We start from the raw sequence: 72,089 nt of genomic DNA, 5'->3' as shown, positions 1-72,089 counted from the left end.
TTCGACCTACACCCTTTGTGACTGAAGCTCTTTTTGTGTTTCACCACATTTTTTGTACCTCTGCGACGCAGGGAAGAACTGCAGGACCCAACGTTGAAATCACGCGGTTTCTGTGGCGGTGGCTGAGGAGAACATTTCAGACTCGCCTCCGCTCAGGAGAGACACGGAAAGACCTCTGGGGATGGCATAAACGTAGTCAATGAAACCACCCCTTCCCTTGGCGCACAGTTTTCGCATATTTCACTGTCGAAAACGATAGTGCACTGTTGGATGACAAACGGGACGGTGTTCTTGACAAGTCTGACCACTGATAACACCATCTGGGCTTTTCATCCCTACCATTCGAGGAGGAGGAGGAGATTAGTGTTTAACGTCCCGTCGACAACGAGGTCATTAGAGACGGAGCGCAAGCTCGGGTGAGGGAAGAATGGGGAAGGAAATCGGCCGTGCCCTTTCAAAGGAACCATCCCGGCATTTGCCAGAAGCGATTTAGGGAAATCACGGAAAACCTAAATCAGGATGGCCGGAGACGGGATTGAACCGTCGTCCTCCCGAATGCGAGTCCAGTGTGCTACCTACCATTCGACAACACTGTTCTTGCTACCCACTGAACGTAATCTCTCCAGCTCGAACAGTTCACGGGTGTGTCCAACGGATACAATATTTCGGCGATCAGACATGTCACCATCGTCAGGTGCGCTGACGAACTGAGCTCCTGAAGGCGGGCGGCCGTCTTAAATCCCCTCCCCGTGCGAGGTTTTCTCTCCGCGGCCGCTGAGACGCTGGTGTCGGCGTCTGTGGTGACGTCGGTGTAATTGCCTCGTCCTTATGTTTTTTTGCTGAGCATCTTTTTAATTAGACTCAGTGCTGGTTCCCATGCCTTTTTGACGGGGACAGCAGTTTTTGCTGTGCCATATAGGGTGGAAACACAAGGAACTGTTCAAAACTAATCGAGGAAATTTGAACCTGATCCGAAAAAGGAAGTCGTTTTTCTGTTTCTATGGCGTGATCACCCGAGGGTTCGACATTGACATGACAATATGTACCTCTATGATCAACCAGTATCTCTATATCCTCCTTGCGACCCATGTATCTTTGTTGACCGTGTTAAAAATGTACTTGTCAGAAATTTCGGCACCAATTCAGCCCTGCGATTGATTTAGCGCCTAAGGGCTAGGCAACTCCTTCGACCGGCATAGGTGAAGGTTGCCTACTTTCAGGCACTAGAGAAGCCGGAATGCTGGATTGGTGTCGATGTTTGTGACACGTACATTTTTTAAAGGTGCATGTGTGACATCGAGGGTGTTGCCAAAATGGTGTGCCCATTATCACCAAGTTTGTTCAACTTATTTACTGAAATAAACTATTGAAAAATTGAAAAGAATAACCAAAGGAATTAAAATTAACGAGGAAATAATACACCTTATCCGTTTTGCAGATGATATAGTAGTACTTGCTGACTCAGTAAAGGAAATGGAGTTTATGTTGCTAAAATGTGCAAAAATCCTAAGAGTATTTAATCTAAAAATAAGTAAGAAGGAACCAAAAACTATGGTAGTAGGGAAAACAAAAGAAAATGGTAAAATTAATATTAAACTATAAGAGGATTTTCTAGAGCAGGTTGAGAACTTCTGTTATTTGGGACGCACAATAACTGACGACAATAAATGTATCACAGATGTATAGAGAACAATAGCCTTGGCAAAGCAAGCTTTCCAAAATAAAAGGAATTTACTAAAAAATTTCAAATGGCTCTGAGCACTATGCGACTTTACATCTGAGGTCATCAGTCCCCTAGAACTTAGAACTACTTAAACCTAACTAACCCAAGGACATCACACACAACCATGCCCAAGGCAGGATTCTAACCTGTGACCGTAGCGGTCGCGCGGTTCCAGACTGAAGCGCCAAGAACCGCTCGGCCACCACGGCCGGCGGAATTTACTAACTGACAATCATATAATCCTAGAAAGTGGGAAAAATTTTGCCAAAACTTTTGTCTTGAGTGTCTTAATATACGGATGTGAAGCGTGGCCTCTGGGAAAGGCAGAGGAAATGAAACTGAAAGCAATGGAAATGTGGATACGGAGAAGAATGGCGAAAACAAGCTGGGTGGATAGAAAAAGTAATGAACAGGTCTTAAGAGAAGTGAATGAAAACTGAACGCTGCTAAATTATATAGGTAGAAGAAAATCAAAACTGATAGGGCACATAATGAGACACAACCAGATCCTAAAGAATGTATTTGAAGGAAAAGTTTTAGGGCCAGGCCAAGAGCAACATCAAAGAAGATATGGGGATAAAATCGTATGAAGGATTGAAGAGGACGACAATGGAGAGAGGGACGTGGCTAAGTCGACAAGGCATAACCTTTAGTTTATGATGATGAGAGGGATACTTCGCCATTTCATTTATGCATTTTACAATATCGAACCCTCCCGTCATCACGTCATGGAACGGATAAAGAAGCATAAAAAACCCTTTTCTGTTCCGGATCATGTTAAAATTTCGTTGAATTGTTTTGAATAATCCTTAATGTTTCCACCCTGCGTGGTGGAGCAAAAATTGCTATCACTTTACACTCTATAGCGATGCGATCACGATGAATGAAGTTGGGGGATCGCAGTGTCCTAGAGTAGGCTTGAAATACCCATGGGGGTGAAAGCAGTGGCCTCATTTACCAAGAGCGTCGTCATATTTCTCATCGCACTGCGAAATGTTGTTTTCGACCACAGAATGTGTGGGAATCAAGGCGTCAAGGGAAAGGGTAGTTTCAAGGACGCCCTTTATGACATTCGCTGAGGCCTTTTCATGTCGATTGTGAGCGGCTTTGTGTCTGAGATGTTTCTCTCGGCCACCTATAAGCAAACTACTTGGTTTGAACGCTGGGTGTCATAGTCCTGACCTCCATAGCAAAGGTGTCAAAGAAAATCGTGAAATGTGTGTGAGACGGGGTGCGACGATCTAAGGGTTGGGTAGTTTGGAGAAGGAGACCAGACAGCGAGGTCATCGGTCTCATTGGATTAAGAAAGGAAGGGGAACGAAATCGGTCGTGCCCTTTCAAAGAAACCATCCAGGAGTGATTTAGGGAAATCACGGAAAACCTAAATCAGGGGTGGCTGGACGCGGGATTGAACCGTCGTCCTTCCGAATGCGAGTCCAGTGTCTAATCACTGCGCCATCTCGCTCGGTGGCGATCTAAGCATCGTGTGACACATCCACGGTGGAGTGGAGCGGATTGGTGGTGAAACTTGATGCCAATGTGACATTATTAATCCACCATACAGTTCACATGAATTACTGAACTGCGAGGTTTTTTCTTGTGAAGTGTGAAGTGGCATAGCACCAAGGTTTTGCACCATTACAGAACACGTTTAAACGCATCTCTGAGCCAAATATTAAAGTTAAGCCTAAAAACTGGTGATATTTACGGCCGCTCGATTAAATGATGCTTTAATTCTCTTCCCCAGTGTACATTGGTCTGAGAAGCGTTACAATCCGTACAAGTTCATTTCTTGGCCGCCAGATTCGCCTGATATGATTCCCTTTGAGCCAAAGTTATACATCGGTGTGAGAGACAGTTAAATGGTTTCAAAAAATTAATCATTTAATTTTGTTGCGCAGTCTACTTGAGATGAGAATATTGCAAGGAACTGTAACATGTCGGCTCCTACCCAAGCTCTTAGGGTATTGGTGACCATTGCTGCGAATGTTAGCGCAGGTTCTTTCGGGTTTTTGGCTACTGTGCTATTCTATGATCTCTTAATCCACATTAATGGTGGTGGTCTTGCCTACCGCTGCTGTTTTCAGAGACGAATGTTTTCGACTGATTCGCTCGTATTTCTTAACACTTTTGGGAAAAAGAAAGTTCTCGGAGAACTTGTAGGAAGCAGCACTTCACAGCGAGTACTATGAATGTTAACTGAAAATGTCCTACTGAACTGTCCACCTTCTGCGCTGGAGGCTGACTGGCCGAAAGGACTCCGCCTTAAATAATAACGTGGAACTTATTTGGCAATTCGTGGGCGTTCTGAAGTGGAACTGAGGTTTTAAAAGTGTTAAGTTCATGATATTAGTGATTATGATCCCCATCGATCAGTATAAGAGTTATTTACTGAATGGGGAAACTTTTCCTGGGTGGACAGAGGTCTCATGTTACAACTTAGCGACATTAAATTGCTGGAGGTAGTGTTTGGTAACAGCAAGGTGGAACTGGACCAGTCCTATAGCTGACATTTCATAAGCTCCTCTGGAAACTCGTGGTGTTCATGTGTCTGTCATTCTCCTGTTCAGCTAGATACCATTATCCAGTTTTGTTTATTGAGTAGGTACTATTAACCCCCTGGAGAGGTTGTAGTGACTCGGCTCTGATAGTCTACTGATAGTGTGGTTACTGCTGAGCACTGATTACTGTACAGAAGACAGGACGATTTTAACCATGTCTTGCAGGCCAAAGCGAGGCCGACTACCCTTACTTAGTATGACGGTATATGTGCGGCAGTGAGTAGATATAATTTGCGTCCGACAACATAGGATTGGGAGGAGGTGGACTAACGGAGCATGGTGGCGCACTGATCGGCGCTTGCCTGCCATTAGGGATCACGACGTTTCAAATCCGGGTCCGGTCATCCACCTTTAGGTTTCCTGCGATTTTTTAAATAGCTCCAGGAGAATTCGGAGATGGCTCCTTTGAAAGGGCACAGCCGACTTCTTTCCCCGTCCTTAACTAAATAATCTCTCTAACGACGTCGTTGATTATGCGACGTTAAACATTAATCTTCCGTCCTTCTTTAAACACATTTTTATTGGGTCGCTTTCTTGCCTGTCTATCTGCTTGACACAAGTTTTGTGATTGATTTTAACCAAATTCCTGAGATGCTAGAGACTAAATGTTAAACATAGTTCATAAATGGCTGAGAAGTAATTTCTTCTCACTTTCTAGCCTGTACGTTCGGTAGTGGTGGGGGTGATAAGGGTTATTACCAGCAAATATCTCAGCTCCTCTGGACGACCAGCATGTTGTGCGAGCAATCACAGAATGCATTCCAGGCGGGTATGTATATATATGTACACCGAGAGAGGTGGCGCAGTGATTGGCACAATGGACTCGCAATCGGGCGGTCGAAGGTTCAAACCCGCGACCAGCCGTCCTGATTTAGGTTTTCCGTGATATCCCTAAATCACTTATGGCAAACGGCGGGATGGTTCCTTTGGAAGGACGCGGTTAACTTCCATACCAATCTTTCCGTAATCCGTTGGGACCGATTGTAACCTCCCCCTCACTTATCGACCTTAATGACAGTGAAAAATGAAACCGCGTGTACCTAATGGGAATTTTGGAAAAGCAATCGTCACCGAAGTTAACGTGTCGGTAAAGAGGGAGGAAAGGGTTACATCTAAATGAAAGGAAAAATGCAAGTGAAACTGGTGGAAATTAATTTTGAAATAGGGATAAAGTTAATAAAGAAAGTAAATGTGCGGCCGTTACGTTAACAATCAACTAGCGGTAATTAGATATTTGAGATTTGGGGGAAATTACGGTCGCCAGTCCTACGGACAATTACTATAATAACAGAAAAAGAAAGGTTATTACACATATAATTAGCACTAGAAGCGTGGCAACTGAAGGTTGACACGTGTAGTGTGAAAACTGAAAGTTTGTCAGAAGTAATAAATTTCGCTACACTTAATTTAGCAAAAGAATTAATGAAACCGGAAAATCGAAAGTTAATTTAGTGACTGAAGTTAATAGTGAGCTTTCTTTCTGAAGCACATCGAAATACAGTTAGTCTTGGACTACCTCAACAATCATTTCTAAAGCTACTTGAATCTACGCAATTTAGAAAGAAGAGATTTAACTTCGAACTTGAATTAAACGATTCTGAACAATAACATAGTAAAATTTAGTACGTACCAAGCTGAGCTGCAGTCACAGGTAAGCTAAAATACGGTAACAAAACTCGCACTCTTAATTTGTGCTTGTGTAATCTAACTATTGTAGCCAGCTATGAATACTTAAATTGAACTTTGAAATTAAAGCAGTGAAATGGAATTATGCTGGCGTTTGAATTTCAACGACACTCGGGTTCATTTCGGAAAAGGAAGGGACCCTGCTTGGCAATGCAATTGGGACAATGAGCAACAAAGGTTCATGCTAAGTTGCTGTAATTTTGCGAGGCAAATGGAACAATTTGAAAAGCTGAGGTCTGCCATAGAGTTCTGAAACTTTACGTGCTTTTAGTCTTCCTTGTTGGTTGATTGAAGGTTTGAAGCCGTCGATCGAGGAGGTGGCGACAGTCACTCATTGTCGGCCGTCGCTGTTGCAGAAGTTGGATGTTGGCGCGCCTTCTTCTCGACACGGTCACCAGGCGAAACGGGCTCTTGATGTGCGCCAGCTAATGCTTCCCGTCCGCGACACCATGTCAGAAACTATCATCGCAAGTCGAGCGCAATTACATGCTGCCAAACCCCGAAAGCGCGGCAACTCGCGGGAGCGTCACACAACACACCTGCTCCACTCGCTACTCCAGCCAGACTCCCTCTACAGCTCTGCCCGCGCTCCACGCGGCAGAGTTAACACTACCAAAGATCCTACACACTTTGAGTCTTCACACGACCTATCGATGTAATCGTTCGATAGCAGTTTTCCCTAGGCAAGACCCAGCGTAAAAATACAAATAATATTTACGAAACAAACCAATTATACATCGACATAAATGCATAAATATATATATATATATATATATATATATATATATATATATATATATATATATATATACAAATAGTAAAACAATTACAATATGTAAAGACACAGAAATGTCATATATTCAGGTAACAAAAATAAGGAAAACAAATTATAGTACAATAGATGGAAATAGGAGGATATGCATTTCCGGCGTTACACGATCACCTCGCTGTATGGTGCCCTCTCTTAAAGCAATCAACCATAGGGGAAATACCCAAGAAGGCATTGTTTTTCTACATCTGAAAGATTCTGTCCATTCAAATTTCGCTCCAGTCGCTGAGTATGAACTAGGTTCTACAATAGGGCTTTGAAGTTGGATCGTCGTGCTGCGATATTGCAGAAAGGCTATGATGGAATGCAGCCACTCTACATGACTGCTACCAGCTGTGGTCAAGGGAATGTACGGTCGCAAAGAGACCGGGCTGCAGACGGCCACATGAAACTACCGACAGGGAAAAATGTCGTCTTCGGTTCATGACTTTGGCACATTGTAAAGCATCTGCGTCTGCAGCAGCAAATTGAGCAACAGCTGGCTCCGCAGTGGCACAATGAAGAGTTACAAATCGGTTCTTTCAAGGACAGCTGCGTGTTAGACGCACTGTAAAGTTTATTTCGCAGACCTGCGATTTCAATGCCGACCACCGAGAGCACTTCGTAGGACAGGTTGGAAGTCTTTTGTGTTTTCTGATGAAAGATGGTCCTGCCTCTTTGTCAGTGATGGCCGTCGTGGTTATCCCACAAAGCCTGAATGCAAACTTCTACGTCAGTCAGGTGAATCAAACTGTTGATCTGCATTCGTGAATAGCACTGCAGAGAATGCTTGCCAACAGTATAAGCTCACCCACATACCGTAGCTATAATACGACATGCTCTACAGACGTCGTTCGCAACCAGCATTAACCGTCTCTGTATTGAGCGAACGGTTCAGCAGGCTTGCAACTCCACCACTGCAACTGACATGCAGCATCTGCACACTTACGTTCAATATTTTGACGGTTACACCAGTTATTAATGTACCAATATTTCACATTTGCAGTGGATTATCTCGCGTTTGCATAAACTTGTGATCTTGCAATGTTAATCAGTTAAACATGTTACCTGGACAAATATATTCCTGAAATCTCATTACTCTACATCAATTACTTTTTGGTGTTGAGATATCCCCCCCCCCCCACCTTCTCTCTCTCTCTCTCTCTCCATATATATATATCACTTGCGTCCTTTGATGTCCATTGTGCATTCCGACGGACTTGGGCTATTGCAGCAGGACAATTCGACATCCTACACCGGCAGAATTGTTAGAGCACTCTTATGAGTTTAAACACTTCCGCTGGCCACCAAACTCCCCAGACATGAACATTATAAGAAAAATTCGCGCACTCTGACCGCGCAACGCGTTGGCTGGTTTACCAATTTCTTTGGCTCTTCGGTGTATGCATATAGAGCGAAGAAAATTCGCGCACTTTGAGTTCGCGGTGCAACTCCTCACATATTAGCAATACAAAAATGTCTGTCACAAAATTTTGTCCTGCGCTTATTGCAGGTGGTAAACGACGTTAATCTGGCAACACTGTAATAGTGTGTACGGTAAGCACCTATGTCAGTAATCAGAAATAGTGCCGTGCAGTTGGTGCAGCGGATAGTGTTCTGTATTAGGGCTCAGGAGGTCTAGGATTCGATTCTGCGTCGAGGTTCATCTTTTTTTATTTTTATTTTTTTTTGCTAAAAGTAGTCAGCGTGCTACGGTACCTGGCGTCTTAATCGTCATACAGCGCTTACAGTGGGTTTTCTAGAAAATGTCTGAAGTTGCGTACTACGGACATAGAAACGGTAATACAGTTATTTTCTTTGGTCGGCTCTTAAAGAAACCCTTTGCATGTGGTGGACGCGAATTGCTTGGCACCACTGGAACACCCAAAAGGTCCCACCGACTAATACCAGCTATTATTCCAACAATATTGAGTTCCATTACATTTCGTTAGGGCCACACCTCACCAGTAGGTCTAGCAACGTGCTATGTATATAACTTCGTTGGAATCATTGGAGGAAGGTACACAGAAAACAGGTTTGGAACGTTGTAGATGCTGCGAGGCGAATCAATTCGCGCCCACGACGTATAAAAGGTTCCTTTGAAAGCTGAGCAATGAAAACGACTGTATTTCCATTCCTGTGTTCGTAGTTCGTCACTGCAAATGTTTTGTAGAAAACCAACTGCAATCGCTGTATGATGATTAAGACGCCAGATACCGTACCACCCAGACTTCCTTTAGTTTCATATACATGTTTATAGTACATTGAGAAATTTCACAAAGTCAAAGATAAAAAGCCAAAAATTGAATTCACTAAAAATAAATTTTAGTTATAAGACGTTCTGAAATCAGACTGAAAATTATAAAATAAATACGCCTAGCCCCATACAGATTCATAACCCATGCGGACAGTCTTGATAATTTATGTTCATGAATTTTAAATATCTATGACAAGACTTGTTAGATCTGTAACGACGATCATGGGGCACAAGCAATAGTTAACAGTTAACAGGTGAACTACTACCGTGTCAGTTATGTACTATAAGCATCCCCTCTTTTTCGCCTTATGCCTTACAAGTATCGTCATTGTTATCAAAAATTCTCAACTAAAATATTCAAAACTATGTGTATGCCCTTATGAATCTAAATGTGTCTAGCAGAAATTGTTTTGTACTTTTTAGTCCTATTTAAGGATGTGTTTTATTAAAACGAATTTTTATCTAAAAAATTACTTTTACGAAATGTATAGAGTAGTATGGTGAGAGATTTGTCTCACGCAATGCACGGCTTTAAGCATGTACGGACTTCGGCCGTGAACGTGAATAGAATTTCCGTCCAGTCTTATTAAAGTTCTGCGATAGCAGATGAGAAGAACATTCCAAAACTCTGTGGAGCTTAAGTGAAAGTCACATAATATTGCTGGCTTTTAAATATTTAAGTTTACATTAAAACCATGAAATTCGATATCATCCTTAATACATGAAATTGTAGTATTACTTCTTGTGTCTTACATCGCTCCACAACTATATACCTTACAGCAATGACTTGTAGTCTCTGTGAGATATATAGCCGAACAATTGCTACTGTCAAACAGCGGGGGAATATGTGGAAAAGCTAACAGAAATATGGTTTCTGAAGAGGGCCAGCAACCTTTCCAGTTATTGCTGAAACAAAGGTCTGGATATTTGGTTTATCTAGCCCTATAACACCGAGCAAATGAGTTTATTAAGGAACTGCAACCTTCTGAAAGAAAGGGGAAACAAAATCTGTTGTATTTTCCAAGGATATACTGCTGTATTGTTTAATGATGATGATACCTTCTTAACTAAAGTGTTTCAGCATGCAAACAGATTTCCGGGTGAGGACTATTTTGAAAGATTAATCATCAGGAGAACAAAAGAGGCACTAGACATGCCTGAGGGGGAAATGTTAGATCCCTTCAATAGATAGTTAGGATACAGAATTAGAAATGAATTATCGATAAGTTGGTGTTATATGTAGGGTGTATAAGTGTAGATATACCTGGACGTGCCTAAGGGCGGTGTAATGAACAACGTTACTTCAATATTAACGTCACCTGCGGGCTATTAATTATAGCAATTAGATTCGAATGATTTTAGGTTGGGTAGGGCCTCCAAGTAAATGTGACAAGAACATGTCATTAATGATTTTCTTTCACTTTTACAGCAGGTGAGGTACTGAAATGTGGGCACATGAACGTCTTAATGGCTGTACTGACAGGTATAGACTGTAAGTAGGGTGTTTATGTTTTCTTTATGTAAGTAGGCTGTTTAGGTTCTTATATTGGTAACGCCGCCGCCACGTAGCGCTCTCTGTATGAAAATGAAATCACTGGCTGTGCTGTGTGCAGTCTGTGGCCAGTTTGCATTGTTGTCTGCCATTGTAGAGGGGCAGCTGGATGTGAACAGCGCGTAGCGTTGCGCAGTTGGAGGTGAGCCGCCAGCAGTGATGGATGTGGGGAGAGAGATGGCGGAGTTTTGAAATTTGTCATGAACTGCTATATTTATGAATGATGATATCAAGGTAAATACATTGTTTGTTCTGTATTAAAATCTTTCATTTGCTAACTATCCCTATCAGTAGTTAGTGCCTTCCGTAGTTTGAATCTTTTACTTAGCTGGCAGTAGTGGCGCTTGCTGTATTGCAGTAGTGGGAGTAACGAAGATTTTTGTGAGGTAAGTGATTTAGTGATTTGTGAAAGGTATAGTTTAATGTTAGTCAGGGCCATTCTTTTGTAGGGAATTCTGAAAGTCAGATTGCGTTGCGCTAACAAAATATTGTGTGTCAGGTTAAGCACAGTCTCGTGTAGAATTGTTCAAAGGGGACGTTTCATATGTCGACCCTTAGCCGAGGATACCTCACTGGAATCTTCTGATTTTTTGTTGTAGTTTGTGTAATTAGTGTAGATTTTGTTTATTGCTAGCTCGTAATTGTAGAGAAAATCTCCTTTGTAGTTGCAGTCTTTCATTGTTGTACAGTAAAACAGTTGTGGCATGCATGTAGATTTGCACCAAGTATTTCGCAGCCGCAATTAACTAGATATTATTTTCAGTGTTATGTTAATGTGTTCTCTCATTTTTGCTCTTCAAATTGTGCTTTTCTGTGTTGTCGTGTGAAATATTGTGACAATAATGGCGCGTGAAAAACGTAATACTAGGCTCCAAAGTAAACTGAGAAATGACAGTGAAAATGAAAGCAGTGTGTTAGCGCCACCGAGTAATGAATTAACTGATGTTCAAAGTAGTAATTTGGTAATCGTGCATAGGGAAATGGAGCGGGCGGCAAACAATGGCATGGACAGTGAAACAATTAGTGAAGAGGGAAGCATTATCGATCGATCGGTCGGCAACAGCTCGCCTCAGGAATCCGAGATGACAGGACACAATTTTGCAAATACTGTAGATTCAGGTTTTGCGTCCTCACCGTTTTCTCAAATGAGTCAAGACACATTTTCCGCTTGTCAAAATATGAATGTTGCCGGTGCAAATTCACTGCCGAAAAGCACTGAGGAACATGTCTCAGACACCAGTGCATTGTTATTACAGTTAATGCAACAAATGGGACAAAAGCTACAAAAGTTAGACACAACGCTTGAACAAAATCAGAAACAAATGGGACAAAATCTTCTAAAGTTAGACACAATGGAACAAAATCAGAGACAAACACAGCAAAAGTTAGACACAGTGGAACAAAATCTTAAAAAGTTAGACTCATTGGAACAAACTCTTGAACAAACACGTGAAGATTTAACTACTGAGTTACATAACATTGAATCGAAATGTCAAAAAGTCTGTAATGACGTAAAAACTCAAATTTGTGAGCATTTTCAACCTATTTTTTCGCGGTATGAAAATGCATTACGGAATCACGAAGCAGCCATAAAAGAACTGCAAACCATTGTTCATGAAAATCATGAGACCTTGCAAGCTAAAATTGACTCAGTTGCATCTACCGATTCGGTTACGCAACTTGCAAGAACTCAGGAAAACTTGAAGGACACAGTAGATACCCTGAAAATTGGTTCAGAAAGACACATGGAGGAAATAAGTACACTATCGGAGAAAGTAGCCGAACTTTCGGATCAGGTCACTAACTTATCTACAAAGGTAGATGATGATCTGAATGACACAAGACCCGTAGCCTTCACTGACACAGAAGAGTATGAACAAATAAGAAAATTCAAACAAAATCAAAATCAAATCAATACACAGTACAAAAGAAAAATCCGGGGAGTACAAGATCAGTTGACGCAGGTAATACAAGAATTACGTATTTCAGAGGACACTCGCGCTCCAATACGGGAAGAGGGACATAGAAATACGGAACAACCACAAAATAATAACACAGGACACTTCGGAAATTATGAAAGAAATTGGCAAGGCGCATTGGATTTTGAGATGGAACCGCCGAAACGAAGTAACAATGACCGACATGCGACTCACCGACATGACGATTTTGACTATAAGCTGTTCATTACTTCACGTAAATTCAAAACATTTAAGAATTCTGGCTACGACATTCATCCACAAGCATGGCTCCATCAATTCTCTCATTGTTTTCCTCCCAACTGGTCGTTGGAACACAGATTAGAATTTATGTGTGGCTACTTAGAGAATGAACCAGCTGTAAGAATGCGATCGGTAATTCACGATTGCCACAGTGAAGGAGAGTTTTACCATGCCTTCCTCTCAGCATATTGGTCTCAAGCTACAAAAGACCGTGTAAAACATAGCATCATGATGATGAAACGCTTTGAACAATCTGAATTTTCCAGTCTTTTCAAATATTTTGAAGACATGTTGCATAAGAATCAATATCTTTCAAACCCATACAGCCCCTCAGAACTCATCCGCATTTGCTTACTCAAATTTCCTGAACATTTACGACGTATTATTTTAGCAGGACGTTGCAAAGACGACATTGAAGCATTTCAGGGACTGTTACAAGAACTGGAAATTGACACATACCGTCGCGGGATGCGAAAACAGGAAAACAATCACTACAGGTCACATCCGTCACAATTCCGTGACGACAGAAATGATAACTGGACGCGACAAGGCTATTATCACAACACAAATCGTGACCAAAACAGACACCACCCGTATGACAACCGTTGGCAGAGTAGTAATAACTACAGGGAAAGATCACCTCTCCGCAGTAATGACTATCACAGAGACAATCAGAGAAACAGACAATATGGGAACAAAAACAATTATTGTCAAGGGAGACAGAATAACATCAGACACAACGGTCCAGCGCGCAGTTACAATTCAGGGAGAAATTCTCCACCACTTAACCGACAAGAAAGAAACTACAGGAACTACCGACATGACGACAGACGATGTGATCGTAACGACAGACCTGAATTGCATCAGAACTGGCGGGATTCAAACAGAGCAGGGCCTTCTCGTCACGGTGAATTTGTAGAAGTTAGGTCTCCAAACCCCAATAACGGCGCGCGCCAACAAAGAGACAGACAATGACTCGCACAGCAGGCAGCCGCGTGCGCCCGCTAGCTCCGAGAAAAATAACATAAGACGCTAGCCTTGAGAAAAATTTTAGCATTCTTTACCGATGTATACTACATGATAATTGCTTTGAAGTTGAAACTCTGCGTACTAGGAAGAGTAAAGGTTTACACCACATTTCACATGTAAAACCATTTATTGAGAGATAATCTGCTTTTTAACTTTGTCTTTGCCATATAACTTTTCACTTTACATTACTAGTATGCTTTGTCAGACTTAAGAAACTGTTAACATGCAAGAATGTTTGAAGTTCACTATCCAGTCAATAACCAAGAGAACTTATTTAAACAGAAATTAAGAATGCATTGTTATAGTGAACTGACGACACATCGTTATTGTGTGTGTACATTCTTGTTTGTTAGTGGCACGATTACGTAACGACCATAAGGCTCACATACTTAAAACATATACTGGTACTGCTAATGAGATTTTAATGCAACATTTTGGTTTACTTGAAAATATATTCTGGATTTAAAGTACTTTCTGTGAGATACCAGATGACACAGTGGTTAGTTTATGTGACAGCTACACGATTTTATCACGACGCTACTAATGACTGACAATATACAATGTTGCTTTTGCGGTGTTTCTGTTTTATATCTGCACAGTTTTTCTGTTTTATTCTGGAAAGTAAAACATGTTTTAGTAGTAACTTTTGTAGTATAGCTACAATGAGACAGGGTTTTCCGTAGCACAGCAATACGTTACAGCACAGTACGTTCTTCACCACAACAATAAGCGTAATAACTAAGATATCTATACGCAAAGCATTTCACTTTCGTTTATCATGAGGTAAGTACATTGTCTTCTGCAGAACTTAGCTTTCGGAGGACGATAACTACGACACTTCCACAGAGATTATCTTACAGCAAGACGCATATTTAGCGCTACAGGACACGTATTTGAGTGATTAATTTTGTACTTAAAACATTTATTTTTAAAGATTTTTGAATTACAAAGAAAGTTTTCCGTGATATATTTCATTCCATTGGTGTAATCTGTAACACCTGAGGGTATAATTACATTAATCCTCAGGGGGGTACACGCTTACTTTGTGTACCATGTGTGTGGCAGCCACAAGGAGCCCTAGCTAATATGGTATTTGCTTACACAACTTTACGCATCGGTACCATATTTCTCTAACACATAATTACACAGCTATCTGATCATTTAACTGAGAGAGACAAACTTTTTTTTTACTACATCAGTGACAGATGTTTACGTAATTATACCTTTGGATAACTTCACACTTACGAAATTGCATTTTGTCTGTACTTAGTGAACTGTTCATATTTTTTTGGAACCATTGTGATACTATGAGAGCTTTGAATGATATATTTGGTATGGGATCATGATTTTTAAAGTACGTTTGAGGCAGATGACACTTTTGACATGAGCAGAGAATTTTTTTTAGGTTTTGAAATTATTGCAGAAAGCTACGACGTTTTTGAGATTTGACTGAGGTGTTATGATATTTTTACGACGACGATGTGTATTATGCTGTTGAGGTATGTTTATGATCAATAAGCTGATGCAATTATGATGAAATATTGAAGTGTCGTCGCAAGATTGACGTGTCGACGAATATATATATGTGTAATAAGGTAAGGAGTAATGAGTAGTGGGACTTTGACTTGTGAAAAAGGATGTTGGAAACCAAGAATCGTACTTTAAGAGTTATGAAATGTGTGTATATGCGTGAATGTATCACAATGCTGGCGAAAATTTTTTGAACACTGTTATATTTACAGGATTTTTTTTTACACATTTGTTACGCAAATTTTCGACCTGTGAAATGTTTATATGAGACTGTCACTGTAGCAGAAACTGCTGTCGTAAATATGTCGGTAAGAAAGGTAAGTGACCGTGACGTAATGCTTTGCGAGCGGCCAGGTGTGCCAGTGGCCTGGAGGAAAAGCCATTATTGCGAGCCCTTTTCAGCAGCACAGGTAGAAAAAAATAAAAAATAAAAAAAGACGCCATTAACCTCGCTTCTGACATTCCTTTGTAGAAAGCATCGCAAAAACGACACGGTCGAACTTGAAAACATACGATTACACTGGATGCCTAATGAAATGACGAGAAATATTTTTATGTCTATACACCTGATTATGACTACTGTCTCTCTAGTTGAGAGATTTTTCTACTAACTTAGGAAATGCCACATGGCTATTGAAAGATGTTCTTATGCTTTGCTGTGTACATAGTTGCTTATTTCATTTGATATCTACTTTCTAGCTGCACTGCTGCATTGGTTCAAATAAAATTTTATAGATGTACTAATATAAATATTTTCTGTCTACAGATCCAGTAAATAATAGTTTTGTGATATATTTCAAAAAAATGAGGGAGCACAAAAAGATATTTCCCTTCACAGGAACTGCATACATAATTTTCTTTACAATATTTGGTAATTTATTTCATAGAGTAAGTTATCGTGATGCATCACCTTAGTGTTAAGATGTGACATAGGTATTAGACATGGCCATTTTTACTGTAATATCTTTTCTGCTTGAGCTTTGTCATGTATAGATATAAGTTTTATATTTTTTATATTTTTTATATTTGCTGCTGCTGTTTGCCAGGCATAGTGCTACTGAATTTTAAATTGTGTTACTCTGTTAAGCTACTTTTACTACTGACTTATTTTTCTTGTTACTGCACATTGCCTCATATTAGTTGTAATGTGAATTGCTTGGTAATTTAGATTTACTGTAGCTTGTTTTGCAACTTTCCATTTTTTTTGTCATTGCTGTTTGTGTTAATTGTTTTGTGCTGCTGCATTGCCTCGTCCCTTAGTTTAATATCTGAGCTCAGTAGATTTAAGTTAGCTTATGAGGGGGTAGACTATATAAGAACCCAACTATGGAGAATAGGGAAATAATGCATTGAAAGTTATATGAAAACGATTTGGGCCTAAATGAGTATTGTACAATGAGCCATATTTATTTTGAAAGAAATATGGTTAGAATACAGAAAAGAGGTACAGATAGGACTTTTTGGGAATAATGATGAACGAAGGGAGATCTCCAAGAACAAAAAAGGTTTTGTTCGCAAAATACTGCAGTACCAAATGTTACACTGAAAACAAACCCTGTCCTTTTCTCCTGTGTTATTCTGGTATGTGTATATGTACCCTTGTGTATTTGTCTTTTTCCTGTCTTTATGTGTTTAGCTAATAAGATTTATGTTGTAGAATTTTTCAAATACTATGTTATTTTCTTTGTAAAGATGTTTAAACATTATTTATTCTGTTCTGATTTAATGCTCATGTGTGAAATTAATGTTTCGAAAACTATTCTCATTATTTTATATATTCACTTATGTCATAATTCCTGTAACACTGATGTATATGTTATTTCTATTCTTTTGTAAAGCCCCTATTACTACAAATGTTATCTATATTGTTATGTTTTTAATGATGTATTGTGTACCTTTGTTATTGTATTCTTATGTTATAAAATTGTAATTGTCACCAGTTCATGATATTATTAACTTGTTAGTTACATTTCACTGCACACGTTTCTGTTGGTCATAGTATATGGACAATATGCGAGAAGTAGGGACTGTTAGTGTTTGCACGTGCGTTAATAATTCAGCAAGGGACTGGATAACAGCATTGCTGGTTCTAAGGACATTTCAAACAAATTTTTTTGTGAGTGCACGAGTGGTGGTTCATGGACTTGCTATATTGTCCACAAGACTCTTCGATGGTGATTGTGCACCTGCACAGTTCCAACAGATGGCTGCTGGCCATCTCTACAAGGACTACAGTGGGTCTACATCTTTGATGACCCATCAATACCATTATTTCTACAAGGACTGCAGTGGGTCTGCACCTCTGGTGGCCCACCAGTACCGTAATCTCTACCAGGACTACAGTGGGTCTGCTCTGTGATGACCTAACCACCAATATTCTTCAAAACGTCGACTGACTCTGCTGTGGGTTTACTCTGTTGTGGCCCATTACCTGTCTGCATGTCGAGTCAGCACTGTCTTTCCGTTGGAAGGACAACACTACTTCTTCAAGACTGCATGGAAATCCACTACTTCTGTGTGCATTTTCCTTTACTGCTCAGACTTTGAGAAAAACACTGCAATTTTACTGTGACGAATGATGAGGACTGTCTTTATGGACTGTGAGAAAATTTTAGCTTTTGACCAACATTGTATCTATAAGTGTGTGCATTTTATATCTTTGTTACTGTAATTGTGAAAAATTTTTGTCAAATCTGTATTGGCCAGTGCCCAACACCATTTGTAAAAAATTTTTGTGGGGAGCATGGGGGCTATGTAAGTAGGGTGTTTATGTTTTCTTTATGTAAGTAGGCTGTTTAGGTTCTTATATTGGTAACGCCGCCGCCACGTAGCGCTCTCTGTATGAAAATGAAATCACTGGCTGTGCTGTGTGCAGTCTGTGGCCAGTTTGCATTGTTGTCTGCCATTGTAGAGGGATTGTTGTCTGCCATTGTAGAGGGGCAGCTGGATGTGAACAGCGCATAGCGTTGCGCAGTTGGAGGTGAGCCGCCAGCAGTGATGGATGTGGGGAGAGAGATGGCGGAGTTTTGAAATTTGTCATGAACTGCTATATTTATGAATGATGATATCAAGGTAAATACATTGTTTGTTCTGTATTAAAATCTTTCATTTGCTAACTATCCCTATCAGTAGTTAGTGCCTTCCGTAGTTTGAATCTTTTACTTAGCTGGCAGTAGTGGCGCTTGCTGTATTGCAGTAGTGGGAGTAACGAAGATTTTTGTGAGGTAAGTGATTTAGTGATTTGTGAAAGGTATAGTTTAGTGTTAGTCAGGGCCATTCTTTTGTAGGGAATTCTGAAAGTCAGATTGCGTTGCGCTAACAAAATATTGTGTGTCAGGTTAAGTACAGTCTCGTGTAGAATTGTTCAAAGGGGACGTTTCAAGACCACTTATTTGAGTAGATACGACCGTGTGTGGAATATCAAGTCGTAGTGTTTCTGATAAGACTAGTCGACGTAGAGAGAAAAAATTGTCACCATGATGTTGTTGTTGTTATGGTCTTTAGTCCTGACATTGGTTTGATGCAGCTCTCCATCCTACTCTATCCCGTGCAAGCTTCCTCATCTCCCAGTATCTACAGCAACATACGTACATCCTTCTGAGTCTGCTAAATGTATTCATCTCTTGGTCTCCCTCTGCGATTTTCACACTCCACGCTGCTCTCCAATACTAAATTGGTAATACCTTGATGCCTCAGAACATGCCCCATCAACGGATCCTTTCTTCTAGTCAAGTTGTGCCACAAACTCCTCTTCTCCCCAATTCTATTCAATACCTCCGCTTTAGTTATGTGATCTACCCATCCAATCTTCAGCATTCTTCTGTAACACCACATTTAGAAAGCTTCTATTCTCTTCTTGTCCACACTATTTATCGTCGATGTTTCACTTCCATACATGGCTACACTCCATAAAAATACTTTCAGGAACGGCTCCCTGACACTAAAATCTATACTCGATGTTAACAAATTTCTCGTCTTCAGAAAGGCTTTCCTTGCCATTGCCAGTCTACATTTTATATCCTCTCTACTTCGACCATCATCAGTTATTTTGCTCCCCAAATAGCAAAACTCATTTAGTACTTTAAGCGTCTCATTTCCTAATCTAATTCCCACAGCATCACCCACTCTAATTTAACTACATCCATTATCCTCGTTTTGTTGATGTTCATGCTATATCCTCCTTTCAAATCACTGTCCATTCCGTTCAGCTGCTCTTTCAGGTCCTTTGCTGTCTCTGACAGAGTTACAGTTTCATTGGCGAACCTCAAAGTTTTCATTTCCTCTCCATGGATTTTAATTCTTACTCCAAATTTTTCTTTTGTTGGTCAATATACAGATTGAATAACATCGGGGATAGGCTACAACCCTGTCTCACACCCTTCCCAATCACTACTTTCCTTTCGTGTCCTTCAACTCTTATAACTGCCGTGTGGTTTCTGTACAAGTTGTAAGTACCCTTTCGCTCCCTGTATTTTACCCCTGCCATTTTCAGGATTTGATAGAGAGTATTTCAGTCAACATTCTCAAAAGCTTTCTAAAAGTCTGCAAATGCTATAAACGTAGGATTGCCTTTTCTTAATCTACACTCCTGGAAATGGAAAAAAGAACACATTGACACCGGTGTGTCAGACCCACCATACTTGCTCCGGACACTGCGAGAGGGCTGTACAAGCAATGATCACACGCACGGCACAGCGGACACACCAGGAACCGCGGTGTTGGCCGTCGAATGGCGCTAGCTGCGCAGCATTTGTGCACCGCCGCCGTCAGTGTCAGCCAGTTTGCCGTGGCATACGGAGCTCCATCGCAGTCTTTAACACTGGTAGCATGCCGCGACAGCGTGGACGTGAACCGTATGTGTAGTTGACGGACTTTGAGCGAGGGCGTATAGTGGGCATGCGGGAGGCCGGGTGGACGTACCGCCGAATTGCTCAACACGTGGGGCGTGAGGTCTCCATAGTACATCGATGTTGTCGCCAGTGGTCGGCGGAAGGTGCACGTGCCCGTCGACCTGGGACCGGACCGCAGCGACGCACGGATGCACGCCAAGACCGTAGGATCCTACGCAGTGGCGTAGGGGACCGCACCGCCACTTTCCAGCAAATTAGGGACACGGTGGCTCCTGGGGTATCGGCGAGGACCATTCGCAACCGTCTCCATGAAGCTGGGCTACGGTCCCGCACACCGTTAGGCCGTCTTCCGCTCACGCCCTAACATCGTGCAGCCCGCCTCCAGTGGTGTCGCGACAGGCGTGAATGGAGGGACGAATGGAGACGTGTCGTCTTCAGCGATGAGAGTCGCTTCTGCCTTGGTGCCAATGATGGTCGTATGCGTGTTTGGCGCCGTGCAGGTGAGCGCCACAATCAGGACTGCATACGACCGAGGCACACGGGGCCAACACCCGGCATCATGGTGTGGGGAGCGATCTCCTACACTGGCCGTACACCACTGGTGATCGTCGAGGGGACACTGAATAGTGCACGGTACATCCAAACCGTCATCGAACCCATCGTTCTACCATTCCTAGACCGGCAAGGGAACTTGCTGTTCCAACAGGACAATGCACGTCCGCATGTATCCCGTGCCACCCAACGTGCTCTAGAAGGTGTAAGCCAACTACGCTGGCCAGCAAGATCTCCGGATCTGTCCCCCATTGAGCATGTTTGGGACTGGATGAAGCGTCGTCTCACGCGGTCTGCACGTCCAGCACGAACGCTGGTCCAACTGAGGCGCCAGGTGGAAATGGCATGGCAAGCCGTTCCACAGGACTACATCCAGCATCTCTACGATCGTCTCCATGGGAGAATAGCAGCCTGCATTGCTGCGAAAGGTGGATATACACTGTACTAGTGCCGACATTGTGCATGCTCTGTTGCCTGTGCCTATGTGCCTGTGGTTCTGTCAGTGTGATCATGTGATGTATCTGACCCCAGGAATGTGTCAATAAAGTTTCCCCTTCCTGGGACAATGAATTCACGGTGTTCTTATTTCAATTTCCAGGAGTGTATTTTCTAAGACAAGTCATAGGGTCAGTATTGCCTCACGTGTTCCAACATTTCTACGGAATTCAAACTGATCTTCCCCGAGGTCGGCGTCTGCCAGTTTTTCCATTCGTCTGTATAGAATTCGTGTTAGTATTTTGCAGCCATGGCTTATTATACTGATAGTTCGGTAATTTTTACATCTATCAACATTGGCTTTCTTTGGGACTGTAATTATTATACTCTTCTTGAAGTCTGAAGGTATTCTGACTGTCTCATGCATCTTGCTCACCAAATGGTAGAGCTTTTTCAGGACAGGCTCTCCCAAGGCTGTCAGTAGTTCTAACGGGCCGCGCGGGATTAGCCGTGCGGTCTATTCGCTGCGGTCATGGACTGTGCGGCTGGTCCCAGCGTAGGTTCGAGTCCTCCCTCGGGCATGGGTGTGTGTGTTTGTCCTTAGGGTAATTTGATGAAGTAGTGTGTAAGCTTAGGGAATGATGACCTTTGCAGTCACATAAGATTTCACACACATTTGAATATTTGAAGTTCTAATGGAATGTTGTCTACTCCCGGGGCCTTGTTTCGGCTCAGGTCTTTCCATGCTCTGTCAAACTCTTCACGCAGTATTGTATCTCCCATTTCATCTTCATCTGCGTCCTCTTCCCTTTCCATAATATTGTCCTCAAGGATATCGCCCTTGTATAGACTCTCTATATACCCCTCTATACCTCTCTATATACCCCTTTCTGCTTTCCCTTCTTTGCTTAGAACTGGGATTCCATCTGAGCTCTTGATATTCATACAAGTGGTTCTCTTTTCTCCGAAGGTCTCTTTAATTTTCCTGTAGGCAGTATCTATCTTACCCCTACTGAGATTAGCCTCTACATCCTTACATTTGTCGTATAGCCATTCCTTCTTAGCCATATTGCACTTCCTGTCGATCTCATTTTAGAGACGTTTGTATTCCTTTTTGCCTGCTTCACTTACCGCATTTTTATATCTTCTCGTTTCAGCAATTAAATTCTATATTTCTTCTGTTACCCAAGGATTTCTACTAGCCCTCGTCTTTTTACCTACTTGATCCTCTGCTGCTTTCACCACTTCATCCCTCAAAGCTACCCATTCTTCTTCTACTGTATTTATTTCCCCCATTCTTGTCAATTGTTCCCTTATGCTCTCCCTGAAACTCTGTACAACCTCTTGTTTAGTCAGCTTATCCAGGTCCCATCTCCTTAAATTCTCACCTTTTTGCAGTTTTCTCAGTTTTAATCTACAGTTCCCCTGGAAATGTCGTAGAATCTAAAACCTGGTTCCTAAACCTCTGTCTTTATCAACAATGATGTTGGTACGTATTAGGGTACGACATATCAAAACATCTGCCCCTATTCCCGTTACACCCTGTTCATTAGAAACTAGCTTAGTGGCCACCACTTTGCTTATGTAGACTGCAATCTGCTCAGACTTTTTGTTTCTCTTTAACAGAATTTTAATGTTGTTAACAAACTTCGAAACCTTCTAAACATTTCACCTTAATTAAGGCCACAAAGACATAGTATTTCTGATCAAAATGCGATTCTGGTAGCTACAGTTATAGGTTTTTGTTTATCATGCCCTTTGCGCTCTTGTGGTTATATTTATTTCATATGAACCTTCATCCCCTAACAAATGCTTCTTTTTATCTGACAGAGAAATGTAAAATCATTCTCGTAGTTTTAGCTTTAATTTCTTTAATGCAACGAAATATTTGCTTAAAAACTTTTATCCCATATTTCACCCACTTTTTTACTTCCATAAGCAATGAATCAGGGCATTTTTTATTTGTAGTAAAGAAGTAAAAAAAATTCCAGTTCTAGCTTTGAAAGTGATTTAATATTGAAATAATTTCGTAAAACTTTTCATTCCCTATTCCGTTCCCTTAAGCAACTGAATTTCCAAAAATTCTGAAACACGTATTTTTTGATCTCTGACTGAGACTACAGTTATTAGTTTTCGTAGCTAGGGCTCAAAACTGCCTCAGTAGCAACATGTTTTCAAAAAGCCTTTTATCCCATATTTCAAAGGCTTACAAGTTAAATTTTTAACAATCCTTCTTAAGCGACACCCACACAATAAGTTCAACACCCTCTGCAAATTTCAGTTCCTATCCTCAGTGGTTTGGGCTGGGCAATGACGAGTCAGTGAAACTGTGTGACAATTTCATCCCTGGGGGAGGGGTGGGGGGCGGGAGGAGGGAGGAGGTTGAATTACCAAAGACAGTGAAACATGATTTTTTTCGTTTGTATCCGAGAACACAAATACCATTCTTGAATGATTTTGGTTTCATTATGCTTTCATAATGAAATTTTTTCATAAATCATTTCATCCACAATTTCACACCATTAGAATTTGAATTTCCATAAACAGTGAAATGCACATTATCAAAGATTTACCTTAAAAATGCTTGAAATACGAAATATTTCAATACAATCTTCCAACTTCTATATCCAAAAACAGTGAAACCCGTATTTTATATTTCCAACCGAGAAGTAAAACACAGAATTTCATAAATTTAAAAATACCTTCATAATGAAATAATGTCACAAAAATATCATCCTTTATATCACCCCCTTAGGGGTTGAATTACTAAAAACATTGAAACACATGTGCTTTCTTGTGATCGAGAATTCAAATACTAATATTCTTAACTGTAGGTATAAAAACACTTTAGTAGTTCTTTAATAATGATTTAACTTCAAAAAAATCTTTCATCCCATTTTTCACACCCATAGCGGCTGAATTTCAGAAATTGTTGAAAACCGTATCTCTTTATTTCCGACTGAGAAACTAAATATCGCCGATCGCGGTGGCCGTGCGTTTCTAGGCGCTTCAGTCCGGAACCGCGCGACAGCTATGGTCGCAGAATCCTGCCTCGGGCATGGATGTGTCTGACGTCCATAGCTTAGGTAGGTACAAGTAGTTCTAAGTTCTAGGGGACTGATGTCCTCAGTTGTTAAGTCCCATAGTGCTCAGAGCCATTTGAACTAAATATCAGTTTTTGTAGGTCAGGCTTCAAAATTGCCTTAGTAGGTTTTCAAAAACCTTTCATTCCCTATTTTACCTCCTTAGGGGTGGTATTTCGAAAAGTCTTTCCTTAAACGACGCCTGCAGTATGAGAACAACACACTCTGGAAATTTCTAGTTTATATTCTTAGTGATTTGGGCTGGGCTATGATGAGTCAGTGAGTGAGTGAGTGAGTCAGTCAGTCAGTCGGGACACTGCCCTTTATATAGAGAGATCAGAGAAGTGCGGGGCAATGTGGAAGGTTAGATCTGCTCAGATCAGTACAAGGTTATCAATATAATAACAAATATTTGTTGTGGCAGTCTTGGATTCTGACATAAAATATCGATTATGAACTACAGATTGAAAGTGAAGAATTTGCAGACACATGGAAAACTAATGAAGTATGTGTCCTGGATAAATTGTAACACCAACAGTTAGTACAGCGTTTCAAAACGAACATTAGGCAACGATTGACTGATGTAGGTAAAATGAGTAAGATGAAAGATCAACGGATAATGTTCAGAGGTAAAATAGTAAAGGCAGCAGAAGAACAATTAGGCAAAACAACCAACGCAATGGGAGTCTTTGGATAACAGACGAGATATTTCATTCAACAAACGAAAAGATAAAGTATAAAAATCCAACAAATGAGAGAGACAGTTCCATACGTCTGAAATAAAAGATTCATAGGAAGTGCAAATGGATAAACAAAGATGGTTACAGGATGAATGCAAGAACTAGAAAGAATACAGCACCGTGGCAAATACCGCTTATAGGAAGATTAAAGTATCTTTACCTAAAGAAAATCAGCTTTATGAACAGCAAGAATATACATCGTAAGGCTGTAATAGGAAATGAAAACTGAAGTAGTCTTTCCAGGAAATGTCTAGGACTCTGAGGAACAAATTCTGTTGCAGACAAAATCGCTGATGCTTCTCGGTGACATCAGGTATGGTTTACTAGAATTAGCTGGCTCTGAGAACATTTCACCGAATTAGAAGGCTCTGCTCTCAAGGCGAGATGCATCTGCATATTACCTAGCGCAGTCGCTAGATACATAAGACCGCTTTAGCTGTAATTCCTTTGTTTATAGGCTCCATCTGTTCGCAACGTTGCAGGTCATGTTCCGATCGAGAAAAGGGAATGGAATGCACATAAATGCTTCTGCACCAGTTGCGCCTGTAAATAAGGGGCTTATCCCTAAAGCATTTATATCTTTTCAAGACTAAATATCCAGGATATGGCTGCTCTGACTTCAAAGTCTGCTGCGTAAACTGATAGAGTTACCAACAAGAAAACCCTAAGGAGGAGTGCAGCTATGCGGAAAAAAGTATTTTAGAAGCTCGACCTATCCCCTTCCATGTAGGGCAGATTACTGAGTTATATGTAAAACACACTGGATACAGACACCGCAGAGTGGCTATGATCCGACGCCTGTCAGGTACGTAATCAATTCTTAAGTATATGTATCTTCATCGAGGACCATCGGCAAATATTCTGTCTCCCAACAAAAGTTGTTGTCTCCGACAAGATCTATCATCCCTAGACGTTTGTCGGGAAGACTTTGAAACATCGGTAGAGAAGGGCTACAAACGGAAAACAAACCGGAAAAGCAGGAAGTAGATGAATATGAGATGAAAGACGTGATACTGTGACAAGAATTAGACAGTGCACAAGAAGACCTAAGTCGAAAGTAGTCCACTGAAGTAGATGATATTCCCTCAGAATTAATGAAATCTTTTGGACAACCGATCGTAACAAAACTGCTCCAGCTGGTGTGCAAGATATGTGACAGGTCGAATATCCTTGGATTTGAAGAAGAATGTAATAATGCCAACTTGGAAGACAGTATTTACTCACAAGTGCGAAAGTTGACGACTTCGTAGTCATCAGTTTCAGAAATCATACATGAAAAATGCTAATAAGACTCTTTTATGAAAGGAAGGAACACACATAGAAGACAACTACGAGGAAGTTGCGTTTGTTTTCAAGAGAAATGTAGCAACATGACAGAAAATACAGGGTTATTACAAATGATTGAAGCGATTTCACAGCTCTACAATAACTTTATTATTTGAGATATTTTCAAAATGCTTTGCACACCGTACAAAAACTCAAAAAGTTTATTTAGGCATTCACAAATGTTCGATATGTGCCCCTTTAGTGATTCGGTAGACATCAAGCCGATAATCAACTTCCTCCCACACTCGGCGCAGCATGTCCCCATCAATGAGTTCGAAAGCATCGTTGATGCGAGCTCGCAGTTCTGGCACGTTTCTTGGTAGAGGAGGTTTAAACACTGAATCTTTCACGTAACCCCACAGAAAGAAATCGCATGGGGTTAAGTCGGGAGAGCGTGGAGGCCATGACATGAATTGCTGATCATGATCTCCATCACGACCGATCCATCGGTTTTCCAAGCTCCTGTTTAAGAAATGCTGAACATCATGATGGAAGTGTGGTGGAGCACCATCCTGTTGAAAGATGAAGTCGGCGCTGTCGGTCTCCAGTTGTGGCATGAGCCTATTTTCCGCGGGCTAGGCGTGAAACTTGCCCGCACGCGTTCAACCGTTTCTTCGCTCACTGCAGGCCGGCCCGTTGATTTCCCCTTACAGAGGCATCCAGAAGCTTTAAACTGCGCATACCATCGCCGAATGGAGTTATCAGTTGGTGGATCTTTGCTGAACTTCGTCCTGAAGTGTCGTTGCACTGTTATGACTGACTGATGTGAGTGGATTTCAAGCACGACATACGCTTTCTCGGCTCCTGTCGCCATTTTGTCTCACTCCGCTCTCGAGCGCTCTGACGGCAGAAACCTGAAGTGCGGCTTCAGCCGAACAAAACTTTATGAGCTTTTCTACGTATCTGTAGTGTGTCGTGACCATATGTCAATGAATGGAGCTACAGTGAATTTATGAAATCGCTTCAACCATTTGTAATAGCCCTGTACATACCCAAAGACATGTCTTAGAAAAAACGGCAAAAATATATTTTGGTGTTCATAAATTTATATAGTAATTTAGACACTGTTCATTGGAGACCACTGTCAATAGCAAGAAACATGCTTGTCAAAAAAATAAATAAATAAATAAATAAATTGTTGAATATCATTTTACTTGCTTCAGTTATTTTCTGAAAGTGTAAGCTGAAGCGCCAAAACATTATAACCACCTGCTTCGTGGCATGTGCAGCCTTCTTTCCAACGTAGTGTAAAGTGGCACGATTTCGACAGGTCCTTGTTAGGTTTTCAGAGGTAGGTGGCATCACATGTCAAGCAATAGGTCACGCGATTCCCGTAAATTACGCAGATGTGGTTTGTGGACGCGAAGCAGGTGCTCGACAACGTCCCAGTTGCGTACCATATTGTTCATATGAGGCGAATTTGGTTTTCAAGAAATAAATTTTCATTCAACACGCTTCTCAAACCAATGCACACTGCGCAACAAAATTACGGGCTCACATCCCCAAAAACCCAGCCATTGCTAAGCTTAAGTTCGAAGTTTGGTTAAAAGGTGCGTACAACCTTTCTCTGTAATGCCGAGGAAAAAAAAAAAAAAAAAAAAAAGAAAACGTGGCGCTCTGCGACGTCACCCTCGGGTTCGGCGACGCTTCAAGCAGAGAGGTGTCGACGCTTGCGGAAAAGGGACCACAGTGCACAAGTTCACGTGATGTGTAAAGTGGGGTAATGATGTCACACTGGCATCAGATTTCACCACAGGTCAGCCCAGGGCTAGTGTGGACGTGTCACTCGATGGGAAGGACGTCACATGCCCTCTTACCCAGATTTCACCCATTTTTATGGCGCTTCAGCGGTGGAGACGTCGATTGATGGAATCTCGTGGTTTTCTTATGCGTGGCGTAAGAATGCATTCCTGGCACACCGTCGCCCAGAATCGGCATGGAAAGGCCACACGGTGTGGTAGAAAGGATGTCAGTGAAACCATATCGTTCCTTGGGTCGTTGATTACCACACATTTCGCAGCACATTTCCCATGAGCAACCAGACGACGTTCTTTGTAACATGAGACACGCCTGACATCTTCGCCCGTTTCATTCCTTCTCTAAGGACAATGCTGGCTGCATCGCCATCGAACGTGAAGGTACCCGAAAGGATTGCATGGCTACTGCAGTTTTTGCCCTCTTGTAAGGGCTGCAACCACTAGAGAACGTTCAAAGCCAGTCGATGAAATTCGAACGTTATCCAAAGCATTCTTTTTCAGTGCTCTTTGTGTCTTCAAATGCCTTAATCATGGAGGGATGTGACATTGGCGCACGCGTGAGTAAATCGACAAAGGCTCCCTCTAAGACCTCTCAGTTCTGCAAAACCTTCCGTGGCACCCGGCAAAATGTATTGAAAATTTTAAAAATATACCAAGACGGGCACAACCCGTTACTGGAGTACCAGGGTCCTGCAGTCAGGCTACACAACACGTCAGTGGGTCGAGATGGCTGAGAAAAATTGATGCTAATGTATAAACTCCGTTTAAATTTATCGACTTGTCAGTTAACTTTGCAGTAGGCACGTGATTACTAATACTGGAAGTATGGTTAGGTATACTGTATCATTCTGCGATTGAAAACGACATTATTTAGTGACTAAGTAATCTTCCTTTGCTCGGGACTTGACTGGACAGTTCGACTGGCTTCTCCACCAATGTTATACATGTCTGATTGGTGTCTAGTTTGCAGCCTCTCAGAGCAGTGTAAGCTGCCACAGGCATAACACATTGGCTGGAAGGGTGGAAGTCCTCTAACGAGAGTGTGAAGCTAGGTATTAGTTGACAGTGCCCGATTCGGAGGTGGCCCAGGAGGTGAGGTTGACCTCATCCCGCCAGAGTCAGCGTTATGACGAACGCCACGACTGGGTAACGTGTTCATTCCTCCTCCAACAGATGTATGCGTCTCTTGACTCAATAACAAATATGTAAACGATTTTTTGTCCCGCAGTCTTTGTCCTGGCTCCGTGACACGTTATCCAACAGTAAAGCCAGGAGTTCCGGCCACGCTGCTGGCAAGATATGTCAGGAAAAGTCTCAACTGTCCCCTCCACTACAGTAGGCTGTCGGGACTATGTCCTCTCCGAGCAGACACACGGCTGCATCGCGTAAGAGTCCGCTAGCACGCTCGCATCATCGTGTACCAGTGGTGGCTCACGCTGGATCCTCCCATCAGGATGCGTGTACCAGCTATGTTACCAGAAACACACCAATGTGTGATGCATTACCTATCAGCCAGGTGCAATGGACAGCTGTGAATACAATTTTGTGTGGCCCTTCAACGACAGAGCTTTCTGAACTAATGAGATAGCACATAATTTGTGATTAATTCAGTGCAGAATCATTAGATGTGATCTCACATTGTTGCTAAAGAATAGACTTAAGGCACTTTCAAAATGGAAGGTAAATACATACAATTAGTAGCGTAGAGCGTTTGAATATGAACGCCACCCTACGGAGGGAGCAGCACTGCCAGATGAAGTGAAGCATGAATACGTGCTTTAGGCCAAGGAGAGTAACACCGTTCCCAGCCTTGCATGAAGTTATTAAACCATTTAGAGAAACTGTCTGGTCCCATTCCTTTGCAGACTAGAAGATATAAATTCCAATCAGAAGATATGTTCCCAGAGACCTTTTCAAGGCTCAATTGCAGGATCCTCGGTGTCGTACGATGCTAAAGTGCTGTTCCAGTACACTTGTAGAGCCTCTTAAATGTTTTGAAGTATAGAGGGAATCCGAAGTGGCTTGCGACGTGAATGGGAAACTGGTTTCAGGACTGGGGCATGATCGGTCCGTCCGTGCAGTTGTGCAAAGCCACTGTGCCAGGGTGGTGTAGTGGTTAACGGATCGGCCTAGTGAGGATGTGACTCGCTTTCGAATCCGGCTTTGGTAAAAAATTTCGTTCTTCGGTTCAGCCGGCATATGTCTATCAAAGGTGTCAATTCGTTCCACATGTTATTGCGGAAGTTCGCCCCATATTTATTTGACATGAGGTGGATTCCGTCACTTTGGTAGTGGTCTGGAGTAAATTCAGAGGAGTTGCAGTTACTTTGCTTCACGATAGAATGGTCGTGGCTACTTCCCTCACCTTTATTAAGAACTTAAGTGACTTGCGCTGCGAGCTGGAAGTATGACCCACTCAACGATGCTGACGCGGTAAGAGCCGTGATGCCGCCCCCCCCGCCCTCCCACCCCCCCGCCGAACCCCCACTCCTTCCTCCCGCCACCCCGTCATCAACTGTTTCCGTATCCAGTACTTATCATTGGCAAAGTACATTCTCTCCTGTTATTTGCTTCCAATGGTTTATCTCGTCCGCAGCTCGTGGTCGTGCGGTAGCGTCCTCGCTTCCCACGCCCGGGTTCGATTCCCGGCGGCGTCAGGGATTTTCTCTGCCCCGAGATGACTGGTTGTTGTGTGCTGTCCTTAGGTTAGTTAGGTTTACGTAGTTCTTAGTTCTAGGGGACTGATGACCTTAGATGTTAAGTCCCATAGTGCTCAGATCCATTTGAACCATACAGTTCTCAAGGGACTGCACGATCTTTCATTTTATGTTTTATAGAGTTTTTGTGCTATTAACTTTTCTCACAGGACAACGGTTCACCGACGAGTAATCTACTATTGTCAGTTGATTTCGTTCCACAGTGTAACAAAGCTGTCCCATGTACAGGGTGTTACAAAAAGGTACGGCCAAACTTTCAGGAAACATTCCTCGCACAGAAAGAAAGAAAATATGTTATGTGGACATGTGTCCGGAAACGTTTACGTTCCATGTTAGAGCTCATTTTATTACTTCTCTGCAAATCACATTAATCATGTAATGGAAACACACAGCAACAGAACGTAACAGCGTGACATCAAACACTTTGTTACAGGAAATGTTCAAAATGATCTCCGTTAGCGAGAATACAAGCATCCACCCTCCGTCGCATGGAATCCCTGATGCGCTGATGCAGGCCTGGAGAATGGCGTATTGTATCACAGCCGTCCACAATGCGAGCACGAAGAGTCTCTACATTTGGTATCGGTGTTGCGTAGAGAAGAGCTTTCAAATGCCCCCATAAATGAAAGTGAAGAGGGTTGAGGTTAGGAGAGCGTGGAGGCCATGGAATTGGTCCGCCTCTACCAACCCATCGGTCACCGAATCTGTTGTCGAAAAGCGTACGAACACTTCGACTGAAATGTGCAGCAGCTCCATCTTTCATGAACCACAGGTTGCGTCGTACTTGTAAAGGCACATGTTCTAGCAGCACAGGTAGAGTATCCCGTATGAAATCATGATAACGTGCTCCATTGAGCGTAGGTGGAAGAACATGGGGCCCAATCAAGACATCACCAACAATGCCTGCCCAAACGTTCACAGAAAATCTGTGTTGATGACGTGATTGCACAATTGCGTGCGGATTCTCGTCAGGCCACACATGTTGATTGTGAAAATTTACAATTTGATCACGTTGAAACGAAGCCTCATCCGTAAAGAGAACATCTGCACTGAAATGAGGATTGACACATTGTTGGATGAACCATTCGCAGAAGTGTACTCGTGGAGGCCAATCAGCTGCTGATAGTGCCTGCACACGCTGTACATGGTACAGAAACAACTGGTTCTCCCGTAGCACTCTCCATACAGTGACGTGGTCAACGTTACCTTGTACAGCAGCATCTTCTCTGACGCTGACATTAGGGTTATCGTCAACTGCACGAAGAATTGCCTCGTCCATTGCAGGTGTCCTCGTCGTTCTAGGTCTTTCTCAGTCGCAAGTCATAGGCTGGAATGTTCCGTGCTCCCTAAGACGCCGATCAATTGCTTCGAACGTCTTCCTGTCGGAACACCTTCGTTCTGGAAATCTGTCTCCATACAAACGTACCGCGCCACGGCTATTGCCCCGTGCTAATCCATACATCAAATGGGCGTCTGCCAACTCCGCATTTGTAAACATTGCACTGACTGAAATACCACGTTCGTGATGAACACTAACCTGTTGATGCTACGTACTGATGTGCTTGATGCTAGTGCTGTAGAGCAATCAGTTGCATGTCAACACAAGCACCGAAGTCAACATTACCTTCCTTCAATTGGGCCAACTGGCGGTGAATCGAGGAAGTACAGTACATACTGACGAAACTAAAATGAGCTTTAACATGGAAATTAAGCGTTTCCGGACACATGTCCACATAACATATTTTCTTTATTTGTGTGTGAGGAATGTTTCCTGAAAGTTTGGCCGTACCTTTTTGTAACACCCTGTATAATATGTTTACATGATCAAAATACATTGATTCCATTAAATGCTCGTTTGTTACTTGATTGCAGCTTTCCGTTTCTCCCTTTTGTAACATAATTTCTTCTGGGAACCGCAATACCTGTAGTAGTAAATGGAGTCTCATGCCTCCATGGTCAGCGGCCAGAAGATTAGGATGCTGTTTTTTTTTTTACCTGGTAACAGGGAAATTATAACAGCCATGTCAGATGAATAGGTATGCGATTTGTATCTTTTCAGAATCTATAAGCGCTGCAAGGGCAGGAGAAAGTTTAGGTTGGGATCTGGCATCTATTTTAGCTGATGGCGGCACGAGTGTATTAAACATGTAAAATTTTTTTTAAATGTCTGGACTCCATCCCAACCTCTTAGGTTGGATATTTTAGTGTGCTGAAGAGGGAACTGGGTAATGCTTTTTTTTCTGCTATCACCCAGCCACTGCTATCTGCTAAACCGTTTTGATTCTTTATACTGCTTCCTCTTATATTACTGTAAATTGTACACCTGACAACATGTGCGATTTTCGTAGTTTTTATGTATGTATGTATGTATGTATGCATGTATGTGTGTGTGTGTGTGTGTGTGTGTGTGTGTGTGTGTGTTTGTGTGTGCATGCACGAGCGCCCTTCGGCCGTTTTTTTTATTTTTTATCATAGGTAGTGTTTACTATTTTGCCACTTTCATCGATACCCACTTTACAGATTATTTGTACAGTCACATGTGCATATGACTATCATCACCGATCAACATTTGCAGGCGGCCTTGTTCGTGTTTTCTTCTCGTTGGATTGATATGTTTAACGTTTCTGATCGCCTTATGTTGACTGGATCTGTGCTATTCCTTTTGGTTACCCAATACCGATATCAAGTGGAATTTTGGATTTTTACCAATAAATGTCACGAGTTGTGTTGATCGTAATCGTTATGTTACCACCTATGCGTTTCTTACAGGCAAAATACTCGCGATGAAAATATCCTCCATCATCAGAGCTGAAAACAAATACTCCCGAATCTATAGCCATCTCCCAGCCGACTTCAGCTGTCGAGGTGTTTGTTACATAGTTAGAGCACTTAACGTATATCAGAGAACTTTAAATAATGCTTTTTCACTAACGAAACTGGAACATTTCAATTCGGTTCCGACATTCCGGTCGCTCGTATCTGTTTCCTGTTCGGCTTTAGGAGCATACGATTGTCTTATCAATGCGTAGTATTACCATCGTGTTAAGTGTTCTTTATTCTTAATAAGATTAAATGTGATTAAGCAGTTTCTAATTAAGTGTACTTGTAAGCAGGCCTTAACAATCCTCGTTATTGGCATCTGTGAGGTAGCAAGCCTCAATACAAGTGGAACATACGCGGAAAAATGTACTGCAGTAAATAAACTTTTCCATTGAAACTGATCGCGTGGAAGACGGATTTATTGCATTGTGGAAGTACTCTGAACGCCGCTCTATACGGTAAAGCAAGGATCAGCCGTGTGCCGACGGGTTTCAGATGGTCCATATATCTTAAAAGGCTTACGTCGGACGGAAAGCGACTCGCCTGCCTGTTCGCCCACAACAAAATTTACTGCCGCCTGCTTTGACAGGTGGGCAAGCTATTCTTGAGGCCAGAGCAACGTTTCTGCACGCTGGAGAGGAAGGAACTCGTGGCCAAAAACGAGACTCGGAAATGGACACGGTTAATGCTGTGGCTGAGCTCCGCTGATACACGAAATTACCAGCATCAAAGTCTGAACTAAGATACACAGTGGCAATAAATTTATGAGAGTAGTCCTAAAACAATTAACAAAATACATTATACAGGGTGATTCAAAAAGAATACCACAACTTTAAAAATGTGTATTTAATGAAAGAAACATAATATAACCTTCCGTTATACATCATTACAAAGAGTATTTAAAAAGGTTTTTTTTCACTCAAAAACAAGTTCAGAGATGTTCAATATGGCCCCCTCCAGACACACGAGCAATATGAACCCGATACTCCAACTCCTTCCACACTCTCTGTAGCATATCAGGCGTAACAGTTTGGATAGCTGCTGTTATTTCTCGTTTCAAATCACCAATGGTGGCTGGGAGAGGTGGCCGAAACACCATATCCTTAATACACCCCCATAAGAAAAAATCGCAGGGGGTAAGATCAGGGCTTCTTGGAGGCCAGTGATGAAGTACTCTGTCACGGGCTGCCTGGCGGCCGATCCATCGCCTCGGGTAGTTGACGTTCAGGTAACCTTTTTCGTAGGACTCTCCATACAGTTGATTGTGGAATTTGCATCTCTCTGCTAGCTCTGCGAGTCGATTTTCCTGGGCTGCGAACAAATGGTTGCTGGATGCGTGCTACATTTTCATCACTCGTTCTCGGCCGTCCAGAACTTTTCCCTTTGCACAAACACCCATTCTCTGTAAACTGTTTATACCAACGTTTAATACACCACCTATCAGGAGGTTTAACACCATACTTCGTTCGAAATGCACGCTGAACAACTGTCGTCGATTCACTTCTGCCGTACTCAATAACACAAAAAGCTTTCTGTTGAGCGGTCGCCATCTTAGCATCAACTGACGCTGACGCCTAGTCAACAGCGCCTCAAGCGAACAAATGTACAACTAAATGAAACTTTATAGCTCCCTTAATTCACCGACAGATAGTGCTTAGCTCTGCCTTTTGTCGTTGCAGAGTTTTAAATTCCTAAAGTTGTGGTAATCTTTTTGAATCACCCTGTACATCGCAATTACCTGTAAAGGCTGACACGCCTGCTAATACGTATAAAATAACAGGACAAGAAGGATCCACAACCACAGATAATGCGAGATAACTGAGAAATTATGATAAGATCCCCCGCTGACCTGACTATGAAATATTGATCTAGTTCATACAAATGTTTTCGAAATGTTAACATTTCAGTTAAGCCTCTCCCTGATTGGGCTCAAATTCTGTTTTTTGACGTACTTTAATTAAACGTCAAAGTAGGTGTTCTGCGTATAGTCCATGAACACGGCTGTAGTTCTGTACTTATCTACTTGATAATTAATTCTGACAAATCCTTATTACTTAGTAGGTCTTGACAAGACTGTTGTATTCGCTGCTCCAGTTTTTCAATATCATTAGGAGTGCTGTATATTTCACTTTTGAGATGACTTCAGGCATTGCAATCATGTGAGCCTAGAGACTAAGGTACACGCCCACTTATTCATATTCCACCACACTCGCACAAGAACCGACAGGCTTGTTTCTCATTCCCCAACCATGGGTCTTAGATAAGGTGTGATCTTCATTAGACACGAATTTAATAAAAAATAGCTCTGAGCACTTAACTGCTGAGGTCATCAGTCCCCTAGAACTCAGAACTACTTAAACCTAACTAACCTAAGGACATCACACACATCCATGCCCGAGGTAGGATTCTAACCTGCGACCGTAGAGGTCGCGCTGTTCCAGACTGTAGCACCTAGAATCACTCGGAAACTCCGGCCGGCCGAATTTAATAGAAAAGTTTGAAAATTCTCTGTTCTTTCAGCACATTCACTTCATCCCATCATACTTTGTTTTCAGAAGATCACGATCGATATATGAGCAATACCTTACGTGAAACCGTCATAATTAAAAATGGTTCAAATGGCTCTGAGCACTATGGGACTTAACTTCTGACGTCATAAGTCCCCTAGAACTTAGAACTACTTAAACCTAACTAACCTAAGGACATCACACACATCCATGTCCGAGGCAGGATTCGAACCTGCGACCGTAGCGGTCGCGCGGTTCCAGACTGTAGTGCCTAGAACACTCGGCCACTCGGGCCGGCCTGTCATAATCACTTTCGATTAATCGACATAAGAATTATAGCAACATCACTGAAGCAATTTTACGTCTTTGGAGAGTCCGTTAGTTTTCGACCGATAGGCAAGGTTAGGCTCTTGCAGACCGTGAGGTCCATCTTGTTCCAAACAGAAGTCTATCTTCTGCTTTGGGTTCAGCTGGATGTTAGTTGATAGAACTATGTTTGAAGAAGAGACTCCCTTGCATGGTGGGGGACCATGCTTTCGTGGAGATTCTACAATGATTAAAGAATTCGGCGAGACCATTTAAACTTACTTGCTTTAGTGACGCTTAGTCATCGTGGGGAGTTGGGGAGTTTATTTGGGTACCGACCGGTGGCGATTACTCCCAGATTGAACACGGGACTGTGTGCTTGCACGTAATAATACGAATGCTAAGAGGTAGCTAATATTTAGTTAAATAGCAGCTGACTATATCGCCATATATGTACCTTCTTAATTGCTGTTGCCGTAGATTTAAAGACGTCGCCGTCTCCTGAAGTATAAAATAGTTTTTTTCAAATTTAACAGAACGTGAGTTCCCAACGTATGTCGTTAATCCGTATCTTGTATTTGTAGGTTTGAGTGACCCTAAAGGTGTGCAAAATATTTTGTTGCGTTAGGTGATGACATTGCTGTTTATTAATATATTTCTTCTGGATTTATTTGAACTTGTACATTATCGTTCTTTGTGTTAAGGCACTTGTCATGGTCACCAACTTATCGAAGCTCCTGATCTCAGTCCACGAACGGGAAGTACTCAGGCCGTAATCACAAACCAAACATTGAATTCCGATCTCACAACACACTGATAATAAGCTACTTTACTTTGGATGTTATTAAGTTCCATGTCCATTCAAGGTTGCCGTTTCGCTTGTGTTGCTTTGCAGATTGATATTTCTTACATGTGCTGCATATGGATTTATCACACGCTTATGTACTAATGATAATCATGCACAGTAATTATCCTCCTATGGATTAATGATCATTTGTACTTTAAAGCAAATAATTAGAAAAAACTGAAGAAACGTTCTGATAACACAGGGAGAAAGCTACTATATGTTCAATATGGTAGCATTAAGCTGTAACTGAAAATTTTGTTCAGATTTCAGTATACAGTGTCAACATGTCAATTAGTTTAAGAGTACTGGAAATACTGTGTCCAATGGAGAGAAGATACTTGAGGATTAGAGAGTGGAAGTTATGTTACTTACTTATAGAATTTATTGGTACATATATTACAAATTCTTATTTCGTAGTGCTCGCGAACAATAATTTTTATAACTTCAGAGCAGGAATTCTTTCCCTCACTGGTTTTATTTTTAATTGATGTACCTCCTGTGTGGGATGTCTACTTTCACACATGACTGATGATCCAGTCCAATTTTATATTGTTGTTTAAGGAAAGTGTTGGAACTGCTGCCTACATTGTTCAGTTTCATGTCTCAGTTATTAGTAAGTGGAGAAGTATGGGTCATTCGTTCGCGATCCTGCTGAAATTAATTGTGTTGTGGAATATGCTATGGTGTAATCTTTCTTGGATAGTTGTGTGTATGTCTGAGGTGCATGTTTGAGGAAAATCCCCGCCCCCCCCCCTTCTTTGTATCTAATAATGTAGCAATTAAAGTACAGGTCTGATTGTCGGTGCATTGTCAGATGATTAAAAAGTGTTTATAGGATTAATCGGAATATGATGTACATCATTCATTTATTATTTATCTGTTTGCTTGGGAGGTACGTCTGGCTTGACAATTTTGTCAGCAATATTTAATCTGATCTAATGTTGGGCGTAACAGTAGAGTGTTAGAACTATTTGTGCTTCTGTGAACATTCAGACAGGTCTTTTGATGATTACTCCGGAGTGTTTTTTACGTATTTTATTTCTAGAGTAGTAACTATCTCAGTTTCAAGTATGACTATGTCTGAGGAAAGAGAGAAGGAAATGTGGGCAACGGTAATCCTTGTCTTTGTAGAGTCTTCGTCTTTGTCTTTGCCTTTGCAAAGTGTTGTTGCAGAATTTGTGAATGTTTCTTCCCATTTTCTAGAGGAGCTGGAGTAGGGAAGTATTTTATATTAGATTTGTGTACTGAAGGGTCGTTTTAAAGTGATTGCTTGGCCTTTGGTGGTGTTATTACTATGCGCTCGATGGAGAAGACTATAGTCAGTCAGAAGAAACCCAAAAGGGCAAATTTTTGGAAAAATACGGTGAGACGGGAGAGAGTTTAGTTATGAAACATTCTGATTCCTATATCTGCTACGGTGCTGTTGCTTATAGAGATTTTGATTTTTTTTTTGAGTCATCAGTCTTCTGAGTGATGTGATGCTTCCCACCATCAATTTCTCACTCTGTCAATCTTTTCATCCAGAGTAGCAACTACAACCAAGGTCCTCAATTAGATGCTGTATGCATCCTAACTTCTACCTTACTCTAAAGTTTTGGCCCTCTACACCTCCCTATAGTACCAAGCTATATACTGACGTATTTACAGATGTCCTAACTTCCCGTCCCTTCTTCTTGTCATTGATTTCTATATATTCATTTTCACTCAGATTCTGCAAAGAAGCATCTCATTCCTTACCTTAACAGTCCATCTAATTTTCAACGATCTTCTGTTGCATCACATCTCAAATGCATCGATTCTCTTCTGCTCCTATTTTCCAACAGTGCAATTAAATCTCAATATAGACAAGTCTAGTGTGCTGCAAACACAAAGAAAGAAAGATCCTCCATCATTTAGCTACAATATAGCAGGTCAGCAACTGGAAGCAGTTAACTCCATATATTATCTGGGAGTACGCATTGGGAGTGATTTAAAATGGAATGACCATATAATATTAATCGTTGGTAAAGCAGATGCCAGACTGAGATTCATTGGAAGAATCCTACGGAAATGCAATCCGAAAATAAAGGAAGTAGGTTACAGTACACTTGTTCGCCCACTGCTAGAATACTGCTCACCGGTGTGGGATGCGTACCAGATAGGCTTCGTAGAAGAGGTAGAGAAGATCCAACGGAGAGCAGCGAGCTTCGTTACAGGATCATTTGGTAATCGCGAAAGCGTTACGGAGATGATAGATAAACTCCAGTGAAAGACTCTGCAAGAGGGACGCTCAGTAGCTCGGTACGGGCTTTTGTTGAAGTTTCGAGAACATACCTTCACCGAGGAGTCAAGCGGTATATTGCTCCCTCCTACGTATATCTCGTGAAGAGACCAGGAGGATAAAATCAGAGAGATTAGAGCCCACACAGAGGCATACCGACAATCTTTCTTTCCACGAACAATACGAGACAAGAATAGAAGGTAGAACCAATAGAGGTACTCAAGGTACCCTCCGCCATACACCGTCGGCTTGAGGAGTATGGATGTAGATGTAGATCTCACTGCCATACAATGCGGTGCTCCAAATGTACATTCTCAGAAATTTCATCCTCAAATTATGAACTACATTTGATACTAGTAGATTTCTCTTGGCCAGGAATGCCCTTCTTGCCAGGGCTAGCCTGTTTCTTATGTCCTTTTTCCGTCCGTTATAGGTTATTTGGCCGCGTAGGTAGCAAAATTCCTTGGCTTGAACTGTTCAGTGGCCACCGATTTTGATGTTAAGCTTTTCGCTGTTCTCATTTCTGCTACCCCATTACCTTCGTCTTTCTTTGACGTACTCTCAATCCATATTCCGTACTAGTTAATTCCATTCAGCACATCTTGTAATTCTTAACTTCCGAGAATGGCAATCTTATCAGCGAAACTTAAAATTGATGTCCTATCACCTTGAATTTTTCCAGCCGCGGTGGCCCAGCGGTTCTAGTCGTTTCAGTCCAGAACCATGCTGCTGCTACGGTCGCAGGTTCGAATCCTGCCTCGGTCATGGATGTGTGTGATGTCCTTAGGTTAATTCGGTTTAAGTAGTTGTAAGTCTATGGGACTAGTGGCCTAAGATGTTAAGTCCCATAGTGCTTAGAGTCATTTGAGCCATTTGAACCTTGAATTTTAATCCCACACTTGTACCTATCTTTTAGTTTCGTCATTGCTTCTTCTACGTGTAAATTGAGCAGCAGTGTTCTTACTTTTCATGCAGTTATCACCGTACGTTACGTCTTTCTCTTATTTAACCTTGTCTTAATTTATTCTTCTAACGTTACAGTCATAGTTTTTCCGCTCTTTGCCAATAACACCATTTCATCCCCAAATCGAATACATTGTATCCTCCTTCCACCAAAACACACTCCTCATTTTCGTTTCAAACATTTCTGAATGATAAGCGACAAATATATGTTAAACAGTACTGGGGTGAGGCAGCAGCCTTGTCTCACTCCCTCTCCAATTCTGCTTTCCTCTCTAATCTCACTTCCAGTCTGTACTCGTGTTTTCTGTCGTAGGTATAGGTTTTTTATGAGCCTTCTGTTCCTCCATTCGACACGAATCTATCTTAGAATGTCCATTAATTTATTTCTCTCTACTAAAACAATGACTTCCTTTAAGTCAATGAAAACAGTATAAACTGCTCTTCCACTTTCAATGTGTCTCTCGCCTACAATTATCGGCAGTCTTGTTCCATGTCTTGTAGCTTTCCGTCATCTTAATCCATTCTGCTCCCCAGAATACTTTTTTCCACTCTTCCGTGAGGTCTTATTTTTATCACCCATAGTAGAACTTTTGCTGCATGAAAAATCAAAATTCTGGTTCTAAAATCCTCACATTTCTTGGCACTAATCCTCTTCTAAATCGGTATCATTACTGCTAAGAGAAAGTCATCCAGCCACTCATTTTATTCATAGATCTTATTACATAGATAAGGTAACTCTTTCACATCATTATTCGAAGGTCTGTTAAACAAATCTGCTGGTAATGCATCAGTTCCATTTGGCATGTGATTCTTCATCTCACTTAAAGCCCTTTCTATTCCTCCCTCGAAGATGCAGCATCTGTTGTCCTCTTCTAATTCAAATTCCTCTTCCAATTCAGTACTGGTTGATTTTGATCAGCTTCATGTAGGCATTCTACGTATTTATGCCTCTTTTCCCAACAATTCCTCCACTTTACAAACTATAGTGTCATCTCTTCTATCTATTCACAAGCTTATCCTGCTTTCCCTTGTTTCAGCAGCTGTTCCATAGACTATTTAGTATTTTACTTCCTTTTCTACTTTCTCTATTGGTCTACATAGGTCTTTCATCCTCAACTTTCTCGAATGTTCTGTTTCTCTCAGTAATTTATTATTCAGTGTCCTCTGCATTCTTTTTCCTTTCTCAATTCCTAATGTCTTCCATTTCTTTCTTTATTCCATCTTATCCAGCAGTGTATTTCCTACACATTCTTTCATTATTCTCTCGAACTTCCTCACCCCTACAACTTCTGCAGATTCCTTAGGTTTCGTCTAAGCCTCTTTCATTTCTCACTTTTACTTGAGGCGCAGCGCATTACATCGCGCCTTTTGAGATCAGAGGTGTGTCAAGAGACGTGCAGTATGAGTCACGCCCAGAAGAGGCGGTTTCAGATGCTCGAGAGTATGTCGATTCTATGCGATCTGGTTGAGGCACTAAATCACATACATTCAGCTGCAGTTAAAATACTGCCACTTTATTTGCAGTACTATCTGTTTAATTTTCTAACTGCTTATTAATTACTACTGTGCTTAGTCGTGAGAGTGAATGAAGGTGTGAATGTGAAATAATGTTTTATGTAAAAATTTTATACTATATATTGAAGTAACAAGTCTCGTGTGGAATGTTCGAGAATGACGTGTGTTTCAGTCATTCGTATCGGGGAATTGGATATAAACTGTTTCGTCAGTATATGGTAGTAGAGAAATGAGATTATGATTGCAGTAAAGTAGTTTTGTTAAGAGAGATTTAATTTTATTTTGTAGGTTTTCCAAATTTACTGTTCTCATTCCGTGCTAGATTTTGATTATATGTGCGAGGGATTGATATTGCTTTCCGCTTGGCTGTGATGTTTCTCTGCCACCCAGAAATTAGCACATTCGGGCATTTCTTGGGGAAGTAGAAGCACCTTTTGTGTAGAGCGATGAGGAGAGTCGGGGCATGGATTTCATGGTGACTTGTCCTACTGATGTATGCTCCGATGAAAATTCTTTATATTGTGAAATTTTGGTACCAAAACTTTAGACAAGTGCCGTAAAGTGGCGAAGAGAGTTCCACTTACTGCACGGTGTGAAATTCAGATATTTTGGTGACGTTTTAAACTACAAAATTTTGCGTGGCGTGCTGTTTACCGTCGAACGTGAACATTTTGTCACGTGAGACTTATTATAGCAACATCTGAGAGAGCTATTCTAAAAGAAACAGTTCGTTTGTAAACTTTCGGTGAAAGATAATTAGTAATTACCGTAAACTAGGTACAGTTATGAGGGATGTGTGGGTGTGGACTTTTGAGACATTGTAAAGCTTAGAGTAATGCTTGCTAGTGACTGTTATACCCAAGCTTACCGTAATAGAGTGAAATTTTACGAACAGATAGTTACATTTAACTTTTCCTACCACCGAAAAAACAATTTTTAGTGTGACTGGTGGTCACGACGTGTACGGCTCTTTTTTGTATAGCTTTTTTCGGCTGAGAACAGCATTTTGGTTACTTCAAGGAGGCGTGCGTGTGTGAAGAGATTCGCTACAAGGTGAGTGGAACTTCGCTACTCAACGTGCGGCCGCACACTCTCTCCATTTGGCCCCCCTCACACTTTGAAATAATTGTGTATTCCAACGTAGCATCAATATCTTCTTCGTTTAGTATTTCTAGCTGAAATTTTTCTCTTGATTTGGCTCCTCTCGCTCCATTCAACCTTCTTTCCAAGTCTGCAACCACTTAGTTTTGCCGGCCGCTCGTAGCCGAGCGGTTCTAGGCGCTTCTGTCTGGATCCGCGCGACCGCAACGGTCGCAGGTTCGAATCCTGCCTCGGGCTTGGATGTGTGTGATGTCCTTAGGTTAGTTAGGTTGAAGTAGTTCTAAGTTCCAGGGGACTGATGACCTCAGCAGTTAAGTCTCAAAGCGCTCAGAGCTATTTGAACCACTTAGTTTTGGTCTGCTCCAGGGTATTCTCTGTCATTCTTTAGGCAGTTTTTGTACTTAATATGAATTACGATCACCTGTCATCATTTAACCTATATATCCTCGTATATCTTTGTCTTTTGTGATGTCCAAAAACTGTGTTCCCAATCGCAAGAGAATGTTGTCTGCAATTAATAAGCAGCCTTTCAACGGTGTAGTTCCTATTTGAAAATCCAATTCTATCAAACACCCCCTCTCCTTCTCCCTTTCCTACCACTGCATTCAAATCCTGCATTACGATGACGCAGGCACTTCTTTTTTCTACACCCATAATTTCCTTTGTTTTTCACAATATTCATCATCTTTCTCATCTGTGTATTAACTTGTTGGCATGTATATTTCTATTAAGACGATATCCTTCCTTTCACTTCTTAATCTCATCGTCTTCGGTCTTTCATCTATGTGCTCCACTTTCAATATTTTTTCAACAATAATTTTCTTATCAAGACTGATACGATTTACGTTCCCAAAATTTCATCTCTCAGTCTGAGACCTATGGTTCGCAAGTCTAGTTATTTTAGCGAGTAATTCTCTGTTTGCCCGCCCTCGTCCGCTTTATATATATTCCTCCTCCTCCCACAATGCCTTATTCTGTTTGCAAAGACCAAATTCCGCCACTTCTTTTGCTACATTCTCTAGGCTGTGGCATTACATTTGTTGCTTATCTGATATCCGATATTCCTCAATACGTTCAGTTCATGTAGGTTTACTTTTAATCCATATTCTGTGATCTTTAGAGTGTCCATTCCAGTCCAGAGGCCTTGCAGAATATACTGTCACTGACAATGATTTCCAGGAAGAAGAAGGGGATTCATTCGATGAATAACTTTCAATATAAACAAGATGGATAGGAATACTATGCAAACCTTACCTCCCTCTTCAACTGGGTTACAAAAATACACGAGAGAGAGCCTGGGTTCAAAGAGAAACACTATCGATGAAGTACTTGCCCAAGAAGTAGTTGTAACAACTGTGAAACTAAACCACCCCGACGTGTGACTCCTAGGCTCATCAACTCTGGCCACAAAATTTACTTTTGCTCACTTTCACTCGTTCCTATATACAGGTTGTAACAGGTTTAAGTGCCGACGCTTTTATATGTGCTACCTTAATTACTACACATGTCAGTGTGTTGGATGTTCTTACTCTGCACTGAACAGTTGCCTCGCAAAAAGTAATATACTTTACCATCTTACGTTTCTCCACGGTCACAACTGCACTACTAATAGGATTATCCCTGTCAGTATGGACGGATTGTTTTGGTTCCACGTGTCCACCGTTCAGTACCTGACCGGTTGCCCGGGAGGAAAACAAGCATTTATGGCTAGCTCTCATCGCATGTCCTCGGAGATACTACCCAACTTAAATACATACCTGTAATACCATCAACAGAAATATCTGCACTTGTACCTGTTACAGCTTTTATATGAGAACACCCGTAAATAAACAAAGTGCTTAAAACAATAAATAATCAATTTAGTCGTTGACTGACATTATAAACGCAAAAATGTTCAAGGTCTCGTGCCCATTTGCTGACGTATTCCCGGATGGTTTTTCTCTTGAGATCTTACATTGACGAATTTTCTAATGTTTCGCACGCAGGATTGGCTGGCATTGTCAAAGATTCACACTCCCAGGAATGAAAGGTGATACTGACACAAACTGCTAGTAATGAAACTGCCGACACATCTCCAAACTAATGACGACAGGAGAGCCCGAGAAAAAAAATAGTATGCTATTTTACAGGCACTCCAGAAACGAACTTGGAAATTTTTTAGATATTGTCTGAAAGTATGGTAAGAAATATAAAATAGGATTACGTTAGAAATGAAGTCTGTTTTTTAATTAGGAGAAAAGAAATTTTTATCATCGGGAAATTAATTTTCCATGTACGGTTGTAATAAGAAGACAATATCTAATGTAGTCGTTAACAGCGCGTAGCTCTACTTATGCTACATCGAGAACTTTCTGCGCTGAAATGTTAATTAAGAAGAGTAGGACGGATAATGCAGTGGGATAAGTGTTCTGCAGTGAGGAGAGAGGAGGCAAAGAATGGCAGTGGACAAGAGGGAGTGGAGAGCACATTGGAGAGACGTTCTCTCGCAGAAAGGGAAGAACGCGCGTGGGAGGTGGAAAATCTGCTCTGCATATGAAAGGGAGCCGCGGTGCACAATGGGCGCGGGATGCCAGGCACAATGGCCACCGGTCTAGGGCCGAGGGCCGGGCAGCGCACCGCCAGCAGCCAGCCGCTGCATTTGCCGGCTTCCGGAGTGGTCGCAGTGGCTGACGTCTCAACGGAATGCGATCGCTGCCGTCGCTGCAGGCCGGGCCTCAGAGTTTGGAAAGACACCTTGTAAACCTTATGACCACACGAGGAGTAGTCGTACTGTTTTAATAATCACTGCGGAAAAATTAAGTTCCATGATGTTATATTGCACATTTGTCAGTATACCAGGTGTACCCGTATGAAGTGAGCGTTTTTTGTGAAAATCAAACACTAATTTTGAATTGAAAAGTAAAAACATCTTATTCAAAGTATTGACCATTACTTTCTATACATTTTAACCACCTTCCTGGCAATTTGTGGACACCACGCCAATAGAAATGTTCGTCTTTTGAAGCAAACCAATCAGACACCCAATTTTCGACTTCTTCGTACGAATCGAAGTGTTCCTCAGCCAATGCGTGCCCATTGATGAAAACCAATGGTAGTCGGGAGGGGCCACGTCTGGTGAACACGGCGGGTGGGATAGCAGCTTCCAGCCAAGTGTTTTGATTGTATCCTGATCCAGTTTTGCTTTGTGTGCAGGTGCATTGTCGTGTAAAAGAATTACTTTGCCATGTCTTCTGGTCCATTTTGGTCATTTTTCGATCAATGCATGGTTCAAATTGATCATTTGTTGTCTGTAGCGATTAGTATTCACAGTTTCACCGGGTTTTAGAAGCTTATGATACACCACACCTTACTGATCCCACCAAACACAGAGCATTGTCTTCTTGCCGAATCGATCTGGTTTTGCAGTCGATGTTGATGGTTGTCCCGGATTAACCAATGATTTTTCCCGTTTAGGATTCTTAAAACAAATCCAATTTTCTTCGCCAGTAACAATTCGAGGCAAAATTGACTTTCTTTCATGTTTTTGAAGCAAAATTTGACAAATGATTTTTCGGTTTTCCATCTGTCTTTCATTCAATTCATGTGGCATCCATTTTCCACACTTCTGTATCTTTCCCATAGCTTTCAAACGGTCAGAAACTGTTTGTTGTCCAACATATAGCATTCCTACCATTTGCTTCTCTCTCAAAGTATCATCTTCATCCGATACTGCTTGCAATTCGGCGGCTCCGAACTTTTATGGTGGTCTTCCACGTTCTTAATTTCTTACATCAAAATCATTATCTTTGAACCATTGAAACCATCTTTTGCATGTTGCTTCTGATAGAGCATGATCACCATGTGCCTCGCCAAGCATTCGATGCGACTCCGCAGCACTTTTTTTCAAATGAAACAAAAAATTAATGCTTTCCACAAATCATCACTTTCTGGCACAAAATTCGACATTGTTAACACGATGAAAACATATGATGTTGTTTGTTCCATGACGTGATGTATACTAAATATCCTTGACAGATGTCATATCAACCAAAAAAAAAAAAATTAAGGCTCGTTCACAATAAATGTTCCCTATCGACACATTTGTTCCTTAACGCTCATTTCATACAGGTACACCTGGTATTTATGCAGCTGCCGAATTCATTGGTGTCTTCACGCTAGTACAGTTGCAAGCCACATGAGCAGCCAAAACAAATGGGGTCACCCAACTCCGCTTTGTCAGTCATCTCCGCTTCCCCCTCCCTTTTCAGCTTGTGTAGTGGTCACTTATCTCCTTTACTTATGTCGTCGAAACTGGTCCGAGGGATGAATGACTCTTCGTAAACATCCAATCTCTCTGATCATACGTTCATGGCCTTTTATGTCGTATGATTAGGGCCTCCCGTCGGGTAGACCGTTCACCGGGTGCAAGTCTTTCGATTTGACGCCACTTTAGCGACTTGCGCGTCGTTGGGGATGAAATGATGACGATTAGGACAACAAAATACACAGTCCCTGAGCGGAGAAAATCTCCGGCCCAGCCGGGAATCGAACCCGGGCCCTTAGGATTGACATTCTGTCTCGCTGACCACTTAGGTACCTGGGGCGGACGCCATTTATGTGACATGCGGAGGGTGGCCAATAATTAATGCAACACTTTATTCCAAAAGGTAATCGATTTTATTCAGGATTGCTATGACAATATTAGTTCCCACTCCTTTCACTAGAAAACGTACTTGCCAGCATCACCTACAATCAATACAATGACTTTAGGCCACCTTACTGGGAGGGACCGTATGTCCACATGGCACCACCCTACTGGTCGACGTCGGAGCCAAAGTCTTGCTGCATCTGTAACTTCTCCATCTTGCATGTACTGATTCCTGTGGAGTGACTCCGTTACTCTGTCAAACAGGTGGGTCGGAAGGTGCGTGAACCGGGCTGTAGGGTGAGCGAGGAAGAACAATAAAGTTCTTTTAGCTCCTATCGGGTGTGCAGACATGTGAGGCCTTGAGCTGTAATGGAGAATAATTAGTTCTTTTGCGCGTATGTGACGACGAACACGGTAAAGTCGTTTCTTCAGATTCTTTAGGGTAGCACAATACACTGCAGAACTGATCCTCGCACCATGAGAGAGGACATGGAACAGCGTTTCTAGGCGCTACAGTCTGGACCCGCGCGACCGTTATGGGCGCAGGTTCGAATCCTGTCTCCGGCATGGATGTGTGTGATGTCCTTAGGTTAGTTAGGTTTAAGTAGTTCTAAGTTCTAGGGGACTGATGACCTCAGATGTTAAGTCCCATAGTGCTCGGAGCCATTTGAACCATTTGACTGCTCTCTGCTTGAAACGCAACTCCTTTACAGAATACATTTGAAAGCTACGTGTAGTGTAGCCACTATCGAAACTTCATAAACCTGTAGAGGCTGAAGCGGAAACACTACACGTTGTGCGCAATAAAGTCTGCACTTTATTCGGCAGAAATTGACCGAGAAAAAAATGTGTTGCGTTACTTGTCGAACGTGACTCGTAAAAGTACACCCACTTTAGAATCGCTTCTCTTTCTTCTGCCTACGCTTACTGGTACGGGTTCCAGGCAAAGGAACTATACATACAAGTATCCGTGAACAGTGGTATTGTATGTTGCCTCCTCCACTTGTGGACTAAACATGTTGATGATTCTTCAAATGAATCTGTATGCATCAACTTTATCTGCGATTTTTTTTAAGTTGTCATTACACTTAAAATCGCTCCGTACATTTAATCCCCAATATTTAAAGGAAGTTACTTCTTCCAGAGAAGGATGGTTATGCAGGCAGAAGGCTGCTCGATACCTGTTCCATACCGCGTACGAAGCCTGTGAGTCCCACTCTGCTGTAGGAATCGTTTACTTGGGTTTCCATGGGGTCATGACAGCTGTGGACTACGTGAGCTGAATTTGGAATCCCTTGAGGGAAAACGATGCTCTTTCGGCAAGGTAATAATACGGATATTTAGAGAACCGGCATCTGAGGCCTACTGCAGAACGATTCTACTGCCACCAATGTACATTTCACACAAGTACATTGAAGATAAGATGCGAGAAACAAGGTCTCGTACGGACATTTTAGAGAGTCGGTCCTCCCTGTTTTCTTAGTGAGTGGGACAGGAGAGGAAATGACTAATAGTGTTGCAAGATGCCCTCCGCCATGCGCCATACAGAGGTTTGCGGACTCCTACAGCGATGACATCTTCCGATAACTGCTCGCGTCAAAAGTCTGAAGAGAGTGCCAGTGTTTTGAGCGTCATGCTAGTGAACTAACGTTGATAATTTGGCCACCAAATTCGTTTGATCTGGACTCAATAGAAAACTTATAGGATGCTATCGGGCGCCAGCTTCACGCCCCCAACCTACCGGCCAGAAATTTACGGAGACTGACTAACCTGTATGTAGATAGACCTGTCTAGAGCCACATAACCTTCAGAAAGCAGTAAAGGATTTGTCGAATGCTTGCAATGCAGAATCGCTACACTGTTGCATGCAGAATCGAAGTATGAATCAGCACGGTATTAATAAGCCGGTCGTAATATTGTGCCTCATAAATGTATAAGGTAGATTGCACCTCCTCAGACTTCTATAATATAAAAATTCCGATTCCAAAAAAGACGGGTGTTGACAGATGTTAGTACCAGTTTTATAACTCAACGCTGCAAAATACTGGCAACAGTTATGTGCAGAACAATGAAAAATTCATAGAGTCCGATTCGGAGAAGAGCAATTTGGGTTCAAGAGGAATGTAGCAACACACGAAGCTACACTTACTGTAGTACTTCTCCTAGAAGGTAGGATGAAATAAGGCAGCACTACGTCTATAGCATTTAAAGATGTAGAAAAAGCCGTTAACAATGTGCACTGCATTACACCCTTTGAAATTGTGGAGGTAGCAAGAGTGAAGTACAACTGGTACAGAAACGTAATTGCAGTTGTAACGTGAGAATGAAATGAAAAGTATACAGCACTAAAGAAGGGAGTGAAATACGCTGTATCTGACGCCACTACTATAGAGTCTCTACATCAAAGAAGTTGTGAAGAAAATCAAAGAAGTATTCGGAAACGGAATTAAATTTCAAGGAGGGTTTGCTTATGGCATAATTCTATCAGATACTTAAAAGGACTGTTTCGACGTATGAATTTCACCGTTCAGTCAGTTATTCTCGCAGTATCTTATCTCCCACGTATTCTCAGTCAGTTCCTCTCCCCTTTCTATTATGTACTTTAGTTTGTATTGTGTGTATAGTTCTTTTCCACCAATCAGCCTCCTATTCTTTGCTTAATATTCATGGAGCTTTCTCTCTTTTCTCAAAAGGTGATTACAAATTTCCTATCGGTTGCATCTATGTTTCCAACAGGCATGCATGTTGCTGCAGCTTCACAATTCCCTCTATCCATTGCTGCTTTTCCATTTTGTAGTTTCTGCCAATGTCACCTCTTACACTCTGTAACTGCTTGAGCCAGCGTCATTTGCTGCATTTCCTGTACATACAGGGTGAGTCACTAACTATTGCCACTTAGAATAACTACGAAAGTGTAATAGTAGATAAAAAATTTTGAGAGAGAATTGTCAGAGCATGTGCTTCGATAAGTGCCATAGTGATAAGGAATATTACTCAACCCATGATAAGAAGATTGCAGCACTGCATTGATACCAATAGTCATCACTTTGAACACCTTCTGTAAATGGACGTTCATGCCACCATTCTGACCTTCGTTGACCTTTCTTTCAGGAGTGCTAGTTCTGCAAGGTTCGCAGGAGAGCTTCTGTAAAGTTTGGAAGGTAGGAGACGAGGTACTGGCAGAAGTAAAGCTGTGAGGAGGGGGCGTGAGTCGTGCTTGGGTAGTTCAGATGGTAGAGCACTTTCCCGGGAAAGGCAAAGGACCCGAGTTCGAGTCTCGGTCCGGCACACTGTTTTAAACTGCCAGGAAGTTTCAAAGACCTTACTGTTACAGTCATTGGATCCTTCTCGATAGCGGCTATCAGAAAAATCAGAAAATAAGTACCAAACTATAGCATCCCATTTAGAAAAACAAATCTGATATTCATATCTCTGAAGCGACCCTGCCTAGTAACAAAAACCCAACTTGACATAATGGCCCCCCTTCTCCCATGCAACTTTTGTCCTACAAACGTTTCAGCTCCTATCATACTTTCAGAGTTATCCTTGGTGGCAATAGTCGGTGACTCATTCTGTATTACCTCCCATCGTCAGCTAAATCTTGGATATAAAACGCAATAATTGATTTATCCAAAGGGCCTTGTCTTTTTTTCGTCTCGTTGTCGTCTACACTATTCAGTCTCTAATAGCCCTCGTCTTCGACTGATTTCCTGTCCTGTTCTTTCAATTTAACAGATCCGTCCTCTTGATTTCCTACCTTCCTGCCAATTCTTCAGTTTTACCCTGTAATTGTCAACTAATTAATTATAATCTGGGCCTACATGTGTCCCTGGAGATATTTTTCAGCCTACACTGTGGTTCCGAAACACTTGCCTACCATTTTGTTCTGGTCTTTTGCACATGTACTGCCTTATTTCACGTTGTAGTAAGAGCAAATTTCTGCCAGGCTGCCTCCTCTTTCATGCCTTTCGCCCAGATGATGTTCACCTAGTATATTCCCTTGTGTTATTTTCCCGAAATGCTCTTCAGATTGTGACTGATTTCGATTTCTTCCACGAAATGAACAATTTTTTTTTCTCTTTAGTAGCGAAGCTAATTGGTATTTATACTTGTTATCTAAGCAGCTTTCAGAGTTATGTATTTTCTCCACTGTTAATGGCTCTGAGCACTATGGGACTTAACATCTATGGTCATCAGTCCCCTAGAACTTAGAACTACTTAAACCTAACTAACCTAAGGACAGCACACAACACCCAGTCATCACGAGGCAGAGAAAATCCCTGACCCCGCCGGGAATCGAACCCGGGAACCCGGGCGTGGGAAGCGAGAACGCTACCGCACGACCACGAGTTGCGGACTTTCTTCACTGTTATTCAGCAGTTGTAAGTCAGAATGAAAGAAGCATTAGCAAGCAGGTGATGTATCGATATACAGAGAATGTATCTTCGAAAGTGTTCCAGGTGTAGAAGTATGGAACCGGAATTTGGTTGCTATAATTACACGTCTCCTGTTTGGAACTGATAAATAATGTTTTATTCAAAATAATCTGTATTGCTGTTTATGCATTTCTCCCACTTCTCCAACAGACTACGAATGCCACGCAAAAAAAAAATAAAAAAATAAAAATAAATGTTGTTCCTTTAAAGCGAACCAGTCAGTGAGCCATTTTCGTACATTTTCATACGAATTGAAGCGTTGTTCAGCGAGAGCGTATCCCAGTGTTGCAAAAACTGTAGATCATAAACGGAGGGAGCCAAGTCTGGAGAAAAAGCTGATTGCCCTAGCATTTCCCAACTGAACGCCTCCATCGTTTTCTTTCTGCGTGTGATTGGGTGTTATCATGGAGCAATATGACACTGTGTTGCCTTTTTCCATATTCTGGTCGTTTTTCAAGTAATTGTAGATTTAAATCGATCATTTGTTGTTGGTCATCAGGTTTCAGCAGCTCATAATGGATGACACCTTCTCATCCCAGCAAACACAGAGCATTGTCTTCTTTCCAGAGCGATTTGGTCTGTCGGTGGATGTCGATGGTCTGCCTGGATTCACCCATGACTTACAACGCTTAGGAATCTCAAAATATAATAATTTTTCATCGCCTGTCACTATTCGATGGAGAAACGACTTATTTTATATCTGACGAGCAGCATTTCACAAGTGTTCTTTTGATTTGCTTGCTGTCTTTCATTCAGGTCATGCGGAACCCATTTTTTCACTTTCTCCACCTTTACCATAGATTTCAACGGAAGAGAAACGGCTTTCTGCGTCATATTCAATTGTTCCGCGAATTGCCGTTGAGTTTGCGTATCATCTTAATCTACAAAGGTATGCAGTTCGTTGTCTTCGAACTTTTTCAGCAGTTTCCCGCGCTCGTCGTTTTTCAGGTCAAAATCATAATTTTTGAATTTTTTGAACCACTCGAAACACTGTATTTTCTCAAGAGAATGTTTGACGAATGCTTCTACAAGTATTCTATTCGATTCTGCAGCAGTTTTCTTCAAATGATAACAGAAAACCAATGCTGTCCGCAAATCGTAGTTCGTAGGCATAAAACTCGACATGTTTACAGGTTTGAAACATATCGATGTAAGGGACTTGAGTTAATGTGTGTCTGCCTTTACAGGAAGCAGATGGCGCTGCAGCCGCGGTCTCATGAGACCTTAACTGACAGCTAGTACCATCTATAGGGAAACTCCGGTTTGATACTTTTCCACCTGACATATGTTTGACGGAACATTGCATTCGCTCTGGCGATATTCTTCAGTATTCAATGAAAAGTTTAATTAATGTCACTGATGAGACACTGCTACCATACATTTGTGGGCAATACAATCGCCTGGAACTTCCTGACGGAGCTGAAATAGTTCATTCTGTTTGTAGGAATTATTGTAGCAATAAGTGTCTTTAATCTGACTTATTACGACCGCGAAGCCTACATACCACTTATTGTTCAGCAGTGTGCCATACACGAAATATGACACCACACTGAATTACACGGATTACGTGTATAAAACCCGAATAAAAGGGCTTGCAATATAATTATAATAAACATCTCGAGATCGTCTTTGAACATACGGAACTGATTATTAACATGAGACCAGCTGCTAGATAGCTAGATGTAGCTCTGGGAACAACCAGGTTGGCGGAAAAGTTTTTGTACTCAGGAGAATGGATAGAACTGAGATTCACCGAAAAAGGACCCTCTATATGTAGGATGCAACCAATGAACTTGTCTTTCCAGTTGAGTAGTGGTGTTTGCACGTCGTTTAGCGCAGCTATTCTGCAGACATCGAATCTCAGGCTCCGTAGGCAGCAGACGTCATTTAGCCATCACGAAAGTTCGGAAAGGGAACCTTGCAGCTAAGCATAGATTGAGCTTACGGAGTGTCTTAGGTAAGGTATGTAGGGTAGAAATACTTTTAACCTGGTCTGTATTAATTCGTTTGACAATATCTCAGTTATAAAGCTCTGTGATCGGCCAACCGTGTGTACAAGTGTCGCCAAATCAGTACTTAGCCATTGTGGTATAGGTGTGGTAACAGAACAGATGTCATGAAAAATGGAAAAATGAAGCTGTATAAGCATTGAGACATTTTCATGTGTCAGGGTTTACCGAATTTAACGTACTTTTTCTGGGAGAGTTTGACCTTAACTATTACTCTGTGACCCTACCTTGGCCTGATAGTTTTCCTATAGTCATGTAATTATGTAGAAATTCGTGTAGATTCAGTTGTGTGAATGATTAAATGAATCATGTACCAGAATTATTCAGTTTTTGGAGACTTCCGAAGTCTGTACGCCACTCTTCTCGTCAGGCAATCATGCTGATATTCAGATTAAAAAAAACACTATGTATTATCCCCAACGCATGTCAAGGGACCGATTTTAGTTATTGTTCTCTCTGTGGAAAATTCAAATTGTTTTGTGAAGCGATAAATGTATGATGGTAATAAGTAACTATATTAATTTTCCGCTACCCCCTTTTGGTCTTGCACTAAGCACATGATTCCTTTCCTTATAGTCCTCATTTGATCACCTCTTAAGATATTCTGAACTTACAAATGTTTCTCAGGCCGATTCGTAAAAGAGATTTATAACTGTATCTGTTATTATAATGGAATCCCCTGTGGATCGTCACAACATTGTCGCAGCCACATCACAAATTTTTCCGTTCAGTGTTTGTAAAAAAGGTATAAAACTTTCAATGTCGCTCGACATAGCAGCCGCAGTGGACGAGAATAAAAAGGAAAAAGTGAGGAAACTTTCCCCTTGAAATATTAACGTGGTCAAAACATGTCCCTGTCAGACATAAAATAGAAACCTATCCCCCCACCCCTTTTAAGGTCAGTCCTGTATTGTTATGTGTTAACTAAGAGGTGAAAAATGATAGCAGTATGACAGTGTGACAATATGACACAAAGGACGTAGATGTCATACTGCATAATGATATCTTAACAAAATAATAATGGCTATTATATGTAACAGAAAACCACCATAGTTTCTAAAATAGGTATGTATTACTCATATATTTACTCGTCTGTTTCTCTTCTCATTACTACCAGTTACATTCAGTATGTTGTTTATTTGTTGATATTCTCTCTCTCTCTCTCTCTCTTCAAATGGTTCAAACTGCTCTGAGCACTATGCGACTTAACTTCTGAGGCCATCAGACGACTAGAACTTAGAACTAATTAATCCTAACTAACCCAAGGACATCACACACATCCTTGCCCGAGGCAGGATTCGAACTTGCGACCATAGTGGTCGCTCGGTACCAGACTGTAGCGCCTAGAACCGCATGGCCACTCCGGCCAGCCTCTCTCTCTCTCTCTCTCTCTCTCTCTCTCTCTCTCACACACACACACAGGCACCACACACACACACACACACACACACACACACACACACACAGTCTATGGCTTTGATGGAGGAACCATCTTCTAGCACCACGACACACACCTCCTCCCATCACAGCTTTACAGTACGTGCTGTTTTAAGTGCACAGTGAAATATGTTTAACGTGTAATTCTTCCATATTTGGTTTTTATATGCCACATTTTAATCTTTGATCATCATTGAGGGAACTGTTTAATTAATTGCACACAATAGTACAACACATTTTACGTTCTATTCGTACGCCATTCTCTTCAGACTGTAATATACACTGTCATTTGTAAATCTAAAATAGAAATGATGTCTTAGTTGTATATAAATTTTGTCTGCTTATTAAACTGTAGGTAATATGTATACATTTGATGGACTGATAGGAAGCACACTCATAAAGTACTAATTTTGCATCTCACTTATGTCGTAAATACATAGTCGTACAGTCACAAATATTAACCCTGTGATGTTATTCCATCAATACACTGAGTCGTAGTATTTATTAATATGTAGAGCGCCTTTTAACAGTGCCAAATCCATGGTAAGACATGAGGTAGGATGTTGAGAAACGAGAGTGGTTCTGCTGCCATGAATTTCTCTTTGTATCCGTAGCAACGACTGCAGGTAAGAATGCATATGAACGGGAACAAATGAGTGTAATACTTAAGCTTCGAACACAGCGTAAAGCGCAGGCAAAGAGCGCTATACTGAACTCAAGCGACAATTTCAGATGGGGGAAGTAAGATTAGGTTCTAACGTCCCATCGATACCAGGGTCATTAAAGGCGGAGGCACCTTATGTTGACTAAGGATGGAGATGGAAATTGGACGCGCTCTTAGAAAGCAATCATCCCGGGATTTGCCTGGAGAGATTTAGGGAAATCACATAAAACCTAAATCTAGTGGGTCGGACGCGCAATTAAACCGTCGTTCCCTCGAACGCAAGTTAATTGAGCAAACCGTTGCGCCACCTCGCTCTGTCAACCCCACCTAGATGTAGGCTCTGTTCACTCCAGAGATGCTATATTATGTGTTCGGAGAAGAGTGTGTCCCAACTACAAAATGCGACGTATAGACAAACTTTAAGTGTCTATGGAATGGTCACAGACAACATGCTGAAAAGCAGGATTGTTTTCTTTGAATACACAACAGGAATGAGCCAGTCTTTTGCTAGCAAACGGATTGCTAACAAATAATCTGAAAAGAAAACCAGGGGTCCTGGTATATTGAGTTTTACAGGATTTTCAAGAAGTGGCGATCACAATCATAGATACCCAGACGCGCGATCTATTTCAGCAAGAAGCCTAGATCACATCAAGGGTTCCAAGAGGATCCAAAGCAAAAAAGTGGCTACACAGGGACCGAAGAAAGAAATAGAGTATCGTAAAGAATCACCGCTGAAACACGGGGTGCTGCTTAACTCTGAAAGATAGATGTGGTCGGCATAACGTGATCCACAGCTAGCTAAAATGATTATACATTTATTTTTATCGTTACCTGACCTAGGAAGTTTTCAATTAACGATGAGTGTCTATGAAAGCATGGATCAAAGAATTACTAAAAAACTGAAACTTCCTGGCAGATTAAAACAGTGTGCCGGACCGAGACTCGAACTCGGGGCCTTTGCCTTTCGCGGGCAAGTGCTCTACCAACTGAGCTACCCAATCACAACTCACGCCCGGTACTCACGGTTTTACTTCTGCCAGTACCTCGTCTCCTACGTTCCAAACTTTACAGAAGCTCTCCTGCGAAACTTGCAGAACTAACACTCCTGAAAGAAAGGATATTGCGGAGACATGACTTAGCCACAGCTTGGGGGATGTTTCCAGAATGAGATTTTCACTCTGCAGCGGAGTGTGCGCCGATATGAATCATCCTGGAAGATTAAAACTGTGTGCCGGACCGATACTCGAACTCGGGACCTTTGCCTTTGTCGGGGAAGTTTCATATCAGCGCACACTCCGCTGCAGAGTGAAAATCTCATTCTGGAAACATCCCCCAGGCTGTGGCTAAGCCATGTCTCCGCAATATCTTTTCTTTCAGGAGTGCTAGTTCTGCAAGGTTCGCAGGAGGGTTTCTGTAAAGTTTGGAAGGTAGGAGACGAGGTACTGGCAGAAGTAGAGCTGTGAGGCCGGGTCGTGGGTCGTGCTTGGGTAGCTCAGTTGGTAGAGCACTTGGACGCGAAAGGCAAACGTCCCGAGTTCGAGTCTCGGTCCGGCACACAGATTTAATCTGACAGGATGTTTCATATCGGTGCACACTCCGCTGCAGAGTGAAAATCTCATTCTGGATACTACAAAACTGTTAGAGCAGATGCTCCATACGCAACAGCTGCCTCATATATTGAACGAAAAAGGTCTGGCAAAGCAGCAATTAAGCAAAGGAAAGAATGATACAATAAAAATCTTTAGCCGGGAAAAAGATAGAACAAAGTACAGAACAGAAGACCCAGCCAAGAGCTGCATCACTCGTGGAGAAAATAGTAGATACTGTGGGGTCCAACCCATTTGCCGGTTACAGGGTGCTTAAGGCTGCTACGTTCTCGGAATGCTAAGCAATAATTGAAGCAAGTAACATTAATTGTTTTATATTAATAAAGTAAATTTGACAGTACTCAACTTGAATGTACAATAAGTGTCGCAAGCGATGGGCGACGTGCAAACAGTAATGTTCTTCGCCATAGACAATGTCCAAACAGACAATGGGTAAGGATCACTGATTATTGTTCTAGTAGTACTCTCTGCTAGGCCGTGCTAATACTCTGCGAATACTGTTCACTAATGTCCGATGGAGGTTGGCAGGAGCAGAGCTTATAGTCACTTCGGCTAGATGCCGCTCATATCTTAGTGACGTCCTGGTCAGCACGTTTCTGTCTGACGTCCTTTCACCGCCTTCTCTTGCGTTGTTCATCTTCGTTCCGGCGTTTTTCGTTACTTCAGAATATTACTCCTCCCCCCCCCCCCCCAGAGTGACGGACCGTCATCGTGTAGGGTGTGCGACCATGGCGGGGGAGGCAGGAGTGTGGACGCAACGTCGGGCCGTAAGCTGTGGGTACTGGGTACAGGGGGCGTCAAGCTTCCGGCCGTACCGCGCCATCCGGCCTGCTCTCTGGCGGAAACGTCCCCCGGAGAACGACCAGGAAGGTACGCGTCCATCTTCTGCTGCCATGAGCCAGATGAAGATGGCGGCGACTGCTGCGGTTTGGGCGGGTGCAGCTCCATTTGTGGGACAAGAGGAGGCGGAGGAGACGAAGACTCCATCTCCATGGGGTTGTCCCGCGGTGACGTTACGACACATGACACTCTCTGGCGGCTGCTGTGGCCTCGCTGTCCTCTGGTCCCGTGATTCTTGGGGGAGAGAGACTGAAAGATCATCGTGTACATGATAAAGTCAAAGTTGATTTTAATGGCAGCGCTACAAGCCATCCGGACCTAAAGAAAGATACATGCAAGCGCCAAGTCGACGGACGATCTCGCCTCGCGCCCAGCGTCTGCTACCACTAAAAACTCTGTAGAATACAATATCATGCGGCGAGAAGCGATACTAACGGCCTTCCTTCGGCGCCGGGTACTGAGAAGGTTGGAGCAGGTGGAGCAGTGTCCGATGGCGGCTGCCGTGAAGCAGTTCCGCCGGCGATGGTCCGTCTCGTGTGTATGAACGATATGAAGCGATAAACAGTTGCAATGCTTGATCCCTGGTGTGTGCGGAAGGGAGTATGTCCATCTGCTGCTTGAAGGTTCTGAGAAAACGTTTCGCTTTGCCGTTTGACTGTGGATGGAACGGGGCACGTTAGATGCTGTATGCCATTCCGCTCATAGAATGATTGAAATTCATGCGACGTGAACTGAGGTCTGTTGTCTGACACTACTACTTTAGGTAAACATTCGAGACAAAAAATCGATGACAGCACCTGAACTGCCCTACGTGACGTTTTCGAGGTCGTTCGCACAGCGAAAGGAAACTAGCTATACGAGTCATCCACAATCAACCAACGAGTGTTCCAAAAAGCTCCCGCAAGGTGCACTCGTTGCTATGGCGACTGCGACTTCGGCCAAGCAAAGAATTTTTGTGACGGAGCTGACTGATTTTCTGCACCTGCGTGACACTGTGATGTCATCTGCTCTATTTGGGCGTTCATACTCTGTCAAGTACAGTGTCGACGAGCTAACTGTTTCTTACGAACTATCCCCGAGTGTCCTTGGTGAAGTAACTGCAACACTTCTTTTTTGCAAGGCTTTAGGGATGAACACACGTGACTTTCCGCTCTCATTTTGAACAAGAATCACACCGAGGCTACGCCGACACAGCGAGGCTACGCCGGCGTGCGACGTGTAGCGGCGCACTACAGAGATATTCATGCTATTCTAAGAACGAGGGCAAGATATGCGAATGTATGTTAGCAAAATGTTCAACTCTAGATCGCTTCCGTGGCCTCTGCAATTTTCCTATAGTTTAGCGGGAAAGAGTAAAGGAATCCAGAATCTTGAGCATCGATGTAACAACAAGACGCAGCAGAAGCGTCAGAGTCTGTATTAGGGCCAATCGGAAGATGTGAAAGTGCGTCCGCATTACCATGTTAAGCCGTCGGACGGTGCAAAATCTCGTACTGCTGTTCAGACAACAAACCCCATCAAAATTGTTGGCCACTTCGTAAAGGAATCGGTTTCGTCAGATGAAACAACTACTGCAAAGGCTTATAATCCGTTACTAACAAGGGAACCTCCCCATCCCACCCCCCTCAGATTTAGTTTTAAGTTGGCACAGTGGATAGGCCTCGAAAAACTGAACACAGACCAATCGAGAAAACAGGAAGAAGTTGTGTGGAACTATGAAGAAAATAAGCAAAATATACAAACTGAGTAGTCCATTTGTAAGATAGGCAACATCAAGGATAGTGTGAGCTCAGAAGCGCCGTGGTCCTGTGGTTAGCGTAAGCAACTGCAGAACGAGGGGTCCTTGGTTCAAGTCTTCTCTCGAGTGAAAAGTTCATTTTCTTTATTTTTGCAAAGATATGATCTGTCCGTTCGTTCATTGACGTCTCTGTTCTCTGTTATAGGTTTAGTGTCTGTGTTTTGCGACCCCACCACAAAACCGTGCGATTAGTAGATGAAAGGACGTGCCTCTCCAATGGGAACCGAGAATATTTGATCGCAAGGTCATAGGTCAACCGATTCCTCCACAGGAATACACGTCTGATATATTCTATACGACACTGGTGACGGCATGTGCGTCACATGACAGGAATATGTTGTCGACTCACCTAACTTGCACACTTGCCGAATGGGTAAAAAGATTCTTCTACCATGCCCGATTTAGGTTTTCTTGTGGATGTTATAATCAATCCCAAAAAAGTGATGAAAACAAAAGAGTTTGTCACATAAACTGCAACAAATGAATGCAACAGTTTCACAGTCGCACAGTTTTCCCTGCGTTCTGTCAAAATATATGTTTTAAACGTTTTCAAATTTTTTCTGTGTGTAGACCGTAAAATCCTGCATATGTCCAAGCAAATCTGAACATGTCCTGGAATTTTGAAGAGCGAAGTTGATTATATAAAAAATTAAATTTTTCGCACGAGGGAAGACTTGAACGAAGGACCTTTCGTTCCGCAGCTGCTCACGCTAACCACGGGACCATTGCGCTCCTGAGCTCCTGTTTTCCTTGATGTTACCTATGTTGCGCATGGACTACTCAGTTTGTTTATTTTCCTTATTTTTTTGATAGTTCCACACAACTTCTTCCTGTTTTCTCGATTGATCTGTGTTCAGTTTTTCAAAGCCTATCCACTGTGCCAACTTGTAACTAAATCTGAGAGGGGCGCGATGGGGGTTCCCTTGTAAGTAGAATTTTCTGCCATACAAATCGTCGTGAAATTTGGTGGCACGATATACAATAGCCAATGCCTCTTTTTCAATTTATGAATAGTTACACTGTGCTTTGGACAACACTTTTATTGCGAAAGCAATAGGTCTGTCTTTATCACCAGTTCTGTGCAAAACCACTGCACCGATTCAGTAAGAGGAAGCGTCGACTTGTAATACAACTGGTTTTTCAGAATTGAAGTGAACTAAGCATCTATCATTGATTTTTAAGTTTTTTAAAAGCTACTCGGCACTCATCTGTCCAAACAAAGGGGACACTTTTACGACCTAAGTGATGCAATGGAGCTACGATTTGTGCAGCATTTGGTATGAACCGAATATAATTGATTTTCTCTAAAACTGACTGCAATTCTGAAATATGGCGAGCAACTGGAAAGTAGCTTATGGCTAACAGATGCTACTGCTGAGGATCTACACCTTGACGATTGATGACATGACCAAGATACTGCCGAGCGGTGCTAGGCGCTACAGTCTTGAACCGCGCGACCGCTACGTTCGCAGGTTCGAATCCAGCCTCGGCCATGGATGTGTGACGTGTCCTTAGGTTAGGTTCAATTAGTTCTAAGTTCTAGGGGACTGATGACCTTAGAAGCTAAGTCCCATAGTGCTCAGAGCCATTTGAACCAAGATACTGCATTTCAGGTTTAAAGAAAATCACACTTTTCCAGTCTACACTTTAGTCCTACATCAGATAACACACGAAACAAAGCATGCAAAATTGCAATATGTTCTTCAGGTGTACGGTCTGCTACTACAATATCGTTCAAATAGTTTGAACGGTTTGGCACCTGTGCAGTCAGCTGTTCCTAATACCGTTGGAAAATGGCAGATATGGAAGCAAATATTGAAGCAAACACAAATGAGTATATACTACACGCACGTTTTGAGATTCTTCATCGAGCGGTATTTGAAGATTTGCGTTGTGCAAATCAATTTCGGAAAAGTTGCGTCCAGCGCCTAATTTGTCCATGAGATCCTCGGGGCGTGACAATGGATAAGTATCAATGGCAGTTTGTGGGTTGGCTGTATACTTAAAGTCAACACAGATGCGATTTCTATATGAAGGTTTGGAGAGCAAAACCAGTGGACTTCCCCATTGACTAGCTGATATTGGCGCAATAACTCCGTTATCTTGCAATTGTTTTAAGTTCAGCTGTGAAATTGTCCTCTAATGGAATGGAATAGTTATGGCCCCGCAAAATTTCGGCTGAATATTGTCCTTTTGAGTAATAAGTGCAAACAATATCTCCAGAAAGGAGTTCCGGGAATTCTTTTGGCAAGCTTGCTACACTGTCTTTTGTACTGAAAGCAGATATTGACCACACATTCTCCTGAATGTTAAAGCCAAACAATCAAAAGAATCAAGACCAAATACTATCTCACACTCACGTGAATGTAGCACAGTAAAAGTCACTGTACACATGTGTGAATGACGCTTGGCAGGCAAAGTACATGTTCATAAATGTATGGCATTTCAGTCGTTTGATCGTGTGGTGTGCATACTGAAGACCTTCGGTACACACATCATCGGATTATTTGACTTGTCGTTCTAACGAAGTAGGCTTGTGTCAGCAATATGCCTGGTGGTCTTATCATGGCGTGTTTATCTTCTCCCGTTAGGTCAGACGATAGAAATGCCACTTGCACGCTTGGAGTAGCAGATTGACGGTGATCAACTTTTAACAGAACTTGATTAATTTTCACACACATTCATTAAAATAATAAAAAGCATAAAATTGCTTAACTTGATTCTGGATGTTATTTACAATTGACAATCTGAAGTTCCTTTGGTCTTGGTAGGTTAATCTTATTCTCACATATCTCTGATACTTGACAAAGTGTCTATACATTTATCTTCATGGCTACGTACAGGAATATGATAATCTTGTTAGGCGCAGACTGAAACTTGACTATGGACTGGTACATACTAATGCAGGCTGGTACAGACTAATGCAGACAAATGCAGACTGGTACAGACTAATGCAGACAAATGCAGACTGACTAATCGGAGGTCTGTACACTCGTTGTAGTACCTCGCGCATACATGTATCACTGCGCGAGTGCGATCCGCGAAGAGAAAAGGTTCTACGTTGGCAGCAATCTCATTGGCTGCGTTACATATTAATACACAGATCGGCAGAAGCAGAATTTGGTCCGTCTCTATGGCAGAGCCATCTCGTGGTGCGGAGACGGACGAGCGCTGCGCCTGCGCTGTTGTACGTTTTTTTTTTATAGTGATGGGGCCCCTCCACGCCCGCACCAACGTGATGACCAAACCAAAAGTTCTACTGTCATCTCCGTAAACATGTTAGTTGTCTAGTAAGTGGATCACAGGATGCTGGGCTGTGATGTTGTCCGTGCGTCTGGGTAAGGCTACGCATTAACACGGTCCATCAGGTGATAGATAGTGGACGAAACGCGACTGAGGGTAGCGATTTGAAGAGCAGAGGGAAAAAAGTGCCATGGCTCGTGCCGTGGGAAAAAAACCTCTGCGACAGTGGGATGGGTAGTAAGAGCAGTAGTGGCTTACTAGCTGCGATAGACTGGGTCGTCTTCTCCAAATTAACTAAGGGTCCGTAAGTGTGATCGATGTTTATCTCGGCTTCTTCGTCTGTCTCATCTCTCACCCGTCACACCCCATCTGGCCGGCGGGTCGGTAAATGTAAGTCGCAAGTAATTAGCGAAGTCTTGCCTATATTTCTTATGCTGTTGCAGTTTCGTGTGTCCATCCAGTAGAAAATGCCTAAAATCAATTTTGTCCTTTTCCGATTCATTATACACGTAGCCCACCACCATTCGCCGCACCCATGTCACTGCATTGGTTTTTTGGACCGGGAAATAAGATTCTTGGGGGAAAAAAACTGTGTCTGATGAAATTGTGTGAGAGGCGGAGCGTAACAGGAACGCCAATATCTGTTGTGCCAAGTGCCACACTGGAGCCGTCCCACTACATGCTAAACGATGTTCATCAGTGGCCACTGTTGCGCAGCCTAAACATAGTGGAGTGTCTGCCAAATGAATCGCGTGCCGCCGTTGATTCGTTGCGAACTTCCTACTTACCACCACATACCATGTTGAGCGTACCGACGTTGGGAGGTAAACGTTCCGTATAACGCGCCATATCTGTCGCCAGTTCTTGTCTGGGTACTTCTTTTCCAGGGTATTCCTGGGGCACCGGCGCAGTAAGAGTCGGTATACGTCTCGCGTCGTCGGTAGTCGTGTTGTTGGGAAGGAATCTCTGACATAGCTAAGCTCCAAAATAAAAGACTTGAAATGTGACATCTTCGGTGAAATATGGCCCACATTGACTGGGGGCAGCATTGAAGTGGGCGCCAGTACATCGGCCAACGCACCCGAGATATTGCGAAATTGACCGCGCCACTATCGGAAAATCGTACTGACGAATAACGCCCGTGCCTTTTCATATACGTTCACTAGACCAAGTCCACCCTCTCCAGGTGGTAACGTAAGCGTTGTGTATGGGATCTTAAACAGGTGTCCCACACTCACGTAGGTTCCGAAAGTTGCTTGTATCCGTGATGCCATTGTGCGCGTTAAAGGCAGGACATGCGCTACGTGAGTGAGTCTCGGTGCTAGGTATACGTTAACATAGGTCACCCTCTGAATTATATCCAACGCTCCTAATTTCTGTAACAGCACCATTGTCCGCATCAGCTTCAATATGCGTCGGTAGTTATCCGCTGCTGTCCGCTGCACATCCGTGTGGAACGTAATACCTAGGCATTTTATGGTCTTAACTAAGATGAGGGGGCCTTCCTCCCCCGGCTGTAATCCTCGACCGACATTCATGCAGTGTGATTTTTGTAGATTAAGCACGCTTCCTGCCGCCATCCCGTATCGCTGTATCCATGCCAACGCCGTACGTACTTCTTCGCCTGTCCGTGCCACCAGCATCACATCGTCAGCATAAGCGCGGCAATGAAAGGTCAGTTGTGGCAACGGCACTCCCTCCAACCGTCTTCGGAGACCATATAGACAGGGTTCCAGAGCCATGGCATACAAAAATATCGAAAGGGGGCAACCTTGACGAACTGATCTTGAAATAACAATGTAGTCAGTGCCCCGCCCATTCACCGAGACCTTTGATCGTACGCCGTGTAACAGTCGCATGATCACTAGGATGAAGGCCTGTGGGATTCCCAATCTGCCCATCACCGCATGCAAAAAGGTATGAACCACTCTGTCGAACGCATGATCGAAGTCAATAGCGACGAGTGCCCCACGCACTCGGCATGCCGCTGCTAATGCGATGATATCTCGGTAGTCACCGAGCGCCGTATGTACGTTGCTCTTGCAGCCGAGGCAAGTTTGATCTATGAGGAGTGTATCAGAAAGTGAAGACCGCAGGCGAGCCCCAAGGATGCGCGCGAAAATCTTACAGTCGCAGTTCAAGAGAGTGAGTGGTCTATAATCTCCAGGATTTCTGCCACCGCGTGGTTTGGGTATTGGGATGATGATACCCTCCGTGAATTCGGCAGGTATCTCAGTCTGTGGTAACAGGAGTTCGATGTACATCTGAATCCAGGTCCGTCCCATGAGGTATGCAAAGGCGCGGTAAAATTCAATTGGGAAGCCGTCCTGTCCTGGGGACTTGTTCGGAGCCCCCCTGGCAATTGCATCTGTCAGCTCGTCCTCTGTTATCGCTGTGATGAAAGCCTCTGAATCCAGTGGTGGTCCTCTATATGGCATTTCCGAGATGACATCATGTAGTGTCTCGTGGTTCACTTGTACAGGTCCATATAACTGGCGGAAATAGTCAGTAATATCACGCTGGTGCACAACTTGCTGGCCAGTTTCAGAGATTAGTTCCCTGATCAATGTCCTGCGTCGTCGTTGGCGCTCACGTACCACGTGGTGCATGGAGGGGGTTTCGGCAGCAACTGTGTCCGCCAATCTCGCCCGGACCATTATACCTTCCACTCTTAGTCTCGTCAGCTGTAATAACTTGGTTTTTATCCTGCGCATGACCGTGTGCCTTTCCGGCGATGGTTGTTGGGTCATCAGCTCCCTCAGGGCTGTAAAATAAAAATCAGCCGTTGTGCGGTTCCACTGCGATTTGTCCTGCCCGCATCGTATCAACGTTCTCCGTAACGTTGGTTTTGCGCATTTAATCCACCACTGGAGAACCGAGGTGTATGCTCGTCGGCGGCGAACGCAGGTCTCCCAGGCCGCCTCTATCGACCGGTGACATTCAGCGTCACGTAAAAGTGCACAATTCATTTTCCAGTGACCTTTACTCCGCCATATCTTCTGACGCGTTAGTGAAATCGTACAGACGTACGCCATATGATCCGTAAAAGCCGCTGGCCAAATTTCGGCATCCAGTATCGTCGTCCGTAGAGCTCGTGTCACGTACACTCTATCAAGTCTACTCGCCGAGTGTCCCGTGACAAACGTATAACCCGGTCTGTCACCATGCTGCAGTTCCCAGGTATCCAGAAGCGCCATTTCGGTAATCAACGCACGCAGTTCCATGCATGGCACATAATGAGGTACTTGGTCCTTTTTGTCGACGACACAATTAAAGTCGCCGCCCACTATATAGTTATCATAGCGTCCAGCAAACAACGGTGTTATCTCTGCGGTGTAAAAAGTCGCCCTTTCTCTTCGTTTTGTGGAGCCAGATGGTGCGTATAAATTGATGAAACGAACGCCGTCGACAGTGATCGCTATGCCACGAGCCGAAGGGAGAGACCTGACGTCCTCCACTCCTATTCCTTCCCTGGTGAGAATCGCCACACCGCATCCACTTTCATCGTGCACTGAATAATGTGCCTCGTAACCGTTGAACTCTGGCAGCGATGTGAAACGCACTTCTTGTAGGAGTACAATATCCACGTCCGCAGCGCGTAACATATCTTTCAGCATTTGAATTTTAAGCGGTGTCCGTATGGCATTGATGTTTATCGTGGCAATGCGGTACGCCTGGCTTGCGTTCATCAGTTGTAGGGCGGTGTCATTAAGCGTCTATCGGCACCCGCGGCGCTCCCCAACACACTAAGTTGTTCAACATTTCCCGACCCCTCCCGGCCTCTGGCCAGGACTATCCTCAATCGTCGCGTTCGTATTTTCATCCTGTTCCTGTTGGTCCATTTCTTGCGCCCAGCCCCCCAGCATATTTCCGGAACTGGTCGAAGGATGGGAGGCAACGTTGTCATCGCTCTGATGTTGGACAGTTGTCATCTCCACTTCCGCCTTCCGGTCACCAGAAGGAGAGTTCAAGTTATCGTCGCTGTGAAGTTCCTGTATCGTCATCTCGGTATCTGTTGAATCAACTGGTCTCAGGTCGATACTGTCGTTGTCGTCCACTGTCCCCTCGGGACTATGACTATCGTCAGCAGAAAGTCGACGCTTCTTTCTTCTCTTCGGCGAACGCTGTTTCCGTTGCCTTGCTTCGGCATCGGCTGTTTGGGTTGCGTATCCTCCGTCTTGGTCCTGGCCTATCACGCTCTCGGTGGAAGCTGTGGCAGCCACCACGGATGAGCCTGGAGCGGCCGTCAGCTGCATCTCTTGTGTGGTGTCCAGTGTCTGCTGTGGTGGAACCGGTGGTCGGCGTTCCAGTCCGTTGGTGTCCATGTTCTCTATAGGGGGCAGCTGCTGGTGCCCATCGGAAATCTCCCTCACGTCGCCTCTCAGGCCTTCCACAAAGGTCAACGGTAAGACAGTCGTCTGTTGTGGCGCCTGAACGTCATCCCGTGGAGTTTGCACTAAACGTCGCTGGAGGCATTCCGAGCGGACGTGACCTTCTTTCCCGCACCCCGAGCAAGTGCGAGGTTGCCCATCATAGATTGTAATCGCTCGACAACCTCCTATGTACAAATAAGAGGGGACGTGCTTTCGCAGTTCTATCCATATTTGTCTCACCCCATTTAAAACGGGGTACGTGGTAAAACTCGTCCATTTTTCGGCCACATGGGATAGAACCGTACCGTATGGTCGAAAGGCGTCGGTAACAAGTTCAGACGGGACCTCAAACGGAAGTTCGAAGACTCGTATAGTGCGGATCCCCATTCCCGCGTGATCGACTGTAACCGCACCAACATTCCCGTCGGCATGACAGAAACGATACCCGTTCGGTGATCGTTGTAGCAGTCTTTCGCAAGCAGCCTCGTCAACAAGCTTAACATAGACAACGCTTGAAACGAGCGATAAATTGATTCCCACGATTTCCTGTGGATCGATTTTGACCTCTTCTCTGAAGAAACGTTCAATCTCGTGTGCCTTTGGTCATGTATAGTCGTTCGCAAAACTGAACTTCAAAGTCGTTTTTCTGTACGAGTGTGCCATCTCGTTCTAGACTCACAACACCGCACACGCGAAGCTGCTCCGGCGTAAACAAACAGGCGCGCGCACCACAGCGCGGCCGGCAGGCAACACGGTCCGCACTGTGTCACTGCCGACGGCAGACTGCGTGTTTCCAGAATGAGAACATCCACCAGGCTGTGGCTAAGCCATGTCTCCGCAATATCCTTTCTTTCAGGAGTGCTAGTTCTGCTAGGTTCGCAGGAGAACTTCTGTAAAGTTTGGAACGTAGGAGACGAGGTACTGGCAGAAGTAAAGCTGTGAGTACCGGACGTGAGTCGTGCTTCGATAGCTCACATGGTAGAGCACTTGCCCGCGAAAGGCAGAGGTCCCGAGTTCGAGTCTCGTCGGGCACACGGTTTTAATCTGCCAGGAAGTTTCATATCAGCGCACACTCCGCTGCAGAGTGAAAATCTCATTCTGGAAAGAGAGATACAGTTAGTGATAGAAATATCTTAGTTTACAAAAAGAAATTTTGGAGCGTATTAAATGCCAACATACCATATATTGCAGTTACAGAGTAACTTGTCACTACAGAACTATCGGTTCTCTGTCATACCTAAAATAAATTTTAATCTTTTAAAACCTTACATCGCAGTTTTAGAGAAACCTGATTGGTAACAGTTAAAAGTGGCCTCTACCTTTAACAATTGTGCATATGTTATTATTTCACCATACATATTAATGGTGAATATACTTTTTAGTAAAACAATTTTTAAAGTAATAACATAAGAATAATCTTTTTTTGGGTGGACCATGAACGGAAATAATTTACACTAAATTTAAAATTTCTTTATAAAGGAACTTAAAAATGAAATTAATATGTAGATATTCTTTCAAAAATGGGCGTATCTTCTTCTTTGTTTTTATTGGTGGTGGAGAGGATTTCCCTACGTCAGAATGTATACAACGCCACGCCAAGTCCTCTTCCGCCGCGCCCAATTCACCTAGCCGCCAGTACGCTGACGCCCGTTTCGCTGCAGCTGGTTCTTACTGGAGCGTGCTGTTGCATTCAAGAGTAAGCCTAGAACACGTCTTTAAAAATCTCATAATAAATCCTGTGCATAAAATCACTTTGCTCATTAAGTAGTAGGCCTGCGGTTATTCTTTGATGAGCGTATATTGCAATCTCTTCGAGCAGAGATAGAGATTTTTTGGAGCTTTATGTAGTACCTCCATTTATTCATTTATATTACTCACTTCATTTTTACTATCTTTTACATGTGCTCGAAATGCTGTCGGTTTGCTATGACTGCAATGATCCCTGTATCGAATTTCAAAATTCCGCCCTGTCTGTCCTATATAATAACTGTCACATTCAGCACATTTGATCTTCTATACTCCGAAATTGTTGTATTTCATTTGTTTTGTCGTTGCTGGTTTATGTCTTAGTCTATGTGCCATTTGCCCTTCATTCTGGAATGCCACAGCGATGTTTTCTGGAAAACATTTAGCAATTCTTTCCGACACACGCCCTTTGTATGTCAGGGTGACAAACTTTTCTTAACTTTAATTTTCCTACAATTGTTGCTGATAACCGCGGATTTGTTTTTGATCTTGTTGAACATACGTGTAACATCTTGTGTCCTGTATCCGTTAGCTGATGCTACTTGCTTAATAATCCCTAGTTCTTTCTGCAACTCATCTTCCTTTAGTGGCAACCTCAGGGCTCTGTTTCACATTGCATGAAAGTACACTCTTTTATGCTGTGCCGGGTGGTGCAACGTCGCTTCTATGATGTTGTCGGAACAAGTGTCCTTTCTATAGACGCCGAAATAGTGCCTACCTCCCTCCTTTCTGACGGTCAAATCTAAATAGTTAATCGCCCCATTGTTCTCCATTTCTTGCGTAAATTGAATTTTTGGATGCTGCTCGTTTAAAACTTTAGTCATTTCCTCTACTTCTTCATTTTCCTTTTGAATAATAAAATAGTGTCGTCAACATACCGTCTGTAATAAATTAACTTCTCCTTAATTTCTGGAAAAGAGTTGAAAACTTTGTTCTCAAAGTCATTCATAAAAAGTTCTGCTAACTTGCCTGATAGACTGTTTCCCATAGCTCAACCTTAATCTTGAATAAAAACTTTATCGTTAAAGATGAAACTATTAAAACTCAATGCGAACTCCAACATATCCACAAGTTCGACGATTTCACCCATGCTCATTGACCTATTTTTTATCAGGTTTTTCCTTATAATTTGCAAAGATTCTGCTATTGGAATATTAGTTTAGAGGTTCACGACGTCCAATGATGCTAGGACGGCGTCCTCTGGAATTTCAATGTCCTTCACTTCGTTCACGAAACACACACTATTTTTTACGTTGTAAACTTGCTGGTATTTATACGCAGATTTTAACTTACGATACAAAGCCTTATTCAAGAGCTCATTAACGACTTGCTTCCCATTACAAATAACACGCATTGGTTTGTTCGCCGTGTGCAGCTTTATTTGCGCTCTTGATTCTGATGTTCTTGGATTCATCTTTACTAATCTAGCTTTTTCGCTTGGAGTGAATAAAAATGGGATTGGTTCTACCCTAGCCTCTAAATCTGTCTGAAACTACTTTGTTCGCCCTTTTTTGATTTCTTTAAAGTCTAGGGTAGAAGCATTTGTTCTGACCGTTTTCTGGAATTAAAGAACTGATACCTATCTGCTACCACATTCACTTGTTGGTAATAAGAGTCAGTTAGCGAAGCGATTACTTGGTCATAATTAAGTTCACTCAGAGGGGCGTTAGGATAAAGCTTTTTGATACATGCCGAACACTGCGCTTCCTACCGTTGATAACTGATAAGGAAGTTTCACAGTGCCTGGTATATTGTGAGCTAGTAAATGTGTCTCAGACAATGACAGCCACTCGATTCACTCCTCTTCTTGGTCCCGAAACTGGCGAAAAGGTGGTATAGCAGCTGTTGTAGGCAGTGCTTGTTCCGTCTGGAGTGCAGCGTTGGCGAGTAGCTACTGCACGGTGTCGAGTAGTGCAGAAATCTGCTGTGTCTGGAACTGAAACATCTGCATTAGCTGTATGGCATCTAACACTTGAGACTGCAGCGCCTGGGCAAGGGGCTAAAGGCAGGGGGGTGGGGGGGGGGAGGCACGTTGAAAGAGACAAATGCAACAAATAGGCAAACAAAGCAAAGAAAATTTCTGCAACACCCAACTGAAAACACTGATCAGCAAAAACGACAAGAAACTGTTAAACCAATTAAGCGCCACTGCAAAGTAAAGA

This window comes from Schistocerca americana, chromosome 5, assembly GCF_021461395.2.
Source record: "Schistocerca americana isolate TAMUIC-IGC-003095 chromosome 5, iqSchAmer2.1, whole genome shotgun sequence".
NCBI lineage: Eukaryota > Metazoa > Arthropoda > Insecta > Orthoptera > Acrididae > Schistocerca > Schistocerca americana.
The sequence above is the reverse complement of the archived record's forward strand: the minus strand, read 5'-3'. Positions refer to the sequence as shown.